This window comes from Talpa europaea, assembly GCF_964194135.1.
Source record: "Talpa europaea genome assembly, chromosome: 3".
NCBI lineage: Eukaryota > Metazoa > Chordata > Mammalia > Eulipotyphla > Talpidae > Talpa > Talpa europaea.
In genome coordinates, this window is record NC_140069.1 from 41,766,773 (window position 1) to 41,838,861 (window position 72,089).

General features: G+C 37.3%; 2 protein-coding genes across 4 annotated transcripts; one reads left to right on the plus strand and one right to left on the minus strand.

Annotated features, from left to right (window-relative positions):
• Positions 1 to 5,035: 5,035 nt before the first annotated feature.
• Positions 5,036 to 35,884, minus strand: ZBTB10 (zinc finger and BTB domain containing 10; the record flags this gene model as incomplete). 3 transcript variants are annotated; one of them, XM_084230898.1, is made up of 6 exons in its annotated part: positions 5,036 to 5,341; positions 5,605 to 5,777; positions 5,983 to 6,159; positions 10,099 to 10,197; positions 23,837 to 24,722; positions 35,789 to 35,884. In XM_084230898.1, the coding sequence occupies 6 exons, from the start codon at positions 35,882 to 35,884 to the stop codon at positions 5,036 to 5,038; spliced, it is 1,737 nt and encodes a 578-aa protein (XP_084087024.1). The 3 variants fall into 3 exon arrangements, with proteins under 3 accessions (XP_084087024.1, XP_084087023.1, XP_084087022.1); XM_084230897.1 differs by lacking the exon at positions 35,789 to 35,884 and adding an exon at positions 33,908 to 34,991 and having other exon boundaries at positions 5,983 to 6,087; XM_084230896.1 differs by lacking the exon at positions 35,789 to 35,884 and adding an exon at positions 33,908 to 34,991.
• A 20,418-nt stretch (positions 35,885 to 56,302) lies between these two features.
• On the plus strand, positions 56,303 to 57,043 carry LOC311169092 (large ribosomal subunit protein eL29-like). Its single transcript, XM_084230800.1, has one exon. The coding sequence runs from the start codon at positions 56,328 to 56,330 to the stop codon at positions 56,823 to 56,825; it is 498 nt and encodes a 165-aa protein (XP_084086926.1). The 5' UTR covers positions 56,303 to 56,327; the 3' UTR covers positions 56,826 to 57,043.
• The last annotated feature ends 15,046 nt before the right edge of the window (positions 57,044 to 72,089 follow it).

Here is a 72,089-nt window from a genome sequence, read left to right on the forward strand (position 1 = left end):
CTGTATTTTCTATTATTAAACAATCTCAAAGACTTACTAAAATTTGTTATGTTTACTTACTATCCATTAATCAGCTAATATGTAGTAAACATGGGGTGAAAAATTTTAGCCTTCAACCTCATGATTTATAAGCAGTTTCTAGTCAATCTGTTAAACCAAATCATTCTCTTAATAATACACCTTGGTGGAGGGAACAAGGCTATTTTTTTAAAAAATGTTTTCTAACTCCTGTAGCAAATCCTAAAAGATGAAAGACAACATGATTTTACGTCACTGCTATCTATTAAAGCAGTTTTCCACACATTACTAGGAGGTAGTTTTAGTCATTTATGCACTTCATATAAAAACATACAAATCAAAAACCCTTATAATATTCTATAGTTCAAACTTGTAAACCTTAAGTAGATATCTGAATTATACATAAGTCAAAGAATACAAAGATATCCCCCTCACCCCAATTAATCTGAATTAGTACACTTTTAATGCAAAGAATCCTGAATTAAATGTCAGTCAACAAAATTCACAAAGCCAGAAGCAGTTTAGTGCTCACAAGTTTATATTTTTAGGGTTGATATTCTTGTGTATTTTCTAAATACACAGACAAAACATTTTTGGAAGTTTACATACATGTCGTAGGACACTTATACTAGGTAGGTAAATTACATTAAAAATTGGTCTTCGTAAAAGATCTTTCCAAAGAGCTTTTACAAACAGCAGGCAGAAGAAAGTGTTCTTTTATGTTTACAGTGTTTAAAATGCTGATTCTCCCATTTCATAATGGCCTCAAACCATCCCTCTGAACCCAAAATTTTGTTCTCAATAGCCAGTGTACTCCAAATTTAAGTACCCGATGTCATAAAATTCAGAACTAGAAAACATCTTTTAAAGTGTGCTTATCCCAAACACATTTTAAACTAGAATTCTTCAACTTCATTTGAAAGCAGGGATACAGCAGGAAAAAAACTTTCCATTTTAAATCCTAAAGTGACTAAGAAAAAACACCTGTCAGTTTCTAAGCATGTATATTATGTACCATAGTTAAGTTTAAGGATCTGGGTGACTGAACGGCACAAAAATTGGGGTTCAAATCTATTTCAGTTAAAAACCATCCTTTAAAAAAGGAAAATGCCACTGCCAATAAAAAGCATGTGCTACACTGAGCTTGGATATCTTATAGTCAAGTGACATAAGGATACTTATCTGGGGGAGGATTAGACCCTCAAATTCCTAACACAGCTGTTTTATAGGGAAAAAGTCTCCATAGACTCCTCTAAAGAGCTGAAATACAAAAGTTGCTTAATGAGGCAGCAATTTTAAAAAAGAACTTGAGTGTCAGAATCAGATCTGGTCAAAACCCAGCTCTACCACTTAGCATGTTACACTAGGCAAGTTAAATTAGGCAAATTTCTTGGAGCCTTTACTCATCTAGAAGATGGAGATAATAGCACCTAACCTTGGAGGGGAATCGATAAGATAATGTGAAATGCAATCGTACATGTAGGCACTCAAAAAAATTTGTTATTTTAGGAATTCATTGTTCAGAAAAATAAATCTCTTCATGCTGTGTTGGAAAGATCCTAAAAATACAGCTTGTGATTTTTTAAGCCTATTTTTATTACACTTTCATTACAGAAATCCAGTCATCTTCAGGGCTTTTACACTCTATTGTATTAATATAAATGTCTAAGCCCTGACGCTTTCACTTCCTATTTTCTCCTGGATTTCCAATTCTCATTTCTTCTTTTCCTCTAGGTGCACATGTATTAACTAAGATCTATTATGCCTCTATTATGTACCAGTGTTCTAAGCGCTTTACCTCACTTAACTCATTCATCTTCCTCTTCTCCATCAGGATGGCTCTACCCAAACCAGTTAGTGTATCCCCTGCAAATTTGAAAGCTGCACACATTACTGTTCAGTCTCTCCCTCCCTTTTACCTCTGAATTGCTTTGGGTGACAAAATTTAGTGAAGTTTTACTAAGTAGCCAGTATTTTTCATATGAAAAACAAGGGAAAATAACTATGACAAAGTGGGACCATATGGAAGTAACTGTCTCTGAGAATCCTAAGAAAACAATACATTATCTTGACTTATATGAGAGGGTGTGTTACTACAGAGTAAATAGGAAACAGCTTATTCTCTTCCCCTTCATTAAAATTAAAAGCTCTAAAATACTTCTCATTTAAAATATAAGTTACAAGAGAAAAATTCAGCGACTGTGTAACACATAATTCTGCCAAGGCTCCACAGACAAAATTATGAATACTCCATTGTTACCTCTCTGAGACCAATCATAAGTTCTTAGTATCTATCAACTTCCTGAAATTGTACTGTAAGTCAGAAAAAGAATATACTTAAAAAAATAGAAACGTCCAGTAGTATACCTTAGTACTAAAACTATCTTTTAAAAAGATCTAAAAGGGAAAAGGCAGTCCCTTGGAGATCATGAAACAAAATAAGTTAGGCAGTCAGCAAGTAGAAAAATCTGTCAATTCTGTTTCTGGTAAAATGTTTACTTTAAAGAAGAAGTTTTCATATAGGCTGAGGCTAATATATTTTCAAGAGTATAAACATTTTTCCTTTGGATTACCTTTCTAAAAACAAACTTTTAAAGTATATTTCAGTTGACTAAAAATATAGCCAAATCTGTCACAACACAACATAAAAGGTAACGGACAATTAATAGAATATTTTAAATTAACAGTAACAAGCCATCTACATCAAACCTTGCTTCCAACTAAGACCAAAACAAAAGCACAACAATCCCGTAGTGTACCAAGTGTGTATTTCAATTAACTGTATGCATTCTAACAAAAATTTGGTCATAATTTACCAGATATACATAAATCATTTAAGTAGTAAAAGAAAATTCAGTTTAAAGAGAGTAAGTTCATATCTTGAAGAAAAGGAAAAGCACATTAAGAATGTAAAGCCAAGTCCAGTTTCTATGCAATAAGTGACTGTAGTCTAATAAAGCAGATTTAGGTGATTTTTCAGATATATATCTTTTCTCTTTAATATATATTTATATATAGACAGATCTACCAATTGTAAACTATGGTTTATTTTAAAGGAGGGGGATAAATGGGATGACGAAATCTTTATACTATACTTACATATTCACAAAGCAGAACATTTTAAGTTTAAAATAACTTTTTCATAGTATCTTTGCCCAGCTAACTTCTACTTTGGACCCTACCAGAATTACATTTTACTCATTTGTCTAGAACATTCAGAATAAGATGTACTCTTCAGTCTTAAACAAAATCAAACCAAAACTTCATATTTGTTTTAAAGTTATGTAGAAAACTACAGTAAAGTTTAGATGACCAAAGATGCATCTAACCATGTAACTGTAACTTATCTTTGATTTATCCAAGCTGAAACATCAATGTCTAACATTACACCATTATTCTAATGAAATTCAGAGACAATGAGAACACTTGTCTCTTAAACTTTTCAACTTTGATCAGATGGAGCACCAAAAGAATTAGGTCCTTAAAGAGTACTCTGCAATTTTTTTCCACACGACTAGTATAATTTAGTTACCTGATATAAAAATAGGAAAATAACTCAATTTTACTTAAAAGAAAGCTGAAAATATGAAGTTCCTCAATCTTATATAATATACAATATGTTCCTGATAAACGTGCATGTTATTATTACATGAAATGTTGCTCTAAGTTCAACAATCAGCTAATTCATCTGTCATTACACTACATAAAATCTGACATTTTCAATTTAGTACATCACCCCTTGTACCCTGAAGAATTTAGTTAATAGAATAAATTGTAAAGCTTCTCACAATATTTTATTTGTAAGATTTTTGCAGATTGTTGAATCATGCTGACTACCAGAAGTATAGTGACTTTAATGAATTGGAAAATAAATTATCATAATTTCAAAACACTCAATATCCCAGTAAGTATGAAACAAAAGAGAATGCACTTTTTGTGTTAATTTTAATGATAAAAAGGGCACAGGAGTAAAAACCTGATATTTCACTTATTTTGCATAACAAAGCTAACCAAACTGGACATGGAGGATAAATTATAAAACAAATCATTTTACTATTGTTTCTATGACTTTTCTTCTGATTAGATTTCTGTCTTTTCAAATAGGACTGAGGTATAGTACACTGGCAAAAAATAAAGAGGCAAACAAGAATAGTGCCAAAGTAACAGATACCCAAAACCAAATACCATGTAGGAAAGGTCATATAGTAACCATTTATCAGATTAGAGCAGCAGGAGAAAGTTACTTCTAAATCATAATCATTTTAGTGGTATTTGTCAACTTCGCCATGGTAACTTTGCAACGTCATTCTTCATTTTGTGAAGTAGTAAAATTCATGTCAAAAAGGAAAGGGGGAATGGAGGAAGTCAGTTAGTTCATACCAATAAATTACCTCTCCAGTTCTTATAAGCATGCCCATTAGCACGAAACTGAGAAATATCTAAGACTAGAAGAGACTTGGTTTAAGTTATGTAGCAAATTAAATCGAAAATACAGAAAAGTAGAACCAATGGGGTTGAAAAAGCCCCTCACTGAAAATCTGTATTAAAAAAAATAAAATTAATAAAAATAAAAATAGAAACAAAACTCTACTAGTACAAACTAGTCTGTGTGGTTTGATAGAGTGATTGGGTCGACTGTCACTGTACTCTCATAAATGGATTTTCTTCATTCATGCTAAAGTGGCACATGAATGGAAGTTCTTTAAGGACAGGTACTATGTTTTATAGGACCCTAATAGTTAAGTTACTGTATATCCTATAAATAAAAAATATTTTTACTTTGATAACTGACTGAAGATGTGGGGACTCTATGTAATCCAACCACAAGGTTGTATGCTGTACAGTCCTGTGCAAATATAAAAAAAATTTTTTGCTATAAGGCTTTGACCCTACAGTTTTCACAGCAACATAACTACCATCCAGCATGTACCATATTTTGCAAGCCTTCAAGTTCAACAATTCAAATTGTCGATTCATATGTCCAAATGCAGCATCCTTGAGGAGTATAGTAGGTCAGTTAATCATCTAGAGACATACAAACATCTCCTGATTCATCCCATCGAGATGGATCATTCTGATCTTCTCCATCATCAACCAACTCTTCATCAGCTTCTCCCACTTCATTCTCCTCATATTCTTCATCCCGAGGGAAATCTGTATCCTGTCCCTGATCTACACCTTCTTGCCCTCCTGGTTGTGATTTATCTGCACAGTCTACACAAACACCATAGCGTCGAGATCCATGTCTTATTCCAACACTGGCTGCTAACATGAAGATCTTCTTACACACCATACATTTGTATTTTTTATCCTTTTTATGCACCTAGTTGGAGGGGGGAAAAATCCAGTATAAGGATAGAGTAGGAAATAAAGTGCATCAAAACCAAACCACCCATTTAATAGTGAAATTACCACTGCTGTTCTGTATCAAGCTCAGCATCAATTCTCTGTTAAATTATATTCTTTGTTTAAAGCAATATATTTAATCATCGGCTGTCCTTGAATTTACAGGTAACATTGTTAAAAACATCTTGACATTCACTAACAAATATAGCTTATCTCAAATATCAGTTTAAAGTTACTCACCAGGGAATGTCTTTTTACATGTTCTCTGCGAGTAAACAGCTTTCCACAAATATCACAGCTAAATGATCGGACTCCCGTGTGAATGAGCAAATGTCTTTTTAGTGTTCGTCTGTATTTGGCTACATAGCTACAATGAGGACATTTTAACTTGTTCATGATTAGAGATGATTCACCTTGAGAATTGAAAAAACACACACACAAAAAAGCAATTATTTTATTATATATTAAACAGAAAATGTGCTGTCAAAAGCCCTGAGAGCAGGGGTTATTACAAGGCTAGTAGTACTATATAACTTTTTAAAAACCCTGAATGTGGAAGCTTTAAATTGCTAAAAATTCTTTGAGAAGTTTGTAGTTGTTTAGTTGACTAATACTTGCCATTTTCCCAAGTATCTTGTTTTGGCCAAGATTCAGGCAATAATCCATACTTGAAATCATTCGAAGCACCTGGTACCAATCCATACTTGAAATCACTTGAAGTACCTGGTATCAATCCATACTTGAAATCGCTTGATGTGCCAGGCATCAGGCTATACTTGAAATCATGTGAAGTACCTAATGTAATTGAAAAGTGATTTTGAAGTAATGATAGTAATAAAGATCTGTTTCTTACAACATAATTCAGTTATAGGGGAAAAATTCAGTAAAGTGACATTTGATTGTGCATGGAAGACAAATGAAATTACCCCTTTCAATACTGTGTTTCAAACATATTCAAAACAAAACTTCCTTAAAAGTTGCTATTCCCAAGTATCATTTGAGCCTATCATTCTGAAAAAGCACAGGTGTAGAATAAGATAGCCTTCTTACTATGCCCAATACAGTAACATAATCTTGCTTTAATAATCAGCACATGAACATGTACTAAGTATGAAAGATCCAAACGAAAATTACACATTTAAAGTTCTTGTTTTATTAGACAACTTGTTTGTTTTGTAAGAAAAATTAGGGCAAGGTTACTGAATGTCCTGTTGGAGTTCATCAAAACTTCTTACAACTTGTAACTATACCATGAAATAAAAGAAAACTCAGAAGGCAGAATCAGAACAGCAGATACCCATATTAGGGTATTTGTGACTGAACATCTTCAAACCAGATAAAATAGGATTTATCTCTTCTAGATTTACTTCTACCTTAAATAGTCATCCATTTTGGGATGAATCTAGGGATCCATTGGTAATATGAACATATCCAGAATCCTCCCCAAAGCTACTGCCACACTGACATAATCAACCATCAAAATCAACTCTTGCCTCTGAATTTTCAATAGTCATGCCTTAGTTTCACACTTCTTACCTCTGCCTTCCTAGAGTTTCATCTCAATGCTTCAAGTAGTAATCAGAGATTATTATAAAACATTAAGTCAGAGTACAGCACTACTGTGTGGAAAGGTCTGCAATGAGTACCCATCTCACTCACAGTAAAAACCAGAAACTTTCAGAGAAGATCAGGGATATTTACGGCAGTATGACCATATAGTGCCAAAGATTTCCTATGCCCTATAAAGCTTTATCTGATTTTGCAGGTGTTTCCAAAGACTCCCTTGATTACTTCATTCCAACCATGCTCATCTGTGATGTTCCTCCATGGTAAGATGGCACCCAAACAGTCCTTTCCAGAATATACACATAACTGGGTAGCAATTTATTCATTTTCCTCTGTTAGACACCCATGAATTTTATAAAAGGGTACTTTCCAAAATGGATTTTCTATTATTTTTTGTTTATTTACCAGTCACACTCCCTTTTTAAAAAAATTAAAGAACTTAAAATCTCTTTAGAGAAAGCATTAACGTGCCCAACAAGCAGAAAGTTTTCTAGGATACTTAAAAACTGCACTTCATGACTATTAATGAAAATTGTTTTGTAGTTAGAATACTTTCATACACTTTTTTTTAATGTCAAAAAAAATCCTGTAAAATCTTACTATATAATTTAACTATAATGCTCTTCAGGGAATGTTTTCAAAAACCTAAGGCAAGACACCATATCTGTGGGAAACTGGGGAGGGGAGGGGAGCCTATGAAAGTGGATCTATCAATTTTAAGTTTCACACATTCCTAAATAAAGACTGAACTGTGTAATGCATATTTCTTGTCCAAATCAGCAAAGTAGAGTTAAACTGCAAAAGAACAAGGACTATGCCTATTATTACTCACCTTTTTATTTTTAGTGTCCAAAACATGCATTCTTCAATTATTTGCTGAATAAAGACATCTAGCAAATGTTAATATGTATGTATTTTTTTGCCTGCTCAAAATACTTGGTAAAACTAATATCAGAAATCATGTTAGATATGCTTGATATCCCCAACTATTACTACACAGAATGAAGACAGAATAGTCCTAAAATAATTTATGAATTGATAATTTACATACAAAATTAGATTTCCATTTGAAATTCCATGTTTCTCTATGAAACCTATAGTAAAATTACAAAAAAATCTATGATACAGAGACACCATACCATACCTTGAATACAAAATGATACTTTGAAAATTAATATAGCCTCTTCCTAACGTCTCATCTTTCCAAATTCTTATATCCTATAAAGATTACTTGGATCAAGTACAAAAGCAGTCTGAACAAAGGTATTGCCTTTGAAAGTCAATACACTGAAAGACCATTAAAGGTCATTAAATATCTACTTCAAAACTGTGCTTGCTATTTAGTAATATACTCTGGTTATATTATCCCATAAGGACAAACTAAGAAGAAAGCAATGTTTTTGAAATAAAAATCCAAAGACAAAGGCTGATCTTAGTTGCAAAAATCCTAATGGATTAAAATGTCCCCTAAAGAGGAATGACTTTAGATCAAGGATTTGCTTCTTTTGAGAATGAGATAAATTATATGGATTGCTATACGCTGGAAATATTTTATGTGTACATTTAAAATTTTTACAATGAAATCCATTGAATTTCATTGAACCAGATTTCTAAACCAAGAACGCCAAATGGAACTGAAATTCTTGGGTTATTAGCCATTTTCTGTGTAAGTGAACAAAGTATTCAAAACTCAACCCATCTCAACTGTAAACTAATTTCAGCAATGTTTGTAAATTATTTTCAGTTGTCATGAGAAACCACATTATGGCAATTTTTTTGAGATTATGATTTAGGTTTGAATTGTGTATACCATATTCAGAAGCCCCTGAAAGCAATTTCAAAGAGTACCTCTCCCAATTTCAAAACTACAGAAATTCAACCAATGAACATCTACATTCCTTTATGCATCTTCAACAAATGTTTTGCCACATAGGCTTTCTGGCCAAGTATACTATAAACTTTTATGCACCATTTGGAAACTTGAGTACTTAAATCATGTCAGCCTTAAATATAATGTTCCTCATAAAACTTTCTTCTACATAACCTCAACTAAATATTACTTTTATCACATCCAAAAAATTAAATATTGTTAGACTATCATTTAACTCATACTATACACATTCACCAATTTCCCAAAATGCCTTCACATTCTTTTTTTTTTTTTTTGACCCTCCATATAATCAAGAATGACACTGTGCATTGAATCTGGTTCAATGACACTGTGGTCTCCTTGAGTTTAGTGATTCTTCTGTTCCTTCATGGCTTTAACATTTTGAGTCTGGACTGGTTAAATCTATATGAAAATACTATAATGCTTAAGTGATGGAATGTGCCCAATTCATGCATCATGTCAGTAGGCATGCTATTTCAGTTTCTTTTATTACTAGTACTAAGTTTAATTTAATTACTTGGTTATGGCAATGTTCAGCAGAACTCAAATTTATTGGAAAGGTGTCTTCCCCCTCTTTTTAACTGGAACTTGTGGGGTAGTACACTGAGATCAAGTAAAGATGTTATTACAACCCTCTGACCAACTATCGTGGGATTAACAGCAATACTGGTGATCACGAATGAATTCCCGTGGAGGTTTCAAAATAGGTATTTTTCTAAATGAATCATTCTTAGCATTCTTCTATGAAAGAGAGTTACCTCCCTTTCTCTAATTTACTCATAATACATGTGTATTAGTCTCTGGAATATTACAGGTCATTTGATTTTATTCGTTTTTTTTTTTTTATTGTGCAGCAAAGCTTCCCCACCCCAAGTACAGTTGATACATAGTACTTGTTAGAATTAATGTTTTATAGTCATCAATAACTATACTATTTTACACTAAAGCTAATTTACATACATTAATCAATCATTCACAATTACCATTCATATTCCATCTGCACTCTAGCAGGAAGCCAAACTATTAACTTAGGTGCTTTAAGAGTTTAAAAACCTCTAAATAAAAGGTTCCCTTAAATAAGAAACACTATCCATTATATTTTACCAAGCTTCCAACTGTCAAAAACATACCTACTACAGATTTAAAACATTTACATATAACACTCTCCTCCACAGGAAAGAAACTGTAGCAGGTCCTTAATAAACGTAAGCACACAAACACTTCCCAATCCTCAAATCCTTTTAAATATATTCTTACTTAATTCCTACCGTACTTACCAGCATCACCTCCATCCTGACCAGAGCTGGCTTCAGTCAATAAATTTGCATTCACATTTCTATCACAATCTGGCCCTGAGAGTAGAGCACCATCCAGATCTGAAAAGGAGATGTAGAACAGTTTGTTATTTACAACCATACCATAGCCATCATTCAAAACACAATCTCCTTCTCGGAACTGATTTTTATGCAGACTGAATAGAAAAAGATATCTTAAGTATTGGATACCTTACATGTGCTTAACACTGTGAGGCATAGAAGCATAAGACATGTTTTCAACCATAAAAACAAGTGCACACAACAGCATGAAGTGTACAGAATAGGAATGAGTGTTAAGAGTCAAGATGAATACAGTGCTTGAGCTCCATCTGTTACTGTCTATGACCAGGTGCCTTTGAGTTTCTGCCTATGCATATATCGATATGGTATATTTGATTTAGAAATTTAATTAAATCATGTAAGTATTACAATTATAATGCCTGGCACACAAAAGATAGTTGCTACTACTAGTACTAAGTACTAGAGATATACAACATGACTATTTCTGTGTGGTTCAGAAGTGGAAATTACTAGATAAAATAATTTAAGAGGTAATTCCTCAGTTAATCTTGAAATATGGAAAGGATAGAAAGAGCATAAAAGAAAAAGCTGTACTAATGAGATGAATATTTTTAGTTCCAAGCTCTAAATTTCCTTTCTCTGGTTCCATCCCTTCTACTTCTCTAACACTGTTAAACTGAGGCATTTACTACTGTCCTGGATTAGTTAGTAAAACCACTGAAAGTCTTGATCTCCTTGCTTCTAAAATACAGTGTTCCCAACAATTGCCAGTCACCTCCCTAAAAAAAAAAAATCTTAACATGCTCCTTTTCTTAAAATCTTCAATGGCTCACCAGTTTGTAGTATAAAATTTAAACTCCGTAATGTTTTTATTAATACAATGTGTCATGATATTCAGGTTCCTGTTTATGGATCTAGTACCACTTAACTGATACTACCTACTCTACTCTCTCAATTACATTAAAAATCTGTGATTTTTTTAAAATGCCACTTTTGATGAACAATCTCTCCTCTACCCTCCCATTAAAGATTCACCTTTGGGACCACCATCCTGTACATCTCTGGATTCCTTAATAGTTGTAAAACAAAAGCAAAAAATCAAAACAAAATTTCCTCTTTTACATAAGCAGATATTTATTAGTAAAATACTTGGGGTGAGCAAATAAACTGTGGCATATTCATATAGGAGAATATTACCCAGCATGGCGAGTATAGTACAGTTTAGCAAAATCACTGAACTGATCTGGTACTGGTACTAAAGTACTAAGAATCCAGTAGAATTTACCAAATTGCATAATGATTCAGAGAAAGAGTAACTGAAAATGATCCTCAAGTGGGCATGAGGGTTGGGTCATATAGAGAGCCTTGTAAGCCATGGTCAGGATTTTGGCCTTTATTCTAAAATGTGGTAAAAGGATTTTTATACAGCTCATTATTTCATCTGCCTTTATATAAACTAGTCTTGGTGTGTGGGAAGAACTGATAGTACTTGGTGACAGACTGAATGGGGGAGGGGGGAGGTGTTTGATGGTAATGAGTTAAGTTTCTAGCCTTATAGTAATAATGGCAGCTAAGGAACCCTGGATGAAAACCAGATTTAGAGGGAAGAAGATATTTAGGAAGTTTAGTTACAAACATACTGAGACTGATGTACCTAAAAAAAGGCAGTATAATATGTTTGAGGTGGGAGGGTAGGAGCTGGGCTAAGAGAGTAAGATCTAGATCTTGTCTTGGTTCAAATTCCTGCTTTACACTTTACAGCTGCATGACATTTATAAAGGTTATTTTGTTTCTCTAATGTAGTATCCTCAAAGTGTTTTCCAAGACCAAAAAGAATACTGATATCATCTGAGAGCTTGCTAGAAGTAAATTCTGGGGTCCTATCCCTAATCTACTGAATCAGAACTTGGGAGGTAGGGCCCACTAATCTGTATTTTAATAAACCTTCTAGGTGTTCCAGATGCTTGCTAAAGATTGAAGACCATTTTATTATAAAAGTAGATAAAGAGTTTAAGGATCCTATGAGATGATTAAAAGTGCTTTGCTACTGCCTGGCATATAGCAAATGCTCAAAATTTTAATTATTATTATTTTTTTAATTTAAGCTTCCACGTGGACAAAGTTAGTACCAAAGGTTATAGATCTGACGTGGATATTAAAATGTCTAAGTTGTCAGAATAGATATGATAAATAATGCAATGGGGGGCCTCCCCGGTGGCGCAGCGGTTGAGCGCTGGGTTGCGAAGCTGCCTGCAGCCTCTGCAGCCGGTTCGATCCCCGGCTGCTCCCCGGCCACCGGAGGAGGGTCCCACATGGTGCGCAGACCTCTCCTGCCGCCCGCTGCTCCCCTCAGCAGTGTACTTCGGTCCTTCTGCCTGCTCTGCTCCCCGCTCTGGCTCTGGTGAATTCTCTCACCCTCCCACGCTTCTGACTGAACCCAGTGCATGTATAAACCAAACAAACAAACAAATAATAAATAAATAAATAAGACATGCCTCTAGAAAATTAAAAAAAAAAAAAAATAATGCAATGGGACTGAACAGATGAGACAATGAGGAAAAACCTTTGATCAAGTATACTGAGCAATCTTAGCATTTTGAACTAGGGAAGGATATAGACTTTCAAGGAAAAGTTACTTCAAGCAGTACTTTGGCAAGTCCTCCAAGAATTAAGATGAGAACTGAAATATGCATTGCTTTCATTTCATTGAATAAAGACTGAGCACCTGGGAAGTCACTGGTGATCTTAGTGACAATGATATTGGCTGATCAGTGAGCCAAGTACAAAGAATGAGTGACTTGTGTTGCAAAAGAAAGATGATGAATTTACAGTATAATTTTTTGAGAAATCTGGCTGTAAAAGAAGTGAAAAAGAAAAGAATTTTATTGTGTTTAACAGTAAAAATTATAAACACATTTGAATGCTGAAGGGAAGTCACTAAAATGGTATGCCACAAAGAGAAGGAATGATCCATTTTATAAGATTGTAGGGTTCTAGAAGCACGTTTGGGTACTTAAAAAGACAGTCAGTATATATCGGCATTCAAGGACATTCGGTTTCCTTTTCTCTGTTAGGGTAGAATAGTAGAATGCAAAGTTATTTTATTGACTAGAGTAAACGGGTTGGAAATCAGGAAAATGAACAAGTAGTTTATGTGAAAAGCAGCAATTAGAGTCCTTAAAAGTTCTTCAAGAATAGTGATACTGGGGCCTCCCTGGTGGCGCAGGGGTTAAAGACAGTGCTATCAAGCTATTGCCAACCACTGAAGCACAGAATTCGATGCCCAGCCACAGAGGTGACCCACGTGGCACAGCAGACTTCTCCTGACTGGCCCTCTGCTCCCCTCAGCAGTGTATTTCAGTAAACCAACCAGTTCTGTTCCCCATTCTGTCTTTGTGAATCCTCTCACCGCCCTTATCTCTGGCTTGCACCCCAGTTCTTGTATGCATAAATAAATCTTTGGGGGAAAAAAAAGAGTACTGATATTGTTAGGTTTTATTTTGTCCTGTATTCATCACAATGTATGACAAACGGCTTTCCAACATATATTAAATATTGGTTTGAATATTCTGATTTTTCTTATATTATTAAATTTCAGTTGTAATAAATGGTATTTGAAGAATACTGTCTCAGTTTTTTTGTGTATTATTACACTAAAAGATATCTATAAATTGAATAAGTAACTACTAATAATGAAATTTCATTAAACACTGATATTTACTGGCCCTGTTTTCCTTTGAAACACTAAATAATTTTAACAATCAAAAATAAAAATTTACAATTTATCCAAACAAATTTACTGGGTTTCTCAACATCTTTTTAAAGTTATTATTCTGAAGTGTACAGTCTTGAAATTCAGCAAAGTCGGTTTGTAAATCCAGGGGGTTTCTATTTACATAACATTCTTTAGTCATTTGCTTACAGCTTTCCTCTTAGCTAGTTCTTAAAATAGACATTTCCTGTCTCTGACACCAATTATTTAATTATTAGAATTTAATTTGTGATCTTTAATGCTACATGGACACTTAAAACACCTTACCCTAAACTCTTAATAAATGGCAAACTTACTCTTCTTTTGTTATACAATGTTTCCTCTTAAAAACAAAATCATATCCATGCTACAGATACTAAACCTTGTTTGAAAGGCACCAAACACTTGGCTCTTGCCATCAGTAACATTTCAAAATAGGTGAGGCTCTTTCAGGTTAGGCTGACAGTAAGCTTTCACAAATAGCAGGCTTAATGTAGGAATCAATATATCGTATCACTGCTATATTTTATTGATACGACAGAAGCCATATCAATGGTACAGAAGCCAGACAACCAACCACTCACTCGACACAGGAATGAACTTTGCTTCACTAGGAAGCAAGAGCAGTAACTCTTGGCCATCACCTTTTCCTCTAAAATTATAGGATTAAACAATAAACTCTACTATACCTGCTTTTGTGACCTTCTTAGAGAAATGTTAAAACTTAGCAAAAAGGACGAAGGCTCTGGAAGAGCTAAATGCCCTTTTTGATTTTAGTATATGTGCTGCCGAAGCAAACACTAAATGCCCTTTTTGAAGAGCCATTAATATTAAAACATTTGTTTCAGAAGATAAATATTTTTCTAAATGGTTACAGGTATATGTGTGCTATGCAATACCATTCAAATGACAAGCATGAAAAGATAAGACACACACGATTTCCTTATTTTTACAAATATCTTTCTCCCAGTGAACAGGAAACAATAGACCCCTGCCCATCCAAAATCCATACCAAAAAAAGATTATACATCAAGCAGCAGCAAGTCCTTTTCTATATGCTGCCTCATTTAATTTCAGTACATTAACAATAGGAATATTCTTAGGCTCAACTTTATGAAGAAACTAAAGTAAGCTAGTGGCAGAGTACTACACTGTTTATTACCTAACTGTATTACATCAAACCTATAGCCCTGGCACATGAGCAATCAAAAAACAGTACAATTTGCAAATCTGAAAATGAGAATGCAAAAGTACACTCTTAAAATTATTTAAGTGATACCTGAAGGTTTTACCAAATGAACAAAAATAAGCCTTACCTCTAAAAAGTGTACTTACTATCAGTTATCACATCAGTTAACACATTTTTGCCTATCTAATTTGAAGCAATCTCCTCCTCAGAATTCCCATTTTTATATAATACTGATTAATCATGTTTTTTTAAAAGGCATCTTATTCATGGCTTGAAAAAATCTGTTTACTAAGCAATGTATTTTGCAAATGATATTTAAAAGAATGGTGTTAAGTCTCAGTCTCCGCCAAACAAATTGTTTAACAATCATAACTACCTTCTTTAGAAGGAAAGCAGTAGCAATATTTATCCCATTCCACAAACTTTCCCTATAGTAGTTAATCTTGATGCTTGTGGTTATACATTTCACTTGAACCAGTGAGCTAGCTACCCTTCCAAATCATCTAGTAAGTAGTAGCATACAGCACCTTCCTATTAAGTGCTAAAGACGACTATGTTGGGAAGCTCATGCCAATTATTTTGCCTCTAGTTCTCAAAATTCCAAACATGAGGGAATACAGAGAGATCCAATATTTCTAAAAACAAATATTCTTGAAAAGAATGAAATTAGAGGACATGAGCAACTGAGCTATTAGAAATAACTAAACACCCCCACTTTATAAAAAGTCTTGAGATAATAAGATCTACTCAATTTCCATATAAATTTATACCAGCATCAAGTTACATCTTTTGTTTTCATAAATAGGCATCATTTTTTTTCCCTCTTCATTCATTGTGATGGGAGCTTCCCCCCACCCCTCAGTGGAGAGTAGCCAATATATTATATAAAAGCACCCTTGATAGTTCCTGTAGTAGTCTAGAAACTTAAATAGTAGTTTCCCTTCACTCCTTCATTGACTGCCCTGTCATACTGAGTAGGCCCACTGTTTCTTCTTTGCACTATTCAAAGAAGGCTGTTATTTCTGCATGGACCAGGCCCTAACAGGTCCCTCCAGGTCCCTCTCCACTCCAACCCATGAACAACACCCTCCAAATATTTTTGTATTAAAGACAAATAAACAGACTTAAACTCTGGTTAAAAATCTCTCATTACCTTGGAGACTATAAAATAAAATTTACATTTGCCATGTCAAACAAAGATAACCCTAATTTAGAGACCCAACGTCCCCTCCCTATTACACAACTCCTTTGCTCTTATCCACTTACTCCGATTTCTTGCCACCGGTAGTCAGTCAATACCTTTCTGTCTCCTGTCAAACTCCTATGCAAGACCCAGCTCTTTCATTACCGCCTTCACTATGAAGCTTTCCCCAACTCGTTTGAGCATTTAGGTACCCACTTTGCCGTATATCTCCTTTTAACATTTATCATGTACTGGTTAAGCTTTTACCTCACAGCCATGCTAGTGTGAACATATTCCAAGTAAAGGACTCTTATCAATCAATATCAACATCATCTGACATGTTGCTTAGTTTCTTGGGGGATTTGAGTAAAAATGTATTAGGAAGTAGAAAGCTATATTGTTTGGAGTCTCAAAAAGTAGCATTTTATGACCTAATTTTTTCTGGAGAGATAAGACTGGTCACCCCAGAATATTAATGCCACGCCAATAAAAGTCAGTTTTATAAAAAACTCTTAGTGGGCCTCCCTGGTGACGCAGCGGGTTCGATTCCCAGCCGGTCAGGGAGCAAAACCACTTGGCACAGCAGACCTCTCCTGTCTTGCCCGCTGCTCCCCTCAGCAGTGTATTTCAGTAGATCTGCCTGTTCTGCTCCCCACTGTCTCTTGTGAATCCCCACGCCCTTCTTCTCTGGCCTACACCCCAGTTCTCATATGCATAAATAAAACTTTTTTTTCTTAAAAAGAAACACTAGGCAGAGCAAATACAACGGAGATAAAAGATGGAAAAATATTCCCACTACCTTATAGTTGCCTACTATTAGATTAATATTAATATTAGTAAGATTAATATTTACAATTCCATACGAAAAAAAGCAAAGGAACTGAAAAAAACAAAAACAAACCAAACCCTAGAAATCTGACTATAGAACAGACAACCAATAAGGGAGGGTGGGAGCAAAGCTGGAGTAGGGCTCAAAGAACTAGGGTGGAACATTGGGGTTTTTGCAGTGAGGGTGGTGTGATAATTTACATTTACAGAGGTGTGAACACATACCCCTAAAACAAAGTGTTGTAAATCAATGACTATAGTTAAATATGTAAGATTCTTAAGCATTAGTATATTTTACATACCATAATTATTATTGGTTATTTTTCAAAGTAAGGATCAGACATTCAAACTACCATTTAATACCTGAATGCAACAATTTCTAGAGAAAAATTACTGAATATTTTCATTTTCTGTTCATCTTTCATAACAATTAACCAAAAGGAAGCCTGAAAAGGGAATTCCAGATGTTCTGCTCTAAGAGAAAGAAAACTAATCAAGGTCCATAAATCAATTATCTGAAGACAGAGAATGCAGAAACTTTCAGATTTCACAGCAGTCATAACTACAACACTCCTAGCGGGTCTAGGGTTGCATTCTATAATTGAAATATCTCTCTCCAACAAAACATACAGTTGTTCATATTTAAGGAAACAGGTAGAAATAAGAAGTAGCTGGTCTTGCTGTCAATTAAGTATCAGGTGTTGTTGCCAAGATGTTAAGTACAGCTTTTAAGATTTCAGAATTAGGAAGCTTTCACTGGAGAAGCATTTGTGGGATACACTCAAGGCTTTAGTGGCAGAACTGAGTTCAAAATCCTTGCCTCCTTTACAAATGTCGTAAGTTCCCATGATTTTAAAATATATTTTACAACATTTGATTATAAAAAGCTTATATGGAATGGTCAAAATATTGGAAACTCAATCAAAATGCCGATTTTCAAAACTGTAAAAAAGCTTATTAAAAAAAATAATCTAGAAAACTTTTTGGGATCCTACAATGTCTGAAGGTAATGCCAAATATCAATTCTCACCCAAAACACAGGTCATCAAGTGCTAAACAGTAGATAATTCTAATTAAAGAATTTACAGTAATGAGACTAATTCATTACTTCAAACATCACTTAAGAGACCTTAGTATATTATGTTTGACCGTCCTTTTCTCAAAACTGTTTTCTAGATGCCCAAATTACATGCTCTCAGTCAAAAGGCAATTACATAGGGGCCTCCCCGGTGGCGCAGCGGTTGAGTGCTGGGTTACGAAGCTGCGCGCAGCCTCTGCAGCGCCGGTTCGATCCCCGGCTGCTCCCAGGCCACTGGAGGAGGGTCCCACATGGCGCGCAGACCTCTCCTGCCGCCCGCTGCTCCCCTCAGCAGTGTCCTTCGGTCCTTCTGCCTGCTCTGCTCCCCGCTCTGGCTCTGGTGAATTCTCTCACCCTCCCACGCTTCTGACTGTACCCAGTGCATGTATAAACAAAAACAAACAAACAAATAAAATAAATAAATAAAGCATGCCTCTAAAAAAAAAAAAAAAAAAAAAAAGGGCAATTACATAAATGGAAAACATAAAGCTTAAAGCGATTTCACCTCTACTTGTAAGGATTAATAAAAATTTCCGTGCTGCAAAGCTGTCTTCCCATGACAAGTACAGAGGAGATAAAGGAATTTTTACATTTAAGGAACTTAAATTATATCTCTTGATTAAATAATATTTTATATCTAAATATTTATATGGCATTTAGAAAAATTCAATCATCTACAAAGATTATCGTTACCAAATAATCAGAATTTTTATGAAATAAAAATCAATTCTAGCGGCCTCCTGGCGGCACAAGGCGTTAAGTCTAAGCACTACCAACCTATTGCCAGCAACTGTAGCATGAGTTAGATCCCCCCCCAGGCAAGGCGCTAACCCCACATGGTGCAGCAGACCTTTCCTGCCTCACCCTCAGCAGTGTATTTCAGCAGATCTGCCTGTTCTATTCCCCACTCTGTTCTATTCCCCTCACTCCCCCCACCCCTGGGCTACACCCCAGTTCTTGTATGCATAAATAAAAATAAAAAAAAATCAATTACAAAATCTTTTCCATTTACCAGAAAATACTGTTACACTACTTGGTGTCAACTATGCAATAAAACTGTACTAGAGAAATTCCTTTCAGAATTCAGTATCAGGAATCTGTCATCCAGCAGAACTCGTGTGTTTCTTCTTTTTGAGAGAAGGTGCTGAGTATCTCAGAATCAATTAAAAACTTAATTGGGACAACCATATCAATGCCCTTAATAACTACATGGTTTTATTGCTAATTTTTACCTTCCTTTTTGTTTCAAAATCTTTAGAGTCAACATGAATTTGTTTGTATGCACAAACAGAATATATATACATAGTAAAGTTATTACAATGGTGTAACTTGCTAGTGTAACTTATAGAAATTTAAAAACCTGGATTCAGAAAAATCAACATTCCAGGAGCTCAGAGAAACAATAAAAGTGGTACTAACCTCTGTCGTGCTTTGATTTAAAAAAAAAAAAAAAAATTGTGAACATACTTTGTAAACAATTTAGGCATTTTTACTCCTAACAACTTAATTTCTAATCTTAAATTCTTATCAACCTTTTTGGCTGAAATTTGTATTTTGGTTGTGAATCAGTAACACAAGAATTTGAAATTTTTACATTATCAGAGCAACTTATTAATGACACCTTTCCCCCCTATTTTATTTCCTAGAATTTAGTTTTCTTTCAATTTGAATTATCCCACAAACCCCAATAAAACGAAAAAAAAGCACAATTTTTACCCTCTTTTCAGTTCTACTTTCTAACATTCTATTAAAAATTTGAATAAAAAACACTATTACGGTTTTACCTTCATATCATAGTATCTTAGCATTTTTAAGGACTCCACACACCAGCTTTAACATTATATGGCAAGAAGACATTATTTAGAGTTGTTTACTACAGACAGGCTTAAGAATCTGGGGAAGGGCCTCCCTGGTGGCACAGCAGTTGAGCGCTGGGTTTGCGAAGCTGCCCGCAGCCTCTGCAGCTCCGGTTCGATCCCCGGCTGCTCCCCAGCCACCAGAGGAGGGTCCCACAGGGCACGCAGACCTCTCCTGCCGCCCGCTGCTCCCCTCAGCAGTGTGCTTCGGTCCTTCTGCCTGCTCTGCTCCCCGCTCTGGCTCTGGTGAATTCTCTCACCCTTCCGCGCTTCTGACTGTACCCAGTGCTTGTATAAATAAACAAACAAACAAACAATCTTTTTAAAAAAAAAAAAAAAAAAGAATCTGGGGAAGTAACATAGTTCCACAAACCCAAATATGCCAATCACTACTTATAAGTTAATAATGTACTATGACTTTTCAAGTGCTTAGGTATAAAGCTTTAAATTCATTTAAAGCCATTTATTTCGTTGAAAATATTAGCTATTTTCTCCGTAAGTAAAAATTAAAGCATAACCAATGATGTGGAGTTCATAAAAATGTTTCAAGTGAAAAGGGGCTCGTTTTTTAAAGACCGGGCTACTAGCTCAATTGCAAGGTTTTAATGTAAGACAGTCCTAAATACGAAACCTGCCTCTATTTTTACTAGCTGAATGTCCTTGGGAAAGGCCTTAACCTTAAACTCAGACCAGACCCACCATGTTTATTAGTCAGAATTTGCCTGAGATTTATCATCAGTACTGTGCACCAAATTTCAGAATCAAAGAAACTGTCAATAACTGTAAGAAAGAAAGGGGTATGAAATGCACAAAATAGGAGGTACAGCACTTAGCCTAGAATAAACAGACTGCAGGGGACCTTTCTTTTTTTAATGTCTAATATCGGAAGTTAGATTACAAAGATTAGGTAAGGCTCAGATCAAACTACTCAAGATGACAGAATTAAGAAGTTAAAGAGAAGCAAATTTTGGCTTCCTAATAATCAATTACCCCACACATTGGAACAGATTACTCAAAAAAAGAACTCTAAGTATTCATACAAAAGTTTAAGGTGGGAAAAAAAAAAAAAGTTTAAGGTGAAGCTACCAGACCATTTATGTAGAAATTTGCAAAAAGTGTAGTACACAAGAAAACTGATTTTACTCAATAGTCTCCCAGACTTTAAGGGAGGGAGCAAAGATGATCACAACAGTTGCTGTGCTTTTAGGTTTGTCATTAAATTTTCATAATCATTCTGTGAACTAAGTACCATATTTTAAAGATGAGAAAACTGAGGCCAAATGTTCATCTTAATTTGATCGTTACACAGTGGGTATAAGTGGCAGAGCCCATTTTCAAATCCTGAATCAATGTGAGCTCATTACTTTATCAATGGATCTCAACCTTGACTCCTATAAAGCTTATAAAAATCCCTATCACCAGGCCACCTTCTAGGCAGACCAATTAAATTGAAGTCCCCAGAGGAGAGACCCAAGTATTACAGGCTTTTAGCAAAGTTTCTAAGTGAGTATCAGGTAGTTACATTTAGTTTTCAGTTCTAAAATTTCCATCTTGTTCTCTAGTATTAAAAACAAAACAAAGTTTGTAAGTGATGTACAGGTGCAGCCATGACTAAAACCTACTGCTCCACTCATACCTAGGGTTAGCAATAAAGTTTTATCGGAACACATCATGTTGCTTTGTTTACATATCGCCTATGGCTTCCAAGCTACAATGGCAGTTAGGTAACCTGTGACCAGCAGAGCTCAAGATATTTACTATTTGGGTCTTTTTATAGTAAAAAAAAGTGCCAACCCTTACTCTATACCATACTATGTCCTAACCAGAATGCTCTTATATGACCCATTTTCTGGCACTAAATGAAGTTAGATTTAAAGATACTAAAAAAGTTGTGAAAAGCTTAATGGCTGGAATGTACAAACATATCATTGATACAAACCAAATCTGAGTTAAGCAAGGTTCAGAAACCAAAATGGGGCCTCCCTGGTGGTGCAGGGGTTAAAGACACTGCACTATCAAGCTATAGCCAGCCACTGAAGCATGAGTGGATTCCCAGCCAGCCAGGGAGCTGACCCACATGGCACAGCAGACCTCTCCTGCCTCACCCGCTGCTCTCCTCAGCAGTGTATTTCAGTCCATCTGCCTGCCCTGCTCCCGGCTCGGTCTCTGGTGAATCCTCTCACCCCCCCACATCTCTGGCCTGCACCCCAGTTCTTAAATAAATCTTCAAAAAAAACAAGAAGAAACCAAAAATGATATCAATGACATACAAAGTTATCTAAGATGTAAGAAGCATACTGAAAGTATTTAAAACTACCAAAAGTTAATGTAGGATAGACTTAGACCAATATAAGCACAGCTAGAGATGCTTGCTAAGAAAATTCCTAGTAATGTTATTTCTGACCGTGCATTGTGATTCAGTATTAATGCTTTTGTCTTCTGTGAACTACTCCCTATTATAGTTGGCATTACTTTTTAGGAAGCACATTGGCTCTGATTAATTTTATCAACTGCTACCCCAAAATCTGCTTACCCCTTAAACTATGTGCATGTGTATTTAAAAAAACAAACAAACAAAAAACACTACAGGGTTCCTGCCCTAGTATTAAAGAATTAACCATGTAGCAGAAAGAAATGTAACTTTAATTTCTGAGACTTGCTTCAAGACCTTCTAAATCAAAAATTAACCTAAATAAACACTGCAGAGAAAATCTACCCATTACTTTAATAAAGAACTGCACCAGGATTTTTATTGCTAAAGACTTGATTAGCATGAAGAAAAAGAACAGTAAATAGTATTCATTATACATGCAGGCTTATTTTCACATTAAGTAAAATTTATGAAAAAATTAAACCCAAACCCAAAAAGAAGGAACCATTTCACAGATTTACTATGGCATTTTGCCCTTTGGGAACCAATAATACTTTTTATCAGAAAGTATTCCATCCCTGGATGATCATCATCATGTATATTAGACACTGAACAATTAACAATGTTTTGGGACAAAAGAATCATTAAACCATGTGTCACAGTGGTCCACAAGTCTGAAATCTGCATAGGAAAACCTCAAACCCACTGGTTTGCTTCTTCAAATAAAATTAAATTAGGCAATTAAACTGAAAAGTTTCAATCTTTCTATTTACACAACAAAGGTTTACCACCCCATTCATTAAAAAACTCACACCACAAATATGTTAGGATTCTTATATACATTCCTTTGGGAATAATATATTAAGACAAAGGTTTGAAAGGCTTCTCCTAACCAATCAATAGAGAAAGGAAATGAGATGAGAGTGGGACAAACATCAAATATTCCAGCTTCTTTCCAAGATTTTTGGTAAATCCAGAACAGTAGCTCTAGACAAATGAAAATAATCATTTTTTCGCAACATCCCATAAGACATCTAAAGGTTTAAATACAAAAAACAAACAAACAAACAAAAAAAAAACCACCCACAGTAAAAAATGGTTTGTTTTGTCTAGATTATATACAACTGAAGATTTTATCTTTCCAAGTACTGGGGGTAAAAAATATGGAGCACAGAAACTAAATATCAAGGAGCACAGCCTTTGAAAAACTCACATATACATATCTGTTAAGATACACCAAAATTACTTACTTGTTTCAATGATTTTACCCCCTCTATTATATATTAACAAGTTTAATATTACATACTAAATTACTTTCACACTAAAAAAAAAAAACCACCAAATTTTAAGAACACACATCAAGATTATACCCAAATAGAGTGAGAATGAAAACTGAGATACCTTTGTATATATAATATTTACCTGGTTCTTCCTTGATGAATGACAACTCTTCTTCTGGATAGGCAACAGGTGGCTGCATCACTGAGCAATCTTCTAAATTTGTTTCATTAGGTGGTATATTATAAACAAATCTCTTTGCCGTTTGGTTTTTCCTCCTTGTTTTGCCAGTTTCTTGAATTCCCTGGGCGCCCATATTATTCCAAACAAACACTTTTGTTTGAGTTTCAGATTCATTTTCAGCCAATTCAGAAGAACCATCCTGGACCCAACCACTGTCATTCATTTGGTAGTTTTCTATTTGGCCCTCGTCGACATTACAACCATCATTTTCAATTTTTACATTACTTGCCAAATTGGTAAGATTCCGTGTTGCCCAAAAACTGGCAATTTTTTGATCCCGTGATGAAGACAGACCATCTCTATTAACTGGTTTTCTATTATTATAGTCCACAACTACAGACTCTGGAGCTTCTGATTTAATACTTATATTTAAGGCATCTTTAATGAAATTTCGGCAAGTTTGAACAACTTCACTCATTTGAAGATAGCTGGCCACTGTCATCACTTCAATGGCATTTTGGCTTGTGAGCACCAGGTTACCAGAATACAAGAAGTCCAAGATGACTGAAAAACCTTGAACTGCAGCAATATCTAAATGGGTAGTATTGTTTTGGTTAGGGCTTTCTTTGTTTGAAAAGCAATATAAAGTCTTAAAGAAACGGCTGCCTGCAACCAGGATGTTCTTATGAGCTTTAAAGATTTTTCCGCTCACCACAATGCTGACATCACAAAGAATACCTTTCTTTCTCTGTTCATTTAGTTGTCGAAGAAGTTGATAGCAATATGAGTTCTCATTTGGCCTACTATTAAAGTCACAGTACCCCTCCTCTGATGGTATTTCTGACTCCTGTAATTGGATGGAAAACATTTATTAACTTTATTTTTTTAAAGCCCCCAATCCAAGGAAAACAAAAATCATCAATACAAATTTTTAAAAAGCACTAGTCATATATACTAACTTCTCAGTAATCATTATGTACTTTCCAAGTGAATTGTTCACAATCTCAAAGTTAGAGAGTAAAGGAGTGAACAGATTGGTCCAAGTCTAATAAGAAAAACCAAACATTTGAATAAAGATCATCAGGATTTACAAAATAACACATGTTAATGTTATGCTTTTCAAATATACCTGCTAAGGGCATGGATTAAGAATTATTTAAAATTAAAATAAAAAGAACATATATTTCCTTATAAAAAAGTTTCATTTATAATAATCAGATTAGTTGCATTATCTCTTCGACTGATAGAAATGCAGTAGACTCTTCTGATTGAACTTCATCTCAAGTCTGGGCAACAAGTGAGTCAAATAGTTTAGGTCCAGAAAGTTAATTAAATCTAAGTAGAGCTACAGTGAGTTAAGACCCTCCCAAATAAGAAAATAATGCTTCACCTAATGGAAATGTCCAGTTTTGTAATTTCCCAACTTTCAAAAATGTCTTATTTCTTCAGTGCCATAACTATTATTAACTGTAAAAATTTCTGAACTCAAAAATTTTAGTTTGAAAAGTTTCCCTTCTTATCAATTACAAGTATTATAGTTCTGATTTGCATCACTAAAGTTAAGGAAATGTCCTACGAAACAATAAAAGTTATATGATATAACAGCAAGGAAAAAAGGAGTACGACTTAGATTCTGAAATGCTGTCTGTTAGTAACTTTATATCCTGGGCAAGTCACCATTCCTGAGCCTTTTTCTTAAACCATAAAGCAGTAGTTTGAATGTTTTGTAATTAATAACTTCCTGACTTTTCTCACTGAGTAACTAGGGTAGGTATGCTCCATAAAAGGCAGAGATGTGTGACCTCAGCACCTTCCCTAGTACCTGACTGTTTAATAACCTCACCATTTTTTTGCCAATAAAAAAACTGCTCAGACAGTTCTATCTAGTATAAAAGATGAATGAAAATATTCTTATTTAGATGTTAATATTTGTCATATTTTCTTCGGGACAAATATTAGCTTCAAATAGACCATTTCTATAAAACAATGCAATAATACAGATCTATTTTAAGAGTATGAGACAAACATGGGAAGACAGGCGGCCTAGAGAGACTCAGCGAATTAGAGGAGAAAATAAAGAGTGTAGAGAACACAGTTGTTAGTGCAAAAGATTCTCACAGAAACTATACTCTAAATGGTGGTGGGATTCCTAAAAAATCCTAAAACCCCATTTTAACCTATCAGGGATAGGGTTAAGTTATAAAAAGGGGCCTCCCCGGTGGCGCAGCGGTTGAGCACTGGGTTGAGAAGCTGCCCGCAGCCTCTGCAGCACCGGTTCGATCCCGACTGCTCCCTGGCCACCAGAGGAGGGTCCCACATGGCGCGCAGACCTCTCCTGCCGCCCGCTGCTCCCCTCAGCAGTGTACTTCGGTCCTTCTGCCTGCTCTGCTCCCTGCTCTGGCTCTGGTGAATTCTCTCACTCTTCCGCGCTTCTGACTGTACCCAGTGCATGTATAAACAAAAACAAACAAACAAAAAAAAAACATGCCTCTATAAAAAAAAAAAAAAAACACATTTAAAAAAAAATTAGCTTCAGCTCTAGATCTTTGACAAAGGAGATCATATTTACAATAATCCCAAATCTCTGAAAATATACCAAGTCACATGGTCAATTTAAGATTTTCTGTGATACTTGAGGTATGAGAAGTCAACTGGAAGAATCAAATTAGAAATTTCAGGACGTTTTCAGTGTTTTCCACAATGGAACAGTACAAATACTCTGCAAATCTGGGGAATATGATCACTAAAAAAGGAAAACTGCTAAGTATAAGTTACTTTTCACTTTCAATTGACATTTTACAGCTGCCCTATCAGCCCCAGCCACCCCTCCCAACACAGTGTCTGAAATGCATAAAGCCCTTACAAAACTCTCTTCCACATTCTATCATACCAAAGGTTCCAATGCTCTAATTAGTTACTTTCTCCTTTCATAAAATACCCAAAATCCTCAACTAAAACTGGTATTAGCCAACTTACGAATAATCAAAATATATTTTCATGACTGAATCCCAAATTTTTGCTTTTGGGGGTGGAGAAAGGAATTAAGGCAAAACAGATGTTCTAAGATCTGTATATAAGCCAATGTGTTGTGAAGTTTCAAACCGTTTAAGCAAAGGGCAGTGAAAACACTTAGAATGTGTGAAAATATAAAGAACTAAACCAATACCAATAAAACACCTATAATAACTATATACTAAGCATGTATTTTTTTTTTTTTTTAGTAAAAACATCATACTGTTTACTTGAGCACCCTTTTTTGAGACTATTCAAATAAAACATTTTACTAATTTATTTATGCTCTCTACTCACTACAGGAATTTCCAATCTTTCTGTGGTGCAGGCCTGAAAGTAAATCTTGCTAGGCTTGTTTTATCTGCCCAAAGCACATTTGGTTCACAGTTCTAATAGACAGTTCAATAACAGTATGAATACTTGAAGAAGTAAAAATTTTAAATGCTGATCAAAATTTGGCAGTACACCACGAAGTGTTTGTGGAAGCAGTGAATTACCATTTACAAGTTAAGAACTGCGTATCAAGCAGTCCAACACACTTTAAGAAGGTAGCTGTAGCTAGCAGAAACAGTCATTTTAGGTTATGATCACTGGGTCAGTCTTAATTTCTGAAATTCTCTGCTAACACCAGACCAAATATTCTAATTAAAAAACCAAAAACTCAGACAAAGGCCTAGCCAGCAAAATATGCGCCCATGCTACGGTAACACAAACTACACATATCAAAACAACCAATTTTTTCTCATTACTACTATACAAGAATAGTTATGTTCCCTGCTTTCAGAAGTAACACCAGCAATTTCTTTTTTTAACCACTGATTAGAGCACATGCCTGCGTTTTTGTTGCAGCTATTAAGTAAGTCCTTCAAAATGAAGGGTTTAGAAGTCAAAAGTACATGTACTCAAAGGGATTTGAGGATTTGGGCAAAACAAAGCTAAATAAGCACACAAGCAGTGAGATAAATAGCCAATATTACTATTGTTTGGCTGAACCAAATTAAGCAATTCTTAGTATTAAAGACAAAAATCTTAAATTATGTCCCAAGAGGTCTTGTTGTCACTTTCGTTCCTCCTTCAGCATTCCACATTCACTCTTAGTATGTTGATAACAAGAGATAAAACCAATAAGCAAAAGCACCATGAAAAGGCATAAATATTTCTAAAACTGGTTTTTTTAAAAATATTGGGAAACTTATTTCCTTCCTCAAAAAGGAAAGCACAACTTAGCCCAGACATTAGTCTAAACTGGCTAAACAAGAAGATTTTAAGGAAATGGACATTGACTTCAAAAATCCAACAATGCTACAACAGTGATTCTATAAATACACCATGTCTTCATTTTTTTTTATTTGGGAAGAGGCCTGTAAAATTATAATTTTAGATCAGGAAGAGACCTTAGAATTAACTCTACCAAACTTAGGAGACTAGAAAAATGTTCCTTTAGTTAAAATACTCATCTTCAAATATATTTCCAGAAAAGATGAAAAACAGTATTTTATTTACAGTGGAAAAAGCTAACAGCCTCAACTTTATTTCATTATTTACTGTTGAGTGCCTATTTAAGTCAGGTTCTACACTGGGGACCCAACAAAAGGAAGCAGGTTCTCAATCTCAAGTTACCACTAAAGGATAAGTCGTGAAAGTATTGAAGAGTATGACAAGGGGGTTCTGAGAGCAAATAGGATGGTTGCGTGGGTGGGGGTAGGGTGGGAGGGGCAGAACACAACTTTGAGGTAGGGGTAATGCTTTTTGGAAGAAAAGTGTTATCTGAGAAAAGCCTTAAAATACCTAAGAATAGGATGGGAAGATGAGCATTCTAAACGCGACAGCATGAGGAAAAGAACCAAGAGGAACTGCAGCATCCTCAGTTCACATGATCAAAGAAAAAAAGTCCAGGTGATTCAAAGCACAAGAAATGCAAATATGCACCTATTTGAAGGTATATGTCTATAGCTCTCATCAGATTATCAAAAAATCTGAATATCCCACAAGATTAAGAACCATTGCCTCACAGAGCTGTACAAGTGGTCTGATTGGTGAATAGCAGACACAAGAGATGACTGTGGCAGCAAGTGGAAGATTACTATCAAGGGACTAAGACTGGAGATACTGTGACCAGTTTGGGAAGTTACTGTTAATAGTGCAACATACTTGCAAGACACAAGGACCTTAACTAGAGAAGACCCATAATCTTAATGAGGGGAGGGGCGAGAAAGAATCTGGAAAAATATTTGGAAGATAAAGTCAGTAGAACTTGAGTGGTTATAGCAGAACTAGAACTGAAAGGGAGGCTGAGAGAAGAATCATGGCATTCTATCAATCTTCTAGATAAAGCCACCAAACTTGTAGAGACTCCAAGACTATCACCTGGTTTCCCCCCCTTCAAAGGGAAAGAGTGGGAGATAATAATGTCAGTGGCAATAAGTGAGCTCATCTGTAGTCAATCCATAAATGATAAGAAAATGCTACTTACTTAAAAACCAACAATTAGTATTTACTTCCCTACCCAGAATTATAGTCCTTTTGATAAATGGATTAGCAGAACAAAGACATTTCCAACACAAACATCAAAGCTGAAAGCATTATAAACAAAAATCTTTACTACCTTTGTTGCATGTAGCAACCCACTGGAAAAGTATATTGAAAGCAAAAAAAAATAAATAAATAAATTTCCAAATTTTAGGGGAAAAGTCAAATTCCTCTTCTAGAATTAGAGCAAATAATGCCACAGCAAAAGTGATTCCAAATATGCCTGTGGTATACTTGTCAGTACTGGCTAAAATAATAGCCAGTAGAGAAAGACAGGAAGGTCTCTTTTGCAGTCTTCTTTCTAATCACCGCTAAGATCTTGAGTGATAGCATCTTCCCTTGCTAAGTACCACCCCCTGCAAATTCTAATTCTATAGGTCTGGGGTGGAAATCTTCAGGTGATTATTAATACTCAGTCAATTTGAGATACCAAGGCTATGCTTTATCACGAGCTCTCTCCTCAAATTATAAACCCTTACACACTACTCAAGAACCTACAAACAGCAATATATACTCATTTCACCCTTAGTCTCAACTGCATAAAACTGTTAAACAGCTGGGCCATTTGTCAACAGAAAACAGAACTGTTTTAGCCTAACATATTCCACAAGTGTTGGTTACCTAGGGAAACTTAAATTTTTTTGTCTGACTAACCAAATTATGCACTTTTTAGACACATCAAGATACGAATTCATCCTGCTCATGTTGCCTCCATGTGCAGTGTCTGGAATGCCCTAACCTTCCAGTTCAACGCCTATGCTTTCAACACAATTAAGTTTCCAAGCTAACTCTCCAAGCTTCTCCCAACCTTTGAAAAGATAATCGATTACTCCTTTTATTTTTACTGTAACCTGACATGCTTCTACTAACATGGTATGAATTTATTGTAATCTGTCCTACTATACTAAACTACAAATTCCAAAAAAGGCAAAGAAAAAGGTCTTATTTATAGGTTTATATGGAATACCTAATATAAGTAAGTTGAAGAGGAAGACGCCAACATAAGACACACTGTAAAAGACACACACTATTTAAACGATGAAAAACACAGGGGAAATAAACAATCCTTACTGGATCAAACACAATAAATGAATGTTGAAGCCTATGGAAATATTACTATACAAAATAGCCATAAGAGGTTCAATTATCTTTCTCTCAGTCTTCGTGAAAGTTTTTTCAGACTTTCTTTCTAAATTGTTAAACAAAAAAATAAAGCTGTTGACTTTTATTTTTGTCCAATGCAAAGTCTGGTAGATCTCTTACCTTGTTTTAGTTGCTGACATCAACATTTTCCAACTAGCATTTTCAAATAGATCACTGATTTCAATTCAGTGTTTACTTTCTAGGAAGGGTAACTAAATTTGTAACAGATTTGAGTTCATGTTTTAGTAAACTGGAAAGGTTGATAGAATGTGTGAGGTAGGCCATGCAGGTTTCATAACTGGGTATAAAGTGGCCCAAACCAAGATAACCGTGGTAACCACTGCTAAAATTTATATTGCCTCTACATCCTTGTATTCACAAAGCCAGAAATCTCTCTGAAATAGAAGGCTCAGAACAGATTCAGAAAACATTAACACTCTCATCAGCAGACCTTAACCTTACAAAATTATAGAACATTTTGTAGTTTTTTAGTCACCACCATAGAATTAATAGAAAAAAACTTTCCTTACTTATAGAAAACAAAGAAAAGCAACCTTTAATGACATAAGAAAAAACTACTCCAGGTCACAAACAGAATTCCTGCCAGAACTCTCATTTCAGTATTTTAAGACAGGAGAAATCTAATGCAAAATATTCTTTATAAACTAGGGGAAAAAACCTGTATCTGATAAGAAAGTCTCAGAATGTTCAAAGAACTGGAGATACGAAAGGAGAACTGATTTGTTCATGCTGACAAATACTGATTCCCTGAGAGAAAGTGACTTCCAAACTGATAAAACTGGTAACACCGAGTCATGTGGTACCAGGTCACACCCCAAAAAAATCTTGCTATCTAGCTATCTGTGATGAAATTAAGTAATGTTTATCCTTTACTAAATGATTATGTGCTGACAAATACACTTTGCATGCATGAGGAAACCAGAGTTAACTCATTTGGCTTGCCTAGAAAGTAGGTTTAGGACCAGGTCTCCCCAACCATAAGCCCCAGAGTGCTCTCACAGGCTGTGTTGTACTGCCTCCTATAGGTAATCAAAGGCAATAGGGCAATGGGGGAAAAAAGATTCAACTCTTGAATGGAAGTCAGTTCTTGAACCTGTGCTTCATATTCAATCACAAAACAAAGACATATGTCTGGAATCAATAGCAAGGTATCACTTAAAACTAAACTTAGCATGAAAATAGAGAAATGATTAGGTTCAATTCAGATCAGAATCACCTGAAATCTGATCAAGGGAAACAATATACAGACAAACATGACCCACTAAATTGTGTAGTCCTCAAGATAATAAAAAAAGAGTCCTACAGGCAAGTGGTCTTCCAGACTACATAAGAGTTTTTCAAGGGGATAAGAAAGGCTAATTTAGAGATCAAGTTTAGAAAAGTTTCTACCTAGGATCCAACTCCCTGATTCAGACTTACTGCTATTAGAGATAGATCATGCATGTCCTACCATACATTTATCCAACTAAATCTGACTTCACCTGACTTCAGGTTCACTAAGTAGTTAATTATAATTTGCATCCCCATTCAGATTTACCAACAGAGACTATGCTGGTCAGGAGTAACTGGTCTATTGCACATTCATGCAATCCACTGTCTTCCTTAAGTTTCTACAGAACCAACCTGTCATTACTTAGAAAAGTACCCTCATTTTTCGTTAAGTTCCCCACCCCCATCATCTTCCTAAATACCTTCCACAATACAGTAGATAACCCTCTAACGGCTCAGACTCTTTTTCCGTAGAATGGGAACAAAATACTTTGCAGTGTTAAGGCAAATTTGTATTTGACACACCGAAGAGAAGGAAATGTTAGTTCTACTTCACCCCCATGCCCAAGCTCACAAAGCTGGTAACTGTAGAAAGCCAAGATATGAACCCAGATTTACTCTGAGACCCATTCTTTTTCCATTACAACATTCCTCATAGGCTCTAGTCTCAGTCGTCAGCAAGGACTCTAGGACTTGGGACAATTTACTTAACCTTTCTGGGCTTTCTATCTTTAAGTGACCTTCCTTATAAAGCTTAGGCAACCATAATTTGTGAAAAAACTATTGCCATTGTCCACTGAGATACACAACCCCATGCTTTAAAGTTAAAGCCTTAGCTTCTGAGAAACTTCTGTGCTATGGGATTATTGGATAGTGCCCAATTAACTCCCGTATAAGTGTTCTGAACAGCAAGATCGTTCCTGTAAACAAACTCACGGAGGGAATAATATCTGAAAGCTGACTTTCTACAACCAAGGACTAGTTGCCAATACAAAAGAATGAATTCTATCCAAACCACCACTGTCTGATAGTCTTAAAAGGAGAACTTATCAACATCTGTTTGGCTTGCAAAGGGATTATCAAAATGGTAAGACTACTATCTTTAGAGTGGAAATATTAAAACAAGAACTAAGAACTAAAAGTACAGCTTACTTGTTTTGTAACTAAGGACTTAGGATTTCAAGGAGTTTGGTAAATATATTCTCTACCAGTCCAAATCAACTACTTGATACAACTTCACATTAAACATTTCTAATATGCTAAGTTTAAAGTAAACTGCATTTGTAAGAAACTTTTTGAAAAGAGAAGGGGATTATAGAAAATCTCAGCACAGAAATCTGGGTAGAAGGAAATAAGTAAAAACTACAGTAATTTACCAAGAGCATGCTTTGGTAAGAAAGTTCAAAAGAAGTTCAATGGAGAGGAATTCGATGAAATTTTTCATGAGAAAGGAGTGTTATCCAAACAGCTTCCTCCACATTTATATACAGCTCTCCTATTTCACATTATCCTGACCTGACATAAAGAATTTTCTTGGTTGGATGTTTACCCGAAAGAGGTAGCCTCAAAGGTTATTGTTTAATTCATTCGTCCAAGAGTTGCCAGATTTGACTGCCACCAGCACGTTGTTAACAGACTATGAACATAATGCAGCTTTTCTAAAAATCACAACTAATAAAATTTTTGACCACAAAGCCAACCTTATAGGGTTAAACCCCTCAGCCTCGCTTTATTAAGCTTTTTAATTCCATCTGATGAGCAAAGAACATGTTATAGGTCCTTTCCCCCTAACAAACAGAGCCACAAAAAAACCAACACAAATTCTGCGTTACGATCCGAAAATTGTCTTTCCAGACCACCCCACCCCCCAACACACATAACTTTCGAAAACTTGTTCCCAGGCTTTTTTTCTAAACCCCCACGCACAAGCTCCCTGCACCTCTCCGCAACTGGAACGATGCCCTTCCCCGAGGAAAGTGGGGTTTGTAGCGGCTAAACCTCTCCTTAAAAAAAAAAAAAAAAAAAAAAATGAGAAAGTAGGAGCAGGATATACAGTACCTGGGCGTTGGCTTCGTGGAGTTTATGCTCGGTAGAGACGTGGTGCCTCAGAAGCAGGGTTTTCTTGTAGTTGCGGGTACCTCGCGAAAGCTCATCGTGCCCCACTTGAGGAAGGTCTACGCATCCCCCGTCCTCTGGGGTCTTTTGGCACCAGCCGCAAGACATCAGGCCAGTATCCTTGGAATACCGCAGCCAGGGAAAATCTTTGAGCCAAGAGGTCTGGAAGGAGCACTGTAGCTTCTGCATTAGGGACTTGGGCCGCGCGAGCGGGAAGTGCTGGACAGTCTCTCCTTCGCCAGCTCCCACACCGCTGCCCTCCACTTCGTCCCCGCCATCGCCGCCCGACCGCCTGCTGCTGCTGCAGCTGCCGCCTTCCGCCCCGCTGCCGTCGCCCAGGCTCGCCCCCTCCTCCTCGTCCTCGGTGCTGTCGCTCAGGGACGCGCCGTCCTGCATCAACTCCTTCCCCTCCAGCGCGTCCAGCTCCAGCTCCACCGCCGCTGGCCCTCGCCCATTGAAATGCCTCAGGGGCCACGCCGAGGTCTCGGGGCGGCCGCGGCTACTTCCATTGTTGCCGAGACCCCCGCCGCCGCCGCCTCCTCTGAAGGCCAGAGTCCGACGGTTCCTTTCCGCTAACAGGGGGCCCCCCGCGCCACCGCCGCCCAGCGAGGTGGGGCCGCCCGCGTCTTGGGGGAGCAGTAACTCCTTGGTTTCCTCGGCGGCGGCGGCAGCCGCCCCGGCGGAGGCCTCCGGGTCTTGGGGCTCCAGGCCCTCCAATTCCACTTCCTCGTCGGCCCCCCGCCCATTGAGCTGCTGAGGCGCCGGCGGCGCCGGCGGCTGGAGCTGTCTCGGCTGGGGCTGCTGAGGCCAAGCCGAGGCCTCCCCGCCAGCGTTATTGTTCGTGGAGCCGCCGCTGGCGGTGACCAACCCGCCTCCTCGGAACGCCAGCGTCCTGCGGTTCATTTCACTGAACGACATGGCGCGCGCCGCCGCCCGGTGCCCCGGCTCGCGCCCGGCCTCGGGCCGCGTCCCGCGCGCTCCCCCTCCGCCTCGCCCCCGCCCCCGCCCCCGGCGTTCCGGTCTCGCGGGGCCCGGCCTCGCCCTCCCGCCCCGCTCGCGCTCGCGCCCGGGGCTGCCTCACGCGTCCGCCGTCGCCCGCCGGGCCGCCGCCTCCGGCCGCCTCCTCGTCCTCCACCCCCGCCCCGCCGCGCTCCGGGCAGCGTCCCGCGCGGAGAAGGGGGCGGGCGGCGGGGAGGTGAGGAGCGAGTCGGGGGCGCGCGGGGCCTTCGAAGTTGAGCGGCGGAGTGCGGGGAGACCCTCCGCTGCCCCCGCTTTAAAGCCGCGCGCGCACACACCGACCCTCCAAACAGATATCCTTCCTCCGGCGCGCCGAGGAGTCCCGACTCCGCCGCCGGCTTCCGAGGCGCCGAGGGCGAGCGGCGCGCTAAACTGCCCGGCTCCGCCACATAACGAACCGACAATAAAGCCGGCGGAGCGTTTCCGTCCGACCAGGCCCTGGCGGAGGTCGAATGGCAAATGAACAACGGACCGTGCGCCCACAATGCACCGGGGTAGCAGTAACCGCTGGAGGGGGAAAGGGTGGGGGCCGGGCTGGGGGAGGGGGGCTGGGCTTGGGGCTGGGCTGGGGTGGGGTGGGGGCGCCAGGGGACCGGGAAAGGGGCCGGGCCGCGCCTCCGGCCTGGGGGCGGGGGTGCGGCCGCGGGGAAGGAAGTCGGCGGAGGGGCGGGGGACAAAAGGCCGGGCGACCGGCTGGGGGTCTCTGGGAGGGGGCGGGCGTGTGCGGCCGGGGCCGGGCTAAGCGGAGGACAAACAGCTGGCGAGTGTCAGGGTCTGGCCGCCTCCCCGCTGCCCACACGCACCTACCCGCGCCCGGGACGTGCATTTTCCTTCTCTCGCCACGAGTTCACCTGGGACTTTGGAAATAACTGTGCCGGGAGAGCTGCGCGCCAGCCTTGTCATTTGTTGGGGGTGGGTGGCGGTGGCCAAGGAAGTGAACTTATTTTGTTCCTTCACAAAGACTGGACCAGGCGGTGCCTTTCACGCCAGGAGGTTCCAACCGCGGACACCTCCTCGTCTGCAGCTTTGTGTTGCGAGAGGCTGAACCTCGGGCCCGAGGCAATAATCATTTCACAGAAAATGCACCGCCCCGAGTGTCTTATTGCTGTGATGAAATGGAAATTTAAATAAAAGGTCGAACACGTGCGTTCACTGGGAAGTATTGACATGGGTGTTACATCACCAGCAGCCAATCAGATAACGCCAGTCGTGTTTATACTTCTACAACCACCTTGTGAGTATTACAGTATGTCATAACGTTATAAATATTAGGCAGGGTTTTCCCCAGGAGCGGGGAGGAGTCCGCTTCTACGGTCGTGGTGTGCGGCTCGGAAGATGGTGTGTTGAAAGCTATTCATTTGTTGAAGCCTTCATTTTCACTCTTGGCATTGCCTGGAATTTGGAATGCCTGGGAGAACAGTTGGAGCAGAAGCTGAAACGCACGGTCTCAGTCCCGACTTTTTCAGATTTGCCACCTTAGAGCCCTTCTGCACGCCTTGGAAAATTTTAAGCTGCCGAATGTAGCCAATGCTGAAGTGTTTAGACGCCTTCTTTTAAAATGTAGATTGACTCTTGCATTGGTTTTACTCAGATGTCTTTCAAGTTAAAAAACAAAAAGATGGTCGCCCATGGAGGGGCTCTACTCTTTTTTAAGAAATACGTTAAAAGTTCAGTCACGAACTAACATAATATGTGTTCTAGGGAAAAGGATATTTATGTGGGAGGGTATGTTTTTACATTACTAGATATTAGGGTGTACAGGGGCAAAATAAATACAAATTTTATAGTTACAGATTACCTGGTGTCAGAAACTTTATATGTCTACGTATATATTGGAAATCTATGTAGGTTTCATAAAGAGCTTGTGTGACAATAGTTAGACCTTCTAGTTTCATGATTCTTGTTCGCCTCGGAAATTTCTATTTGAAAAATAAGAAAAATATTTAAAACTTTGAATACATGATATGGGAGATGGTCTGTTTTTCAAGATTAACTTTAAAAATCAATTTTGGCAGACATACTATAAAGTATCATCTGTCTTGATATTTTTAATTGCACTGAATAGATGTATGGACGTTGATAGTCACATACACTATACTATTGATTTTATCGATGTAGTCAAAGCAACTCTCACTTAATTCACCGAAATTTCAATATCAGAATAAATGGCCAGTGTTGTATATCAAACAAAAAATATTATACTTCTGCCTTGCAGATGAAATATTATTTTAATATTATGAATGATGCTACTAATCTGCCACAAAAAGATTTTGACTTTATTTTTCCACTAATGATCATATTGTCACCTATCCTTATTGTCACACGGCCACCAGGGATCACCAGCTTGAAATTCTGAAATAGATTGGTACAGTTTGTGAGGTTTTAAAATTTTTGTCCAGCTTTGTTTTGGTGGTTAGGTTTAGGACAGTAGACTCTCTGACCTTGACCTCAATTGTACTTTGGAGAAAAGAGAAGATTTTGCCCTATGGCACATATAATGTGTGCTTCCTTGTAGTAGATGGAAGAATGTAGTAACAGTACTGTGGCATGTCCTTAAATGCAGTTTGTAAAATTCCAAGCACTTTGCAAATAAATACATTATTTATTATATTCTGACCATTGCTGCCTCCCCTACAAAAAGAGAGTTACTGAAGTTAATTGCTCCGCTAGGATTAAAATGATGGGAAATGAAAATGGACAGAAAAATTTTTATTTTAATTTTAAAGGTTGTTTTCATTCCCAGACTGTTAAATTCATATCTTTGCTTCTTTTCATCTTATATACCTATTATATAATAGGCACTGTATAGTTTTAAATTTTTTAAGCCATAATATTATGTCAGGGCTGCATTTTTCTCAGACATTTATCTTATATATTGTAAAATTCATACTGTCTTTGGTCTGAAATTATGTTTAAACGTGGACTTATAAAGGGGTGACCTCAGATTCAGATGGTACAAAGCAGGGTGTCACTGAACTGATAGCTAAACAGTTTGAGTCTGTAGAGTCTATCGATATTTTTGTCATTTTATATGTATAAATATATATTCAGTTATATTCCTCTAAACCCGAAAGGGAGATAAAAATCAAACACAACTCATTAGGATAGTAATCACAAGTGTTTCAGAATACCCTGTATAAGGGAACTTTGAGTACAGAAGGGGATCTCCTATTTTGTGAATGGAGTTTTTAAGAATTCCCCCACCCCTTCTAGTCTCCTGCTAGCAAAGTGGGATCTGTTCTCCCCTCTAGCCCCTATATTTACTGTTGGGGTTCTACCATCTTTAAGGGAATTCCCCCTTATGCTTACCAGGGGAACCCCTCAAGAATGGGGCATCCCCAACCAATTTGTCCACTAATTTCACTTTAAGCAACCAATTTGTCCACTAATTTCAATACTGTTCAACTACAATTTTTTGATGAGGCTAAGCTCCTCTGCCTGGTTCATCTGATCTTTTATGGTCAAGCTTGACTTTCCTTTACTGCCTGGGTAGAAGCACTTTGCTTCTTTAGGTTCTAGGGACAATGGTAGGTGATTCTGTCTATGGGATTGAGACGGGTCATCCACCAGAACTAAAGTGCCTGCGAACAGAGACTGCATATTATTCACTCTGATACTACCTTAGCCCACTACAGCTGGCACATAGTGAGCAATTATTGTCTGTGGAATAATTTGTTGTATCTTTCCTTGTAATCAATTTTGTTAGGCAACTTTTTCTTCTTTTTTTCTTATATAAAAATTATTCTTTTTAAAGGTGTTGAGCTAATGTTTCCATTTATATTAAAAGTAATTAAAACCATGTACATACAATGAAATATTGCTAAACCTTGGAAAAAGAAGTCAGTCCTGCCATTTGCAACAACATGGATGATCCTGCAGGACGTTGTGCTAAGTGAAATAAGCCAGATACAGAAGAACAAATACTAATGATTTCATGAATTAGTCAATCTAGTGGAATGCTGGTTGTTAGGGACTAGAAGGGGAAACCAGAGGTACTAGTCAGAGAGGGCAAAATTTCAGTTATGTTAGATGAATAGTCTTAGAGATCTACACTATGGCATAGTGCCTATAGTTAACCACAATGTATACTTAAAATTTTGCTAAGAAAGTAGGTTTTATGGTGTTCTTCCCACACACAAAATAAAGGAGGCAGTAGGATACTTGGAGGTGGTGAATGTATTTATAATACAGATTGTTGTGATAGTTTTATGGGTATATACTTATCTGCAAACATCAAATTGAGGACATTAAATGTGTGTAGCTTTTTGTATGTCTATCATACCTTAATAAAGGGATGTAAGCCAATAAAATCAATGATAATGATATAGCTGAATTATGCTAGCACTATTTTGTATGTAGCTTACAGTGAATTGCAAACATTTCATAGCTTATAGTGAATTACACAACATTCTTGTGAGTTAAGTCAGGGGAGTTATATTAGCCTCATTTAGTAGATGAAGAAATCTAAGTACAAAAACATTTACTGATTTGATTGAGGTTATTAGATGAGGCAAAAGAAAAAGCATATAAATATAATTTATATAACTATCCAATTAATAGTTATTGAGCATTTACTTTCTTAAAGCACTGGGCATATATGTTGCTGAACAGAATAGCCATGGTCCCTAGAGCATTTACATATATAAATTCAATATGTGAATACAGTTATGGAGAGGAGTTTTAAAAGATGTTCACCAAAATGAGACAATAATTATCTAAGTAGCAGAATTTCAGTCACTAAAAAGTTTTTCTTAATATGTACTCTGTACTGTCTCATATTGAGAATATAATTTATAGTGAGTAATAAAAAAATCAATAAAGGTAATTTCATTTTAGGGAGAAAAGTTTACTTTGATACTCAGTGACATGTTCTTCCTCAGAACTAGAAGTTCTGTTCATTCTTTTTCTTTACTTAATGTGAACTAATTTTACACCCCCCACCCCCTACCCCCAATAAACACAAAAGACTTAAAGGCTTAAAACCAGTGTTTCTTTTCTTAGAAAATTCCAATCCCTTTATGACACTGTTTATTTTTCAAAGGCTCAAGTTTACATGCATATGTATAGGGAAGCATCTATCTCAATAAACCAGGCATTCTGGCCCTGCCCTCTAATCCATTCTCCAGAGTGAAGCCAATAATCTTTACGAAACTCAAATCTGACCTTGTCACCCCACCCACACCCCACCTACAAAGGTTTAAATTATTTTCTGTTAGTCTGTATGGCAAAACAATTTTTAAATGCCTGTAGAACCCAGAATGGTCTGGCTGCCCTCCACCAGCCCAGCCTGGTCCCAGACCAGGTTCTCTCCTTCCCCCAACCCTTTCTTCTGGAAACTAGCCTCCTTCTGTCCTCCTTGTTTGCTTTGATCCCTGTCTGGCCTTTGCACGTTGATCAAAAAATCTTCCCTGTTTGTAAAGTTCTTCCCTTCCTTCTCCTAGCAAATCCATCATCTTAGATCACTTCCTCAGGGCAGCTTTCTCTGACCACCCACACCCTCAACATTCAGTTATCCTGTTTCAGATTCTCCTAGCATTTAAAAATTCTCCTTACAGCACTTGTCGTAATTGCAGCTTTTATTTTAAAAAAAAAAGATTTATTTATTTATGCATACAAGAATTGGGGTACAGGCCAGAGGTGCGGGGGTGGGGGATGAGAAAGATTCACCAGAGACAGAGTGGGGAACGGAACAGGCAGAATGACTGAAAATACACTGCTGAGGGGAGCAGTGGGCGAGTCACAAGAGGTCTGCTGTGCCATGTGGGTAGTTCCTTGGCCGGCCTGGGAGCAAACTCGTGCTGCTAAAGTTTCTGATAGTGTCACAGTGCTGTGCTTAACCCCTGGCGCCACCAGGGAGGCCCATTTGCAGCTTTTAAAAGTGTATAATTATTTCATTGTGTATCCCATTAAACTTACAGATCCATGAGGGCAGGGACCATTTCTGGTTTTGCTCAGTATTTTATTTCCAGCATCTAGAAAATGACTGACAGCAGGTAGTAAGGATTTGTTGAGTGAATCAATATATCTACATGTGCAAATTTCCAGCACTAAGTACACACAATCTTGAAATTTCTTTCAACAAAAGACTAAAACAGGGCCTCCCTGGTGCTGCAAAGGGCTAAGTCTTAGCACTATGAAGTTACCTGCAGCCACTGCCCCGCCAGGGAGCCAACTCACATGGTGCAGCAGACTTCTCCCGTCCTGCCCACTGCTCTCCTCAGCACCTCAGCAATGTATTTCAGTCAGTCTGCCTGTTCTGCTTCCTACTCTGTCTCTGATGAATCCTCTCAGCCCCCACCCCGTACTTCTGGCCTACACCCCAGCTCTTGTGTGCATTAAATAAGTAAAATAAATATTAAAAAAGACTAAAACATAGGTCAGAATTTTACTGAATAATAGAAATATGTTTTGATGTGGATATTTGCTTGTTATAAATGTAAGACATTTCTATAAAATATACAGGTAGAACAAGATTGTTTCGAACTTTTAAAAAATTGGGGCCTCCCTGGTGGTGCAAGGTGTTAAGACGCAACCTATGAAACTGTCTGCAGCCACTGCAGCAGCAGTTCAATCCTCGGCTGGCCAGGGAGCAACCCACATGGCACAGCAGACCTCTCTTTGCCCACTGCTCCCCTCACCAGTGTATTTTCAGTCAGTCTGCCTGTTCTGTTCCCCACGCTGTCTCTGGTGAATCCTCTCACTCCCCACACTTCTGGCCTGTACCCCAGTTCTTGTATGCATGAATAAATAAATCTTAAAAAAATAAAATGAACTTTTAAAAAATTATAGGTAGGCAGATGACCTCTTACCTCTTGCCCACAACTTACTTGAGCAGTGTATTTCCAAAAACCTGCCTTTTCTGTTCTTCAAAAAATTTTAAAATTATAGCTAATAAATAAAAATAATTCCAGTAAAACTACTAGATTGATTAAAAAATCCAAATAAAACATTACTGTATCTTTTATATAAAAATTCTGAATTTAATGATAGCTACCCATTTTGTGATTACAGTTTCTCTATTCTAGTTAATCACAGCTCACTATATAATCGAAGTAAAAAGTAAAAGACCTCTTTTTAAATATGACTTGTACAAAAATAGATCTTTTTTACAATATTAATTTATAGGCTACAAAGAATGGGAATAATGGGGTAGGGATTTGAGATTTATTTTCATTAAAAACTGAAATATTAAAACTACATAACAGTTCTGTTTTCTGTATGACATCCATCCCTGATATTTAATTCGTAGATACCATTTGGTTCACAGATTCATTTCCCTGAGAGGTTGATTAACTAGGCTGATTAGTAGCCCCAGATTTTACACTAATCCACATTTTCCAAAAATTTACAAATGCAAAGCAGCTACCTTCAGGAGGACCAGGTGAGAAAACTTGGAAGGGAGAATGATGGCAACGCCATAAATGCTCAGGGCTATGAAGAAATACCCTGAAAGAGGGCTTTCTACACAATAGCTTTGTAGGGGACTTAAGTTTCAAGTAAAGTTACTCTCTTCCTCCAGGTTTTGTAGGTAATATCATAGTCATCAAAGTCATGAGGTACCACACATTGAAACAAGCCTAATAGGATCAGCAGAAATCATGAAATTGGTATTTACCCAAACCCCCACCATCCCAGCAGATGTCTTTAGTGTGATTCTGACTCTCCCACATGTTCAAGGTTCAGAGTGCAGCCGGGAACTGGAATGTAACTGCTTCAATTACTTACAGTTCTATTCCAGTATTCTTCAAATGGGGTTATGCTTAGCCCTGGGGTATACAAAGAATTTCTAAGGAATATGTAAGCACCTTGGTTTGGTATTTTTTTTTTTTTACCCTACTAACATACATTATACCCCTTTGACCTTACCCCATAATCCCTCCCTCTTACCCACAGAAACGTCAATTTGTTTATTAGTGTCTGCCAGTTTTTTGTTTTTTTTTTTATTTTTATATTCCCCATACAATTGCAACCCCCTTATTTTGACCCCAATTCCTCCTTTCCCGCCCCCCCCCCCCGTAGTGTGTCTCTGGTTCATAATTGTTTGTTGATTTTGATTTTTTCTTTTGTCTGTCAGTTTTTATAAGTATTTTGCTTTTTTAAATCATCTCCTATATAAATGTCCAGTATTTGTCATTCTGACTTGTTTTACTATAATTCCCTTGAACTTCTTCCATTTTGCTGTACATGGTAATGTTTTGTTTTTCCTTCTAGCTGAGTAAGTAATATTCCATGGTGTGGATATACCATGTCTTCTCAATCAAATCCTCTATCAGTGGGCACATAGGTTGTTTCTACATCTTAGCTATTGTAAATAACACTGCAGTAAGCATTGCAGAGAAGCATATAGATGGGTCTTTCTTAAGTAGTTGTCAGGCTTTCAACTTCTTTATGTACTCTTTTTCCAAACATTGAACTGCTGGGGAAAGTTCCTCTCAAACTTGTTTCCCTTTCCTGCCTCCCCTTTCACAATCAACCATCTCTCCCATCACCATAAAAATGAAACCTTTCACCCATCCCTAGTCTTTTTCTTTTTTTTTTTTTTGGTTTTATTTAAATAGCTTTATTGAGGTATAAATGACATTTTATCACTGCACAATTTGATAGGTTTTGACGTGAGCATGCACCATGAAACCACTGCCACAATCAAGAACATATTGCCCTAGAATACAAAAGGGGCACCAGAGTCAAGAGCCAAATAGAGAAAGTGTCCCTAATCACTTGGTAACGACACTTTGCAGCTCCAATAGTCTCCAGCTTTTGCTTTCCAAAAAACTGAAGTTGATGTAAGTGAAATATCAATTACCATTAAAAATAATTTGCAGGGCCTCCCCGGTGGCGCAGCGGTTGAGCGCTGGGTTGCGAAGCTGCCCACAGCCTCTGCAGCGCCGGTTCGATCCCCGGCTGCTCCCCGGCCACCAGAGGAGGGTCCCACGTGGCGCGCAGACCTCTCCTGCTGCCCGCTGCTCCCCTCAGCAGTGTACTTTGGTCCTTCTGCCTGCTCTGCTCCCCGCTCTGGCTCTGGTGAATTCTCTCACCCTCTCGCTTCTGACTGTACCCAGTGCTTGTATAAATAAATAAATCTTAAAAAAAAAAAATTGATTTAAAAAAAAATAAATAAATAAATACAAATAATTTGCAGTAGGGCCTCCCCAGTGGCGCAGCGGTTGAACGCTGGGTTGCGAAGCTGCCCGCAGCCTCTGCAGCACCGGTTCGATCCCCGGCTGCTCCCCGGCCACCGGAGGAGGGTCCCACATGGCGCGCAGACCCCTCCTGCCGCCCGCTGCTCCCCTCAGCAGTGTACTTCGGTCCTTCTGCCTGCTCTGCTCCCCGCTGTGGCTCTGGTGAATTCTCTCATCTTCCCGCGCTTCTGACTACCCAGTGCTTGTATAAATAAGTAAATACATCTTTAAAAAAAAAAATTTGCAGTGATATGTGATTAATAAATGGTTCTTATTACCCACTTTGAAAGGAGTTTAAGGAATTTTGTTATATAGCTAAAGCAAAACTCCTTCTATTCCCATCATCCATAATTTTTTTGTGAACAAATGTTCTCACATGTATACAAAAGAGAAGAAGAAAGAAAAGAATGCAAATTCTCATTCTAGGAAATGCACATTAATTAGTTGAAAAAATGAGCAAATTAAGAAATGTTTTTCCAATAAATGTTTATCCCTTAAGTTTAATATTGATATATATTGCTTTCATCAAATATGTACTAATATTAATAATGGTAACTCAGAATATTTATAACATGGACATAAACATTTTTTAATTAGATTTAAATTGATTGATAATGGATAGGGCATTCTAAAACTGAGGAAGTAGAATAGAAATAAAGGAATAATGTAAAATTTTCAAATGTTCATGTATTTTTACATCAATGATGGGGGGTTTTAAGCAATTATAGCATATGAATTCTACTAATGGATTTTTTTAGAAGATACTTTATTTTGCAATGTTAATATTTGCAATATTCCAGAAATGATATTCATTGCAATTTGATTTTACAGTGATAATATCTCAAGTGTTATCTTAAAGAATGTTTGAAAGGATGCCTGCTATTTCAGAATCATTTTGGGGACAACACTATTGTAGTTCAATGTTTCCAAAATGCTATTCTTCACCAATTAGTGGTGAAATGAAAATTGAAGATAATCTGGAGAACTTTTCAGAAAGTTAGTTTTTTAATTTAATAGACTGTCCAATATTCTGAAATTATATCCTATCTGGTAGTGTAAACTTCAGATACATATTTTGGAAATTAGAATGTTAATGGATGATAGCCTTTTTAAAAATTTATTTTAGTTTTTAAAAATCAAGGTATAATTGACATGAACATTACATTGATTTTAGGTTACAACATAATGATTTGTTATTTGTATGTGTTGCAAAATGAACATCATAATAAGTGTGGTTAACATCCATCACTATACATAGTTATAAGAATTTTCTTCTTGTAATGAGAAATTTAAGACTTATTCCCTCAGCAACTTTCAAATATATTATATATTATTATTGACTATAGTCACCATTCTGTACATTACATCCCCATGACTTATTTATTTTATAGCTCGAAGTTTGTATTTTTTGACCAGCTTTGACCCATTTCACCTACTCCTTCACTCCCACCCCTGGCAAGCCCCCAAAATGTTTTCTGTGTCTGTGAGTTTGTTTTTGTTTATTTGTTTTAGATTACACATATGAGTGAGCTCATAGGATATTTGCTTTCTTTGATTTATTTCTCTAAGCCTTTATTCTCTTAGTGTAATTCCTTCAAGGTCTGTCTATATTGTTGCAAATGGTATGATTTCTTTCTTTTTATGACTGTTTAATATTCCAACTATTCAGTCCATTTTAATGGACAAAACCAGCGAACAGTTTAAAATTTTTATATTGGTTTCTACTGTGTGCCAAGACACTAGGAATTAATAGACAAATAAGATTTTTTTCAACTTCTAAGAAACTAACATTCTTGGGCCTCCCTGGTGGCACAAGGGGTTAAGCACTGCACTATGAAGCAATCTGCAGCCTCTGCAGCATGAATTCGATCCCCAGCCAGCCAGAGAGAAACCCACATGGTGAGGCAGACCTCTCTTGTCTCACTCGCTGCTCCCCACAGCAGTGTATTTCAGTCACTCTGCCTGTTCTGTTCCCCACTCTGTCTCTGGTGAATCCTCTCACCTCCCGCATCTCTGGCCTGTACCCCAGCTCTTGTATCATAAATAAATAAATCTTTAAAAAAAATTCTTGAAGATAGAAATTAATCATTATAATGTCTGTGTTCATAGACATATGTACAAATTGCTATGGAAGCATGAAGGATAGAATGATTCTTGTGGGTTTGAAAAATTGAATTGCTAGGGGAGATAGAGATCTTTGAGCAGGGTTATGAAATACAGACATGAACTTGCCAAAATAAAAGAAAGTTTATCTTAAGGATAGGAATATTTTGAATAGCTCGGTATGTTTGGATCATTACAGAAGAAATACTTGAGGTGGAATTTGAAAAGGAGAGGGAGAGATCAATAAGGAGCATAGATTTTATCCTGCAAGCAATGGAGAAACTGAATGAGTCTTAAGCAAGGGAATGACTAAATCAGATAGTTATTGATTAATTTCTAATTCCTAATGATATGCTCATCCAACAACTTGCTCTTTAATTTGGCCTCTTATGTAGATACCCCCATTAGGAAAAAGTTTTCTTCAAAAACAAGATAGGTTATCCCACTAAATAAATGTTCTGTTGCAAAATAATAAATTGGCACTCTTATAAATTTGATTATGATAGTAAACTATTGTACCCATGAATCTAATATATTTTAAATATAATGATCAAGTTCAATTTGGGGGTGCCCATACCAGAGCTGCAGATCTGAGATATTATTGTCGAGATGCAGTGTTACTACCATCTCTTAAATATCTATCTGTGGAGCTAATAGGACTTCTAACCTTCTAATAATACCATGAAGATTGCATACCCATCAGCCTCTACCTCTAAAATACACTGAGAAATCCATAGTCATGTTGGCAATAATTTTGTAAAAGATGGCAATGATACTTAAAAATGCAGCATAGCTCCCAGAAATGAAGTCAAAGCTCTTCCAAACATTGTGATCAAAATAAAATTTGCCTTAAACATTGAGATGGAATAAGTTATAGCTAGAACCATAAAGACTGGCTGTGGCATTATGCTTCTATTCTCAAAAAAAATGGACCAGACAGTGTGGGTGAAGAAAACATTCACGAGTACCTTTGGATAAAGTGCTCAAAGTAGTTGCACCATTATTTATAGTGGCTCAGTAATATCACCTGCATGTATAAAGACAGTCAACATAAGTGAGGTAAGTTGTTTTCTTGTTGGTGAAATTTGAATCAAGTCATTATTTTGGCTTGCTAAGTTTTTTGACTTACTCTGAGATGTATTTCCCCAGGCCAGTCACAGTCAGTGTTACACTGTGCAAAGTCATTATGCCTCACTGGTCAGTGGAACAATTAGGCTCATTGAACAAGTACAATTCAGGCACAGCCTACTTTTTTCTACTGTTTAAGAAACCTGACCTAACAACCATGGATTTTATTGTTGACTCTTAAATTATTTCAGGATTTTCAGGTTTGTGCAAGAGACAAATAATCAATTTGTGATTCAGAGATTCCTTCCTTGTCACATGCTCAGTGTTACTTTAGTTAATACACTTACATCTACAAAGATATCTACAAATGATGGACATCAGTCACACATACAATATTTATACTACAGGGGACTTCATTATTCATATCGTGAGACTTGGAAAAATTAACCGTTTCTCTTTTGCAGAAGGAAGCTAATGAGTGGCAGTAACCTTGTAAGTCTGTTGTGAAAATTTAATGAGATGATATATATAAAGTACTTAGCTCAGTGCCTAACAAATATAAACCGACAAATTTATTCAATTTTTCAGCTACTACATGCCAGGTGCTATAGTAAGTACTGGAGATAAAATATGAACAAGGGCATCCCCGGTGGCACAGCGGTTGAGCACTGGGGTTGCGAAGCTACCCCAGCCTCTGCAGCACCGGTTCGATCCCCGGCTGCTCCCTGGCCACCAGAGGAGGGTCCCACATGGCGCGCAGACCTCTCCTGCGGCCCGCAGCTCCCCTCAGCAGTGTACTTCGGTCCTTCTGCCTGCTCTGCTCCCCGCTCTGGCTCTGGTGAATTCTCTTACCCTCCCGCGCTTCTGACTGTACCCAGTGCTTGTATAAATAAATAAATCTTTTAAAAAAAAATAAATAAAATATGAACAAGAATGGACACAATCTTTGCTCTCATGAAGCTCACTGGAGGAAGTTGACAATCACAAAAACTAATATTAAAAAAAAAAAGGAAAGGTAAGAGTAGCTACTGTTGCATCTTATAATAGATTTGACTTGACTCTCTAGAGTGATCAAAGATAACTTACTGACACTCTCCATGACAGTGACTCTTCAGCTGGTATTTGAAGGATGATTTTAAGAGTTAACTTAGTGAGGTGAAGAAGGAAAAACGGTTCTCCAGACTATGCAGAAGCCTGCAGAGGAATGGCTGGCTCATCACAGTTTTGAAGGTGAAAAGCAAGCCTGAGTGACTGGAGTAGTTGAAGGGAAGTAGGTGTGACTGAGGTGGGTGTGAGACACAGTGGGTGGAGTCCATTGTGTAAGGTCTTGTAGTAGTTTTGTCTTTTTGATAAGAAAGAAAGAGAAGCTGTTAATTGAATGAGGTAGGAAATGAGAAGCATGAAGCACCATAATCAGATTTTGTTTTTGTTTTTTAAAAGATTTATTTATGTATGTATACAAGAGCTGGGGTACAGGCCAGAGGTGTGGGTGGTAAGAGGATTCACCAGAGACAGAGCGGGGAACAGCACAGGCAGATTGACTGAAGTACACTACTAAGGGGAGCAGCGGGAGAATCAGGAAAGGAATGCTCCGTCATATGCTTTGCTCCCTGGCTGGCTGGGGGATCGAACTCATGCTGCAGAGTCTGTGGGCAGCTTCATAGGTTGTGTCTCAACCCCTTGTGTCACTAGGGAGGCCCCATGTTCAGATTTTGATTTTGATATCGTCTTGACTGCAGAGAAGGGGTAAGAGGACCAGAAAATATAGAGACAATTACAAGAGATGATGAAAGCTTGGATTAGGTTAATAATGGTAAAAGCAGAGAGAACTGGGCAACTTTGAGAAATATTTAAGAGGGGAAACATATAGAAGTTGGTGATAAATATGGGGGTTAAAAAATAGCTAAGTGTTGATGATTCAGGTTTCTGAAACAGGTGAAACAGAAAACAGGTCACCTGTTTACTGAAACTGGTGACATCAGAAGAACAAAGTTTAGGAGGTTAAATTATGATTTCATTTTTGGAAATTTGACCTTGAGGTTATTTTGAAGTATTTAAGAGGACAAGTTTAGGTTATAGCTTGTAAGAGATATATGTACCTATATATATCATGAATATGTGTGATACTATACAGATGCATGTATGTCACCTGCATGTTGGTGGTGACTTTTTCACCTGTAAAATAGGCATGCTAATCCTGCTTCGAGGAATGGTGTAAGAATATAGTTGGAGGATGACATATATAAACTGCCTAAGCATAGATAGATAACCCTGCTAGGCTTACAGAGAGCAAGAAAAAGGTGTGGAGTCCATTAGCAGAAGAGTTTCACCTGAGAAAGTGCTGCAAGTAGTAGCAGACAAGTAGCAGCAACCTAAATCCACTGTGATAAACAGAACAGTCTGGTATACCACTTTTGAAGGTTGATTACTAGATTCTGTTAGTAAATTACTTAACTCTGATGTTTTCTAAGTGAGCAGTTTTTGAATAGGAGGCCTGAAAAGACATGAATACTAACTACAATATTAAAGTATTCAAGAGATATTCTCATAGAAATTCATGAGCACTTACTGAGAGTCATTGGAACGTTAAGGAAAGATTCCTCAGACTGAACAATAAAAGTTGACCACAGAAAGAAGTGGGAAGGTATGTTCTAAGAGGTGTGAGTAGTATAGCATCTTAGGAAAAGCACAGAGACATGAAAGTACAGTGGAAACTAGTAACATGAGGAGTGGCAGAAGCTGATATTGGATAAGTGAATAAGATGGAGAACAACTCAGTGAAGATTTAAAGCAAGGGAATGCTATGATTAGAGTTACTTTTAGATGGAAAGGTTCAGACCATTCTATATGCCAGAGAATAGAATTGAGACCATAGCAACAAGGGTGTTAGTTGTGATACCATTGCAGTAAAACAGGCAGCAGACAAAAGTTTGGTGTCCAGGAGGCATTTGGAAAGTAGTACAGATTGTAAATATCTATATTTGTGAAGTTTTTTTTTTTTTTTAAAGATTTATTTATTTATATAAGCACTGGGTACAGTCAGAAGCGCGGGAGGGTGAGAGAATTCACCAGAGCCAGAGCGGGGAGCAGAGCAGGCAGAAGGACCGAAGTACACTGCTGAGGGGAGCAGCGGGCGGCAGGAGAGGTCTGCGCGCCATGTGGGACCCTTCTCTGGTGGCCGGGGAGCAGCCGGGGATCGAACCGGCGCCGCAGAGGCCGCGGGCAGCTTCGCAACCCAGCGCTCAACCGCTGCGCCACCAGGGAGGCCCTATATTTGTGAAGTTTTACCTTATAATGGATAATTAGCATCAAAGTAAATGAAATAAGCGAGAGAACCTGTAAAGTGAAATGAGATATAGAATTTAAGAAGAGTCCATCACTTAAGGAGCAGGTATAGGAGGAGCCTGAGAAGGTTTCTCATCCAGTAATTCTCATTTGACTCAAGAGTTCTAACTGATCTAACTTATATCATTCATGCTGTAATCAAAGTCTGTTTCTTCTGTTCATGCACCAGTTGAGATAGAAAGCAGCTGTTAATCATCTTGTGTATAACAACCCTTCCTATGCTTGAATACTATTATTAAGAAACCTAGTAGTCTTCTCTAACTTAGGCAAAATAATTTCTAGCTCCTATTTTTCCAACCCTTTAATCATCTCTGTGACTCTTGGTTGAATCCCTTCCACTTTCTCCACATCCCTCCTTAACTGGTGGAGTCTGTTGCTGGACATTATACTTTTGAAATTCACTTTGAGGATCATGGAAGTTTTGTGTTGTTGTTGTTGTTTAATTTCTTATAGGATAACTTTTCCCTAATACTGTGCTTGGGTTTGCTTCATGTTAAATATAGTTTTCTAGTAAACCAGTTTATTTTGGTTATTTTTGTCTAACCTACTACATTGTTGTATATATTGTTAACATTAAATCCCTATTTATTGTGACATTTCAAAGATATAATTTTCAATACCTTGTGTGATTGAATGAAATAAGTTCATCTGCCCCTGGTCTCATAGATACCAGTTTGGGTAGGTGAAAAAATTAAGCCGACACTTAAAAGCTCCACAAGAAATCTTATGTTACTTTGAAAGCATTGTCAAATGATGTCTTAAAAGACATCACTAAAAATATAGTGACATCTTTGTTAGGTAGAGACTTGGCATAAAGTCTCTATGTACTCTATGTACTTGCACAGGATGACATAGATTAAGAATACGTTCTTTTTTCTCCTCTTCCTTATGTATATTGTAAAACCAGATTTAACTGTAAATGTGAAGGAAACGTCCTTATTTCATTTATCTTATTAAATACTCGTTGACTGCTCACATGTGAGTTCCTTGAAGGCAGACCTTAATACTGACTATCCTAACATTCTGGGTTCACTTTTTCTTCTCAAGGAGAAGATTCTGCCTTAAATTGAGTGTGAAAAGGAAGTTCTTGACCAGCAGTGGCACTCAGATTCCATCTTGCTTGTCAGTTCTAGATGATGGTAGTAATTTAGTTATTGCTGAGCAATGTGATTAGGATTCTGGAGCTGAATCCGGGATCATCAAAAAATGCTCTAGCAATTTGGAATTGTTAGAAATTAGAATGGTGAATTGTTAATAGCAAATTATTTGACATGGGACATAGGAGCAGAGGCACAAGTAACCCATGTTTGCGATTAAAAACAGTAACAGGAGTTATTCCTTCATTTATACGTGATGCTTTGGTTTCAGGCTAGTATTGAACTACTCCCATTAGAAAGAAAACAGCACTCTTTTAGTTTATGGATCATAGTGATGACAACAGAAAATCTCAGAGGTCATGGCCATACTTAAAAAAATCTATCCACCCACTCATTTTGCCCAATTGCACAAGGTCTATTTTTAGTAGCTCTTGGAAATTGTGTGAGTGCTAATCTTCATGGTTGCCACACACAGTTTTGAAATGTCAAGAGTTTTGTTCACGATTCTTTTCTTGAAGCTGCTCAGAAAATAATTTTTGTTTTTCTTTTATTGAAGTATAATTGACATAGTTTCAGGTGTGCAACTTAATGACTCTATTTATACACACTGCAAAATGGTCAAAGTAGTTTGAATTTAATTTAAAAGTCAATGAAAATAGGGTTTTTTGGTTTTGGTTTTTTTTTTAGAAATCGAAGAACTAAGCTGACACTTAAAAGTTCCACAAGAAATCTTATGGAGCTCTTATTCGTTGTTACTTTGAGAGCATTGTCAAATGTTGTATTAAAAGACAAAGAACTGGATCACCAAAAATATAGTGACATCTTTGTTAGGTGGAGATTTGGGATAAAAAAAGAGCTAAGAAGGGCCTCCCTGGTGGCGCAAGGGGTTAAGTCTCAGCACTATGAAGATATCTGCAGCCACTGCAGCATGAGTGAGTTTGATCCCCAGCCAGGGATGTGACCCACATGGTGCAGCAGACCTGTCCTGTCTCACCAGCTTTGCCCCTCAGCAGTGTATTTCAGTAGATCTTCCTAATCTGCTCCCCACTCTGTCTCTGGTGAATCCTCTCATCACCACCACCACCACCACCACCACCGCACCTCTGGCCTACACCCCAGCTCTTGTATGCATAAATAAATAAATCTTTTAAAAAAAAAAAAAAGAACTAAGAGATAAACTGAGAATTAGTATGTTGATATAGTCTGCACCCTAGAATGTAAGAAGTAGTCCTGAAGAACTCTATACATTCAATTTTAGATAACTTTCTTTGCATGTGTTTTTGTTGTTTTGTGCTTCTTCACTTAACATGAGCCTCCATGTACAAACTTTGGAGAACAACAGCAAAGATATGTAAATTAATGATAAATCAAGTAGGTTGATACAATCACGATAAATACTACAAGTCCACAGTTATGGTGGAGATAAGCACTCTAAAAGTGTATCTTCACAGTGGGTTGAAAGAAAAGTTTTCTCTCTCTCTACGTTTTGAGTTACATGACCCAATAACATGAGCTTAACAATATCACTTGGTAATACACCAAGTGTATAGATAGCTACACTGTCAAAATTTTCACCACAGCGGCTGATTATCTGCAACATGTATGCTCAGGTACATCTCAAGCTCAACAAGTCTAAAATGATTGAAGTTGGGCTTCCATGGTGGCACAGGGTTAAGTCTCAACCCACACATGGCACAGCAGACCTTTCCTGTCTCACCTGCTGCTCCCCTCAGCAGTGTATTTTAGTACATCTGCGTGTTCTGCTCCTCACTCTCTGGTGAATCTTCTCACACACCCCACCCCCGCCCCTGGCACCTCTGGCCTAGACCCCAGTTCTTGTATGTATAAATCAGTCTTTAAAAAAATAAAATTATTGAAGTCATCACTTCCTGTTAAACCTGTTTTTTTCCTCCTGTTGACACTACACTTCACAGTTTAAGTTTTCCATTTTTATATTTCCCACATTTAATGAATCATCCAGTCTTGCCAATTATATCTTTCAATTATTCTTTGAGTCCTTTGCCCACTATCCACATTTGCTGTCCTAGTTCAGGCTCTCATCCTTTCTCATCTTGAATATTACAAACTCCCCACTGCCCTTAGTATTTACTACTCCAGTTGTTGGACCGGCCCTATCTATATCTTACCATTTTATTTCCCTATTTAAAAAGTCTGGCAACTTCCATTGCTTATAAGATAAATTTCAAACTCTTTAACATGGAATTCAAGAATTCTATAATCTGATCTCATCTAACTTTCTATTTTAATCTCTCATCATCTCCTTCCACTTCTTATCTTTCTTACTTTGCTCTTTAGCAATGGTGCCATTTCTCCTCCATCTTTGTCTGACATACCTTCTACTTTCTATACCCATCATATTCATTTGGCTAGTTCCTAATTTTACTCTTTGATAAACCTACTGTTTCCTTCTCTTCCTAGAAATTCTTGTCTACCTACATACACATACACAGTTTTGCATCCTTTTTTGTATCCAGGACCTATGTTTCTTTACCCTTACCACAGTACACTGACATGTGTTTGCATGGACTGGTCCACATTGCATCATGTGTTATGAACTTTAGTGGAACATCACACCATATCTACCTTTGTATCCATTACATACTAGCATGGTTAGATAACTGCTAGTATGTAACTCTTAGTTACATACTAACTGGTGCATACATACATCAGTAATCTTTCTGTAGATGGTGACTAAAAAAAATATGACAAGGTCTCCCTGGTGGCGCAGGCGGTTGAGTGCCACGCTGTGAAGCTGTTCATAGCTTCTGCAGTGCGGGTTCAATCCCGGCGGGCTGGTGAGAATCCCACATGGTGTGGCAGACCTCTCCTGTCTCGCCCACTGCTCCCCTCAGCAGTGTGTTTCATCAGTCTGCCTGTTCTGCTCCCCACTCTGTCTCTGGTGAATTCTCTCACCCTCCCGCCTACCTGGCCTATACCCCAGCTCTTGTATAAATAAAATAAATCTTTAAAAAAAATAAAAAGATATAACAGGGTATAATTATGAAAGCACACAATAGAACACAGAAGCAATAATGTCATCAATTTAAATTTATAACAGATTATACCAAAGTAAATATAAAATACAGATACTAAGCAAGGAAAACAATTCTCTTTTGTACTTTTAAGTCTTCTGGAAATCACTATTAAATCCTATAATTCAAATGAATAGCAAATATAAATAAGTATAATTATTTCTATTGTCAAACACTCAGAAATGACTAAACAATTAATTTAAAGGTTGCTTCCCAAATCAGGATTATTATCTAATACATTTCTAAATGAAAGTATTTGCACCAAATAGATATTTCCTAGAGAAGTAATAGCCCCTCGTAAAAGGAAAATCCACAAAAATGTATTACTGTCATTCACAAAACAGGATTATCAGAGTATCAATGTAACAAGAATAGAATGACGGGCAATGACCATTTTTTACTACATCACTAGTCTTCAGTGCAGCAGATCACCTGAGTTATAAAAGTGTCTTATTTTTTCACACATTCTGCCTCTCCTCACCCTCCCCCCAAAATTAGTTGATATAACCAAGATTCTAATAAAATGAACTAGCTATAACAATTTCTCAACTGCAGATCTTAGAATCTAGGGCTTATTTTGGCCTAGTAATTTTCCTTATTTATTCCCTAGTTTAATTACTTGTTTTTTTGTCTAATGTGTTCTTTGGTTGTGTTTGTTTAATTGTCCATACATGTACTTGTGCGAGTATTTTATTGAAAACCTTTGATATGATTACAACACAATTTCAACCATTAGATTTAAAGCCTTTGTTGATATTTTTTGTTTTTAAAATGAAAATAATGGAAATCCTTCTTTTATTTTGGAGTACCTGATATGATTTTTATAATTCATTTAATTCATTTGATGATTTTGGTTATTGTATATTCTATTTCCATAAGAAAACAGGTTCTTCAAATTGTATTCACTAAAAGTTATGCAAATACAAAAAGTTATCCAAGTATATGACCATGATTAAAATACCTATTTTGCCCAGTCTTTAGTTGATTAGTGGGAAGTTTAGTTGATTAGTGAGATCAACATTAGTGCCTTCAAAGATTTCAATAAGAAGATACTGAGATGTGATCGGGACTACAGTTGCTAGGTTAGGGCTCCTTATTATTCCACTTAATTTTTACCATTGAGAAATTAAAGATGAGATCTTTTAATGTGAAATTTTCATGGCTAGTGGACAATCTGAGTAAAAGGTACTTCCTTCTTGAACACATACGTAACAAAAAGATGTTCTGTGCTACTTTCTGAAGAATACCCATATTTCTAACACTTCTTTTTTAGTTTGAAAAGTCAAAATCTCAATGATTCAAGAATTTCACATAGGTTTCTACTTCTTTTGACTAATTTGTACAGAATAATAGTTCCATGAATATCACGTATTCTTAATAGACATGAATTGAATAAATAAACAAAGAAACCAATCAATGACCTGAGAAGGATAATGTATTTAAAAAATTTCTATGCCTTCCGGCTCAAGGCGCCTGGGGAGCCGCGGGCCTCGGTGCAGACATGGCCAAGTCCAAGAACCACACCACACACAACCAATCCCGAAAATGGCACAGAAATGGCATCAAGAAACCCCGATCCCAAAGATACGAATCTCTTAAGGGGGTAGATCCCAAGTTCCTAAGGAACATGCGCTTTGCCAAGAAGCATAACAAGAAGGGCCTGAAGAAGATGCAGGCCAACAATGCCAAGGCCATGAGTGCACGTGCTGAGGATATCAAGGCCCTTGTAAAGACCAAGACGGTCAGGGCTAACATCCCAAAGGGCAGCAGCCGCAAGCTCAGCCGACTTGCCTACATCGCTCACCCCAAGCTTGGGAAACATGCACGTGCCCGCATCGCCAAGGGTCTCAGGCTTTCGCGGCCAAAGGGCAAGGCTCAAACCCAGGCCAAGGATGCGGCTGCAGCACAGGTCCCCAAAGGAACACAGGCTGCCAAAGGTACCCAGGCCGCCAAAGGTACCCAGGCTGCCAAAGGTGCCCAGGCCCCCGCAAAGCCTTAAGAATAGAGAACATGTCTGCCCGTGTAAGGACAGAAGGACTGGCGTCACCCCTAGGCTGCTGTCTACAGGGCACTGGTGTCTTCCTGTGCTATTTGTACAAATAAATCTGAAGCAGAAACTAAAAAAAAAAAAAAACAAAAAAAAAAAAAAAAATTTCTATGCAGTGTATTTAATATGTTATGGTGGACATCTATTGCTTTCTACCAAGTGATTATTCTGGGGCAACCCTGTCTTTGATTCCTGACAGAGATACCAATTTTCCAAGTGACATTGTTGGTCACAGTGGTGCTCATGAGAAACAAGTTTGGCCAATGATACTAAACTTTTTGAACTTTTGATATAAAAAATAAGGTCATCTGTTTTCTAATGCTTGACATTATGTAAGGTCTGGGTGATGTTAGAGGTGCATAGCAGTTTGAAGTACAGGCTCTGAGTTCGAGGTGGTTCCGTTGGCCAAAGATGGAGTAATTTGAGCATCAACAAAAATAACAAATGTAATGGATTGAAGCAATCAAATGTATTACAATCTATGAGTTCATAATAAAACCAAAATAATAATTGCTGCTTTTTCTGGGAAAGTAACTCATTATTTGGAACACCTAGATGATAATGAAAGATTTCTCTGACCTTCCTTGATCTTATTGTACATGTAGGTAACTAAATAGTTAATAGGATTTTTTTCTCTATTGATAATTCCAGCTAATAAAAAAGAAGGAATGGTAACATGCATTTGCTCATTTGCAAAACCTATAATGTACTGTTGCAATGCAATATCCATCAGCCATATATTTTTATTGAGCACTTGAAATGTGGCTGGTCTGAACTGAGGTGTGGTACAGCAGTTTATTCTGGTAAATGTTTAATAACCAGCTCTCTGACATGGAAAGAAAAACTGTTTTGTGGTGTAATTATTTCCACCATAGCCGATTTCAAGCTACAAATGGAATATCATGAATGTAAAGTTGGGAGTAGATACTCAGAGTTGGCTCTCATGAAACAGCACAAGCTGGCTCCAGCACCCACAGGCACTGAGTGGAAAAAATACACAGGGCTTTGTAGATTTAATATGAAATAAGAATATAAAATATCTCATTAGTTATTTTTAATACATATTATGATCATATTTTGGATATATTGTGTTAAATACAATATATTTCACTTTTTTACAAAGTGGTACTAGAATATTTAAAATTACATATGTAGCTCATATCATATTTCTCATGTGTAGAGTCATGCTGCTGTAGACAATGGTCACTAACTGCCACATACCAGGTAGGTAGACAACCAGATGTTATTAATTCCTGATGGAAAAATATAACACCACCTATGAAATCATTTTTGCAAAAACCAAACCTATGCAAGATCAGTGCGCTAGGATAAATTTCTACTTTAACATGATATACAGGAGATGGAGTAATATATTAAATGACAACAAAGGGTTACAGTCAGCAAATTCTAAGATGTGGGATATGCTGTAGAACTTAGTTCCTTTAATAAGGAGGAAAAGAAACAAGGGAGTATAACCTATTCAGTGAAAGAGGCATAGGAAACTACCAACCAATTATAATTGTGGACCTTATTTGGATCTTCATTCACACACATATAATGTATGAAAAAAATCCTTTTATGACATTTATGGGACAACTGGAAACTTGAACATTGACTGGATATTTGATGGTATAAAAGGTTCGTTATTAATAGTTTAGGTGTGACAATGGCATTTTATTTTTTTATTATTATTTTTTAATATTTTATTTTATATAATTCTTAAGGTCATTTTATTATGCTTTAAAAATTACTTATTTTTTAGAGATAATTATTCATAGATAAAATCTAGGACTTGCTTAAAATATTATGAAGACAGTGAGTGGGGTTATATGAAACAAGATTAGGGAAGTTATTGTGGCAATTTATCAATAGTGTTATGTCTACTTCTGTGTGTTTAAAATTCCTAATTACAGGAAAGTATTTGAATGCTTATAAATATAAGAATCTGATGTCATTTGTAAGAAATATAATAGGTATCATGTACTATTCCATTGTGGGGTTTTTTTTTTTTAAATAACAATAACAGTATTCTTAGAAACTGTTACCAAAAGTTATTTCTGAATTCCCATTTTAATTTAGCTTTCTGTGTCTTATGTCACCTGTCAATTTACTTCAAATATATCAATTTCTACTTCAGATATAACTATTTAGATCTTATCTAACATGATAAAGTATAAGTTCTTAGAAGAGAGAAAAAAAATTAAGGGATGAGAGCATCAAATGTAACACTTGAATCCCGATGCAAACAAATGATCGATAAGCAACAAACAATTATGAAATAATTAGGAACTTTAACATTGACTAACTGGTGATTTGATGATATTAATAACTTATTAATAAGTCTAAACCATTGCATTGAAAATTCTTTTTAGAGAAATGCACTGAAATATTTATGGATGAAATGAAATCATGTTTGGAATTTGCTTCTAAATAATACAGTGCTGATGGGGAGAAGTTAGTGGGATAATTACATATGAATCCAAAGTGGGCACAAGTTGTTGGTTATTATAGCTACCAACATGTTACAGTTAGTCTACGCTTGGAATTAACTGTACATTCTACTTCTGTAAAATATCTGCTTCTTTAAAATATTACATAGGGCCTCCCTGGTGGCACAGGCGGTTGAGCGCAGCGCTGTGAAGCTGCCTGCAGCCTCTGTAGCACTGGTTCTATCCCTGCAGGCCTTGGAGCAACCCACATGGCAAGCAGACCTCTCCTGTCTCTCAGACCTTTCCTGTCTCGCCCACTGCTCCCCTCAGCAGTGTGTTTCGTCAGTCTGCCTGTTCTGTTCCCTGCTCTGTCTCTGGTGAATCCTCTCACCCTCCCGCGCATCTGGCCTGTACCCCGGTTCTTGTATAAATAAAATAAATCTTTAAAAAAAATAAAATATTACATAACAAAAAAGGCTCTGGCACTAGACCTCTAAGGTTTGAATCCTAGTTCTGACACTTTTTAACTGTATGACCCTTACAGATTACTGTGCCTCAGTTTCCTCCTCATCCATAAATTAGAAATATAAGTTATATTTGTTTCATAGTTTATGAAAATTAAATTAATGTAAAAGAAAGGCAGGAAGTAGATGGGCAAAGGAACAGAAAATTGAGACTGTGGGGACTGATGTGAGTCAAGTGCATTGGTCCAGTTCCTATGACCCATATTCCTCTTGTTAGGTCCCATGGAGCACTCCAGAATTCTCTTCATCAATTCCCCTTTTTTGCTTAAGATAGCTCAATTTGTTTCTGGCACCTACAGCTGAAACTTCCAAATAATAAACATCTGCTTTCAGTCTAATATCCTAAGAGACTTGGAGTTCTTTATGTGTGTCCTGGGACCACCCAGTCTTTGATTGGTTACTTTACTAGAGTTGCTGCTTGGCCTTCAAGATGATAACCAGTCAGAATGGTTAAGTTATTTGATGTTTAGCTTCAATTTAGAAACTTTCTTCATTTTACTGATTGATTATTAATCTAAAGGTTAACTTGACTGCTCTATAACTTCATATAAATTAAAAGATTTAAGGAAGCTTTGGGACTTTGCTAGTTTTATGTCTGAAATAACTAATTTGTTTTTCAGATTGGGAGTACATGAAGAAATTTATGGCATTTTAGCTTCTATGTTTTTTTTAATCTATGTGATTAATTCCCAATATTTGATGTGGAGGTTGACAGTATTTTATGATTTGTAAATAAATACAGTTTGTGGAGGCTACTTACTAATTTTTTTTACTCAGAGGCCGGGGAAATCAAAAAGTTCAGAGACCACTGCTTAGCCAATGAATTTAAACCTTCATAAATCACGATTAGCTTAATATAACTCAGCCAAAACCTCATTCTTCTGTTTACTTCATTATTAAATTTATGTTCTTCACTCCCCATACTCTTTTTATTCCATCTGGATTCTTACAATTAATTAACACCACTTTTCCTTACGTAAGAAATATGATCAATTATTCCAGAAACCTTCTTATCTTTAATACTATAATGCACTCAATCACCAAATTCTATTTTTAAACTAAATCTCTCCTGAATCCATCCAGTTCTCTCCACCCAATGAGTTATATTATCAAATCTCACCTGTACTACTATAAAGGCCCCTCCTAAGTAGTCTTTCTGCATTCAAATTGATTTCTCTCTGATTTGTTTTCTACCAAGCAACTTGGTGGTTTCTTTAAAACTTAAATCTGGTCTTTTCTCTCTTTGGTTTAAAACTCTTCCGAGTTTCTTTGCTCTTTGGTAAAGTGCCAAATCTTTAAGTCTCTGAATGACGTCCTCATTCCACCTCCTGACTCTTTACCATGCTCCACCCTAATGTGTTCCCTCCCTTCCTGCTTTCTGTCTTGAGACCTTAGGATGCAAAGTTCAGTTTGCCTTGAATGCTCAGATCTACTTCCGTGCCTGAAAAACTCCATTTTACCTTTCAGTTTCCAACTTAACTGTCAGTTCCCAAGGACCCTCCAGAGCCACTCAGGTTGCCAGCTTTCAAAGTAACCTGTGCTTTTCTTTCAAAGCTCATGTGTATTAGTATCTACCTACCCTACTAGTTTGAAAGGTTCATGAGAACAAGAATAATGTCCCCAATGCTGAACACAACATCTGACACAAAGGACTAATGACTATTTGTTACATTAATAAATCATCAGTATCTATACCTGTAGTTAATTCTTTACCTTGCCCATTTTCCTAAATGACTACATTAAGTATAATTTTCCTATTTTCACATCCTTACTCATTTCCTCTCCATATAACTAACCACTCTCAACTGATTTGTCTTTCTTATTTATGTTTCTCAAGATATAATTTGTAACCAAAGAAATTATGAAGTTTATGGTTTCTACCAAGATAAATTTGAATCTAGTCACTCTACTACCATTTGCTAATTGTGGGGATTTAAGGCAAGTTAACCCACTATATATCTTTTAGAGCATTTTTATGAGGTCTAAGTATTAGAAGATAAATAAAACATTCAGTATAGTTTATAGCACCTAGCTAGAATGCCACAAGTGTTCTTTTTTATCTGACCTCAATGGTAAGGAAAAAGGACTCGATCCTTGCTCCTCCAGTGTATAACCCTGAATTCCTTCTTCCCAAACACTAATCATAAAGGTCTCACAGCAAAATTTAAAAAAACTGCAGTTTTAATCCCTTACTAATTTAATTGGTGATGACATTTTCTGGTGAGTAAAAATTATATCTGCGTTCTGTAATTTAGATTATAATCTATGTACTTAACAAAGAAGGACATTACAATTTTTCATGGATCTTATCCCCTCTCTTCCACTACAATCAAATAGAGAATCAGATTAGCAGCAGGATATGAAGTTGATTCTGGAGTAGAGAAGATTTAACTAATACAGGCATGAGGTGATGAGGGCCTGTTGGTAAGGACACTAGAAAGGAGGGAAGAAAGATCCTAAAGGAAGGTCTTTTCTAAAGTAGCCTCTCTCTCCTTCCATTTTAATTCTCTGTAAAACACTTATCATAGCTGGTATTTTTCTTGTTTATTTACTCATTTTTTTGCTTATTGATGATCTTCACTGGGATGTACACTCCAAAAGATAAAAATCTTGTCTGACTCTTTACTATTATATTCCTATATGCTATTATATGCCCAGAACAATGCCCATATAAAGTAACACTTAGTATATTTGGGAATGAATAAATTGACACTGGACATGGGAATCCACATGGTGCAGCCGACCTCTCCTGTCTTGCCCTCTGCTCCCCTCAGCAGTGTATTTCAGTAGATCTGCCTGTTTTGTTCCCCACTCTGTCCCTGATGAATCCTCTCACCGCCCCCACCCCCATGCCTACACCCCAGTTCTTGTATGCATAAATAAAAAAAAATTTTAAAAATAAAGTTTCACCAAGATAGTAGGGTACCAATGACAAAAAGAAATATTCTTGTAAGGGGATGAGGGAGGTTATTGTTTTATTTTATGTTTTTTCTTAGTAGAGATGCAAGTTTTACTTATTTCAGATACATTAAGTTGAAATGATGATAAATCCCTAAAGGTGAACATTTCTGATGGATAACTTTTATACTCTAAGATTCATTTTGGAATTGAGATTTAAACAAAACAAAGTACACTTTAGTTCCAGGTCCTGTCCTAGGCCCTAAGGGCACAAAGATTACAACAGTCTGTGCCCTTTGGGAATTCATATTAACAGGAGGAAATAGGCAATTCATTATCATAAAAAGTCAACATTATAGAAATATGATAAACATGTAATGGAAACACAGAGGAAGAAATAAGAAATCCTGCTAAAATTACAAAGATTCAGGATGTCTTCCCAGTGTGAAAAATGAGAACTATATTCCAGGAAAAGCCTCAGTTTGGTGGAATTATTCATATATAATACAAACTTGGTAGTGTAAAACACAGTCTATACTCAACAAATCATTGTAAGAGTGTGATGGGCATGAAACCAGGTACTGCTGGCTATTTTTAAAAGTAAGTATCCATATCATTGTCTATTTTATCAATATTAGAAGCCCTGCTTCTGATGCATTTTTAGAAAGATGAGAAAATGCACTACAATAGTTTTTAGGATCCATACAGTTGGATCCTAAAGATAAATTTTCTTCTTTTTAGAGTTTATAATTGTTTATACAGAGAATATATTCATCATCCCCCTTTCATAATAAACATTTTTACAAAAATAGAGTAGAAGAAATAGAATAGGGAGAAAAGAGAGATGAAAGTGAGGTACATAAGAATGCTAATTATAGTTCTGTCAAGATTGTGGGGTTACATGTGACTTTCGTCCCTTTGTACTTTTCTGTAATTTCAAAGTTTCTGCAAGGAAGTATAAAATATTAAAATGAGAGAAATGTATCATATAATTACAGATTTCGTTCATTTTTCACCAGTTTGCTTAACAAATATTTGTCTAGTGCTTAGTACAAGCTTAACACTTTCCTCACTGCAAGAATTAGAAGCTTCGAGGTTATCTAATACAAGCCATTTATTTGAGTAGTTAGAAAAATCTGAAGAGGTTACAAGCAATCTTAAGTACTGACAGAACTCGAATGCAGATCACATCTTCTGGTTCTAGATGCTCCTCATGTTATCATTTTAACACCATGTACAAGAGGGATGTGATTTGATCCACCATATAATCAAATAGCAACACATTCCTTACTGTATATCCCTTCCATTTCCTTTTGATACACTATCTTTACATTCTTCATTCAAAAGTGCCGTTAAAAAAATCAAAAGATCTATTTTAAACAAACTAAGTTCCCTAAGACAGAGAATTGATTAGAAAAATGTGACATATATATGTATGTGTGTGTATGTGTGTATAAACATACACACACACAGTGGAATACTACTCAGCTATAAAAAAGTGTACTCTCACCATTTGTGACAACATGAATGGAATTGGAGAGGTTAATGCCAAATAAGTCAGAAGGAGCAAAACAAACATCACATTGTTTCTTATATATGGAATATAGAGAAATAAAGGATTAGAGAAAAACAAACCAATAATAATCCCTAGAAAAATCTAACTGTGGAGTTGAACCACAAGAGAGGAACAGAGGAAAACAGTGGAAAGGGGGCACAATGGACTATGGTGGAGGATTATGGATGACCTAGTGGTGGGTGTAGTGTGATCACATGCATCTTAGGAGGTGATCTTGTATCTCTGAATCATACAGTGTTGTAAACCAATGTTATATCATAAAAAAAATTGTAGATACCATTTCTCTATTTTGAAACCTTCAAAGATTGCACATTACCTTCCAAATGAAGTTTGGACTTTTAACTTGACATTTATGGCCCTCTCTAGTCTACTTTTAACATATTTCTTGGATACTATATTTGATCTTCTTATTCCTCATGTTTGGAAATGTATCTACTCTTTGTGTCCCTCATGAATAGCCTCAGCTTTTCTCTCCTATTATTAAGTAATTTTTTAAAACAGAGATATGTAGCAAGAGGAGATAACACAATGGCCAATCAATGAACAGGATTAAGCCCTAGACTATCAATTGCAAAGACAACCTTTATTTGAGTCATGACTTAACAAGAGTATGATCATTACTTTGGCCTCTTTGAAAAGCCTGTGCACCTCACAAGTTGGTTGTTCATTTATGCATTCTCATGTAATGTATTTTTATGGCATATATACTACTAAGTAGGTTCTGCATTAGGCACTGGGCTTTCATCAGAACAAGATGGGCATAGTCTCCAAGCTCATGCATTTAGAGAGAGAAAACAGACATCTTTTAGTAAACTAAAACAAGCAATGCAAGTTGTGACAAATGTTATGAAGAAAACATATGAGAGAGCAAGAAAGAAGAACTAGAAAAGGATGCAAATGAGAATACTTAAGCCAAAAGATAAGAAGAAACTAGCTTAGGTAATGATGGGGAATGAGGTTTTAAAGTAGAACACCATGTGCAGAGACCCTGAGGCAGGAAAGGGTTTGTGAATTTTTTCCCCCTATTTATTTATCTATTTAAAGTACCATTTATTTACGTCCTTGTTATTTATTTGGGGGGCGGGTGGAGAATAGGATTTGTCTGCTCATGTGTAACTTTGTAATGTTGGAGGACTTGAAGAAGACTCTTGCCTGGCGTGAGGGGAATGAGAGAATGGCATGAAATTGTATTGGAGGTCTGCAGGGAACAGATCTGTAGGCTCTTATAGGCCATAATAAAATTTTTTAAGACATATGAACTTTAAAGGTAGTGGGATAGCCAGAGAGTTTTAAACCAGGGATTAAGTAACATAATCTGATTTAAATTATTCTGCTGGCTCTGCGGAGAATGGAATAAAGTAAAAGCCATCAACTATAGCCTGAGGCAGCAACCATAAACGCTTGAATAGTGTAGGTAGAGAAAGAGATGGAGACACACTTAAGATGTTCTTTGGAAATAGTAATTTTGAAGACCTTATGAAACAATGAGTTTGAAAAAACTTAGTAAACTATAAAATGTTTACTTTGAAAATAAAAAGGACAAAAACCAATAAAAATAAATAAAATATGTACTTTGAACTTTATTACCATCTCTGGGAGTCTTATTGAGCTGTAAGGGTTGTACTAAGTTTTTCTGCTACCCATGGGACTTAATTATATCTACTCCTTGTGCTGTATGGCATGTTCTTTTTTTTTTTTTAAATTTACCTTCTTAAATTCTCAAAATTCATTTAGTCAAAAATATTCATTGAACAAAATATATTGGACTCAGCATAAATCTATACAGGCAGATTTTTAAAAATTTCATTTATTTTTGCATAAAAGAACTAGGGTGTATGCCACAGGTGTGGGGGGTGAGAGGCTTCATCAGAGAATCAGAGTGGGGAGCAGAACAGGCAGATATACTGAAATACACTGCTGAGGGGAGCAGTGGGCAAGACAGGAGAGGTCTGCTGAACCATGTGGGTTAGCTCCCTGGCTAGGGATCGAACTTGTGATGCAGTGGCTGGTGATAGCTCCATAGTGATGTCAGTTTTGGAGTCAATGGGTTTGGAGTGCAGGGTCCTTGGGTTCACTCTGGGAAAGGTTTAGCCAGAGCTCCCCTTTCAGTAGCACAGGGTGAGTTTCCCAGGCGAGTTTCTCCATGAGACAGAGACATTAGTTATATTTGAAAGAACAGGTTTATTAGGGAAAGGGACAAAAGAGTAAAAGACACTTGCACAGACAGGAGAGGGCAGAAAGAGCTGCCCCAAGAGGGACAGGCGGATGGCCTTGAGGAGAACTGCCTTCGCTGAGAGAGGTTAGTGAAGAGCTGGTACAGGTCACGTGCAGGTAGGCAGCTGCTGTCCTGAGGAGGAAAATTGGTGAAAGAAAGCACCTGCATAGTCACAGGTGGGCAGAAGGACTGCTGCCTTGCTGTGGGGGCAGCGTTAGGTTTTATCATCTTCAGGGAGGGGCTCATCTTTGTGGGTGGATACCTTGTGCTCCTGACACTCCCTATAGCATTCTGATAGTTTCTGGGTGTTGCGCCTTCTGATCTAGGCGTTGATGCCTAAGGGTCTTGGTTACTGTAACTGGGTTAAGGTTTATGCTAATTCCCTCTACCCCTACCTCCTCCTTGTGAGTTAGGTTTTTGACCTTGTATCTCTTTTCCAGTTTTTCTATTCTTATCCTCCATCAATAGCTCTGAGACTTAAACCCCTGCGCCACCAGGGAGGCCACAATTTTCCTGTATCCTAATAGACCCAAATATGTTTCTATGCAAACAAGAATTCTCTCTACCTGTAGAAACCTAATGAAAAGTGCTTTTATTTTTTGCTCTAGTTTAACCTTAGCATTCTTTGAGGAGGTTCTGAATTTCAGATAGATCCAATCACCCCCAAATAAGGACAAACTTTAGGCTTATCTGCCAATTTCAAATCCTAGTCTTTGTTTAAAGTAAATGGATTAACTGTTTCATTGTTAAGATTTTCTTCAATCTAGGTTTGATAGATTATCAGCAAATGAAAAAGAACCCACACAGCTCTAACTCTTTCTCCTTATTCCTCCCCCACTCCCTAAAAACCTTTTCTTTTCCGCAAGCTCTTATGACTCACTTTTTTATTTTTTATTTATTTTTTTTTTTTAAAGATTTATTATTATTTATTTATTTATACAAGCACTGGGCACAGTCAGAAGCGCGGGAGGGTGAGAGAACTCACCAGAGCCAGAGCGGGGGGCAGAGCAGGCAGAAGGACCGAAGCACACTGCTGAGGGGAGCAGCGGGCGGCAGGAGAGGTCTGCACGCCATGTGGGACCCTCCTCCGGTGGCCGGGGAGCAGCCGGGGATCGAACCAGCGCTGCAGAGGCTGCGGGCAGCTTTGTAACCCAGTGCTCAACCGCTGCGCCACCGGGGAGGCCCAATGACTCACTTTTTTAAAGACAGGCAGCAGTCTGATACATTCCTTTAACCATAGAGTTGCAAAAGTTTTTCCTTGAGAAGCTTTTGATAAATATTTGCCTAATATTATTTTACAATCCAAGTGGATCTTTAAATGTTTTAATATGCCTCCCTGGTAGCGCAAAGGGTAACAACACAGCACTATGAAGCTATGGGCAGCCACTGCAGCACCAATTCGATCCCCGGCCAGAGAGGTGACCCACATGGCGCAGCAGACCTCTCCTGACTTGCCCGCTGCTCCCCTCAGCAGTGTATTTCAGTCAGTCGGCTTCTTCTGTTCCCCACCCTGTCTCTGGTGATCCTCTCATCCCCCACACCTCTGGCCTGTACCCCAGTTCTTGTATGCATAAATAAATCTTTTAAAAAATAAATGTTTTAATATGGAAAAAATTAATTATTTGATTCTGCCCAAGATTTTGAGGTTTTTTTGTCCTAAGCATCTCACAGGGTACCTCTATGATCCCCTCCATGCTTCATGCCCAAAGCCCTGGCCAGGACCTCTGAGCATCAGTGTTTTTACTACTAATTAGCTGGATTGGCCCCAAAGGGAAGAGTAACCTAAATCTTCTTAACAGGATCATGCATGTCATTCAGGAATAAGAAGAGAATTTCCACGCCGTGAATAGAACTGACCATCAAGATTCTTTCTTTCAAAGATACAGACTCTTTTTTAAAATTTTGTTTTGACAGGATTCATTTTATTTTATTTTTTTAAAGATTTATTTTTTCATGCATACAAGAACCAGGGCACAGGCCAGATGTGCAGAGGATGAGTGAACTCACCAGAGATAGAGTGGGGAACAGAACAGGCAGACTGACCAAAATACACTGCTGAGGGGAGCAGTGGGTGAGACAGGAGAGGTCTGCCACGGCATGTAGGTATCTCACCAGGCGGCCAGGTGGACAGCCCCACAGCATTGCATTCAACCGCCTGCACCACCAGGGGAGGCCCTGACGGGATTCATTTTAATTCTGACTATAACTGTGACTATTTCGGCCTCTTGAACTATGCCTCCTTATTTTTTTCCATTTCTTCACTCTTTGGTCAAGTGTTTGTTTTCTATTTCTAAATATATTCCTAATCACTGACATTTAAAAGCTACATAATTTTATTGTCTCATCAATAATGGAAAATTGAAAGATAATTATGGTAGATATTGATCAATGCTCTTTGCTTCACAATGTGAAGTTATTATTATATACATACACACATAAAGTATGTAAATGTACTCCTTGAATATGCAAAAAGTTACCATTTATTCCCAACTCCATTCCTCTACCATCTCTGACCAGTTTGCTGTTAGCATAACAACCGTTACAAGAGCTGACACATTTACATTCTGACAAAAAAAGTGGATTTCTGGAGATGGCAGTCCTGAACTAAATCCTTGACTTTCTATGCCCTTTCCTTCACCACTAGTTCCAGAACCTCAACTGTCACGTGGAGTCATTGGGAACTTTGAAAACTGGACAGGGAGTCAAAGGCAGCAGAACTGATTCAGGAACTAGGTTCTCTCCAGTTTGATCTCACGATCATCCTGAGCAAGATACTTTGCTTCTCCAAGCCTCCACTTCCTTTTCTGTTAAATAGGAATAAAACCTGATGGGTTAAAATATATAGCAAAATATTTTTTTAAAGATTTATTTTTATTTACTTATGCATACAAGACCTGGGGTGCAGACCAGAGGTGCAGGGATTGAGAGGATTCATCAGAGACAGAGTGGAGAGCAGAACAGGCAGATTGACATGAAATACAATGCTGAGGGGAGCAATGGGTGAGACAGGAGAGGTCTGCTGCACCATGTGAATTTAGCAACCTGGCAGGGGATCTGGAGATAGCTTGAAAATGCTGAGATTTAACCCCTTGCGCCACCAGGGAGGCCCTATAGCAAAATATTTTATAAAATGATATCCTAATGTTAATTTGTCATCATTTATAAGTAAAGGTCAAACTTATAAGTAAACAAACAAAAGTGGTTGAACTTTGGAGACCCTGGTCCAAAAATACCTTGTCCCAACTTGAATTTGAATTTCTCCCCTTTCTGTTGTTCAACATGAAGACATTCTTCTTGCCCAAAATAAATGAAATAATGTATATTCCCTGCTTTTCCCACCCCCCCATCTTTTTTAAAAGAGCAAATGTTCAGAATCCATTAGTCATTCACCTTTGAGTGTTCAATTAGAATATTTCAGTAGGAAGTTAAGATAACTACAATGAGGATATGGGAGTTTTATTAGGGAAGGAAAAAGCAATCTTTAGGAATTATGTTTTTAAGGATTTGAAACAGTGAGGACTGGGGCAGCATGGGGGTCAGGGGGAAGCATAAGCAGGAGAGAAGCAGGGAGAAAAAGAGATAACAAAAAAGACTTCACATTTCTAGAATTTTCTTCTTTATATAGAAAATGGCGGGAAATTTCTCTTCATCCCACTCTCCTCAGTAATATACTGGAACCCAGCATTTAGGTATGTGTTTTGCACATCCAAGGTTGACCAGATTTTTGTGCACTTGCCTGGCATCTCTACCATCACAATTTTCTGAAAGAAATATATATTTCAAATTCCAAGGAGCCAACCCTCAAATGCATTTTTGGAATGCAATCTGTTTGAAAATGAAATAGCCAGGCAGGCTGTATATGTTATTTTTCAAAAAGAGTTTGCAGTTAAAAACACAGCAACTCCTATGAAAAACAGCTTTCTAATGGAGACTGAATCTTTTGGAAGGAGATGAGGTAGAAATATATAAATGAGGCTTGTGGATAAAGACATTTAGGTAGATTTTAATATTTTCTAGGCAGAGCTTTAGAATCGTTTCATAATGCTTAGATATGCTTAAAATCTTTTTCCATAGCCCTGAAATCAGCTATTTACTTTAAAATATAATCATGCTTCCTCAATTATATCTTAAGAATAAACACATCTATAATAGATCATATCTATGTTTTAAAAAAAAAGCTGTGCAAATAATTTGTAATACTCTAGCCATGTCCACAGTTTATTTATACCTTTTGGAGTATTGAGAATCGTTCACACTCACAGTTTAAAAAATAAAATACTGGTTGAAGGTGACATCAATTCCAAAGTTCAATAAGTATTTGAATTTTTTTCAATCAGGATAGCTATAACTTAGAATTTTCTACAATAGCCTTACTCAAATAAGTGAAATGAATAATGAATTATTCATTACTAAATTATTCCAGCCTACTCATCCCTTTTACACACTAGCTTATAACTGCAACTCTAGTAAAATTTGTGTTCAAGGAAAGAACTAACATTTTTCTTTCTATGATCAGTCACCCATAAATACGGAGACTATAATTTATGGTCCAAACCAAGACACTCTTCTTCAGAAAACTGCTAAACCAGCCAAGTTTTCAGGGAAATATGCTTAAAACAGGACTATGCTGGGTATCATGACTATAGTATTGGGTTCATAGCTGCCTTTTGGCTGTCCAAGTTTCCCTGTCAACACAGCACTATCTGAGATAGAGGGGAGAGAAACATGGCTTGATGCGAAGAACACTGACCCAACTGATTTGGGTTTCCTCCTGGAGAAGAGAAAGATCATTCACCAGCTCTTTAAATATGAAACTAGGGAAATGTAGGTCTCTTTCTTTCTGTCATTTTTTTTCTTCCAACCAATTGTCAAATCTTCATCTCACTTTCTAATTCCATCTACTTCTACCCACTCCACTACCATTACCTTAGTTCATACCATCATTATCACCTGCATTATTCCTGCTTTTTGACCTTTCCTGTTTTTGATGACCTGACCCCTCCAATCCATTCTTCACACTGATGCCAAATTGATCTTTCTCAATTGATCATTCTCCTTTGTAGACCTTTCCTTATTAGGTCCTCGTTGTCCTCAGATCAATTTTTAGCTTATCTTGTAAGGCCCTTCATACATGGATAGAAAGCTCTAGTTTCCTCTCAATCACACTCACCCACTCCACTTGAACACTATGCTTCAGCATATTGAATTACAGTCAGTTCCTGGAATACACCTTCCATTTAACTATATTTTGCATAAACATGCCTCCTCCATGTGCCCCATACTAGCCCACTTCATGCCACTCTTGTGTCTGAAATTCCATCTTCATTATTTAGCTATCAGCTTAGAAAAGACTTCCTCCAGGAAGTCTAATTTCCCACAGGCTCCAAATCCTTCCTATGTGCTGCTTCACAATAATCTCTACTTCCCTCATCAGAGCACTTCAACTACAGGTCACTCCTTTATCTGAAATCTCTCCTGAGTGTGATCTCCATGAGGGCCAGTACTTGGAACTTTCCTGGCCTTGACCATCCAACAACCCGTTTGGCACAACAAATCAAGAAAATCTACTGCTTT

Excerpts from the sequence above, each read along its gene's own strand:
- LOC311169092 (XM_084230800.1), top strand. The coding sequence starts at position 56,328 with ATGGCCAAGTCCAAGAACCACACCACACACAACCAATCCCGAAAATGG.